At 37.6% G+C, this 51,820-nt stretch overlaps 11 protein-coding genes across 11 annotated transcripts; 6 read left to right on the forward strand and 5 right to left on the reverse strand.

Annotated features, from left to right (window-relative positions):
- Nucleotides 1-3,736: 3,736 nt before the first annotated feature.
- On the reverse strand, nt 3,737-4,272 carry LOC121601175 (histone H2A). Its single transcript, XM_041929973.1, has one exon. It carries the CDS (start codon nt 4,248-4,250, stop codon nt 3,876-3,878), a length of 375 nt encoding a protein of 124 aa, XP_041785907.1. The 5' UTR covers nt 4,251-4,272; the 3' UTR covers nt 3,737-3,875.
- A 3,862-nt stretch (nt 4,273-8,134) lies between these two features.
- On the reverse strand, nt 8,135-9,553 carry LOC121601171. The gene has a single exon (XM_041929969.1). It carries the CDS (start codon nt 9,551-9,553, stop codon nt 8,135-8,137), a length of 1,419 nt encoding a protein of 472 aa, XP_041785903.1.
- A 711-nt stretch (nt 9,554-10,264) lies between these two features.
- Nucleotides 10,265-10,766, forward strand: LOC121601146 (histone H2B). The gene has a single exon (XM_041929941.1). The coding sequence runs from the start codon at nt 10,317-10,319 to the stop codon at nt 10,689-10,691; it is 375 nt and encodes a 124-aa protein (XP_041785875.1). The 5' UTR covers nt 10,265-10,316; the 3' UTR covers nt 10,692-10,766.
- A 1,342-nt stretch (nt 10,767-12,108) lies between these two features.
- Nucleotides 12,109-12,526, forward strand: LOC121601149 (histone H4). Its single transcript, XM_041929945.1, has one exon. The coding sequence runs from the start codon at nt 12,149-12,151 to the stop codon at nt 12,458-12,460; it is 312 nt and encodes a 103-aa protein (XP_041785879.1). The 5' UTR covers nt 12,109-12,148; the 3' UTR covers nt 12,461-12,526.
- A 4,090-nt stretch (nt 12,527-16,616) lies between these two features.
- On the reverse strand, nt 16,617-17,057 carry LOC121601145 (histone H2A). Its single transcript, XM_041929940.1, has one exon. It carries the CDS (start codon nt 17,005-17,007, stop codon nt 16,633-16,635), a length of 375 nt encoding a protein of 124 aa, XP_041785874.1. The 5' UTR covers nt 17,008-17,057; the 3' UTR covers nt 16,617-16,632.
- A 5,928-nt stretch (nt 17,058-22,985) lies between these two features.
- Nucleotides 22,986-23,488, forward strand: LOC121601147 (histone H2B-like). Its single transcript, XM_041929942.1, has one exon. The coding sequence runs from the start codon at nt 23,039-23,041 to the stop codon at nt 23,411-23,413; it is 375 nt and encodes a 124-aa protein (XP_041785876.1). The 5' UTR covers nt 22,986-23,038; the 3' UTR covers nt 23,414-23,488.
- Nucleotides 23,489-24,788: 1,300 nt separating this feature from the next.
- On the forward strand, nt 24,789-25,209 carry LOC121601148 (histone H4). The gene has a single exon (XM_041929943.1). The coding sequence runs from the start codon at nt 24,871-24,873 to the stop codon at nt 25,180-25,182; it is 312 nt and encodes a 103-aa protein (XP_041785877.1). The 5' UTR covers nt 24,789-24,870; the 3' UTR covers nt 25,183-25,209.
- A 3,766-nt stretch (nt 25,210-28,975) lies between these two features.
- On the reverse strand, nt 28,976-29,578 carry LOC121601157 (histone H2A). The gene has a single exon (XM_041929952.1). It carries the CDS (start codon nt 29,489-29,491, stop codon nt 29,117-29,119), a length of 375 nt encoding a protein of 124 aa, XP_041785886.1. The 5' UTR covers nt 29,492-29,578; the 3' UTR covers nt 28,976-29,116.
- Nucleotides 29,579-29,683: 105 nt separating this feature from the next.
- LOC121601155 (histone H2B) lies at nt 29,684-30,417 on the forward strand. The gene has a single exon (XM_041929951.1). It carries the CDS (start codon nt 29,774-29,776, stop codon nt 30,146-30,148), a length of 375 nt encoding a protein of 124 aa, XP_041785885.1. The 5' UTR covers nt 29,684-29,773; the 3' UTR covers nt 30,149-30,417.
- A 521-nt stretch (nt 30,418-30,938) lies between these two features.
- On the reverse strand, nt 30,939-31,480 carry LOC121601152 (histone H3). The gene has a single exon (XM_041929948.1). The coding sequence runs from the start codon at nt 31,427-31,429 to the stop codon at nt 31,019-31,021; it is 411 nt and encodes a 136-aa protein (XP_041785882.1). The 5' UTR covers nt 31,430-31,480; the 3' UTR covers nt 30,939-31,018.
- A 174-nt stretch (nt 31,481-31,654) lies between these two features.
- On the forward strand, nt 31,655-32,062 carry LOC121601158 (histone H4). The gene has a single exon (XM_041929953.1). It carries the CDS (start codon nt 31,685-31,687, stop codon nt 31,994-31,996), a length of 312 nt encoding a protein of 103 aa, XP_041785887.1. The 5' UTR covers nt 31,655-31,684; the 3' UTR covers nt 31,997-32,062.
- The last annotated feature ends 19,758 nt before the right edge of the window (nt 32,063-51,820 follow it).

Raw genomic sequence — 51,820 nt, forward strand, 5'->3', positions numbered from 1 at the left:
CTGAACGGAAGATCGTACACCGGTAATGTTGAAATCAGTCAAGCATTTGCTGATTACTTTTCATCAACATACGTGAGTAACTCGCCACCAGTCACTAATGCTGTTACGTCCAACCATATACCTGATGCTGCCGACATTCCTCTTCCTGTTCTGTCTGAAGCTGACATTGCCTCGGCTATCAACGAGTTGAAGCTTTCATACGCTACTGGGCCTGACGCTATACCCAGTGCTATTTTCAAACGCTGCAGAGATGCTTTAACTCCTGTCTTGACCACATTGTTCAACAAGTCTTTGCAGCAGAAACGCTTCCCTCAAGCTTGGAAATCTTCATTCATGTTCCCGGTTTACAAAAATGGAAATAGAAATGATATATGTAATTACCGTGGTATTTATATGTTATGTGCAGTCAGCAAAATTTTTGAGATCACCATTTCGAAACACCTATCAAGTGGTTTTAAAAATATAATCTCCAATGATCAGCACGGCTTTCTACCCAACCGCTCAATTGAAACAAACCTTCTCTCTTTATTGAGCACCTGCTATCCTGCAATGGACAATGGTAAACAGGTAGACGTAATCTACACCGACTTCAGTGCTGCCTTTGACTCCGTAAATCACTCAATGCTAATTTCAAAACTATCAAGCTACGGAGTAAATGGGGCGTTAGTCCATTGGCTCTCCTGTTATTTAAGTGATAGGCATATAACAGTGAATATTTCCTCCTCTATATCTGCACCATTCACCAACACGTCCGGGGTTCCACAAGGCAGTATTCTCGGACCTATTCTTTTTAACATTTTCATAAACGATGTTATTTATGTTATACCAGATTGCGAAAAATTGTTTTATGCAGATGATTTGAAAATGTTTCTACCGATATCAGATCAAACCGATTGTTTTACTCTTCAAAACTGCTTAACTCGATTTAACTCATGGTGTAATTCAAATTGTATGCGTCTCAACATATCTAAATGCTCTGTTATATCCTATACTAGAAAAAGAACCCCAATTGTTTACGATTATAAAATTGATGATAGATCAGTGCCGCGTAAAAATGTGATTCGCGATTTAGGCGTTCATTTAGATAGCAGACTAACGTTACAGAACCACTATGAAGCAATACTTTCAAAAGCCTTCCGTTTGTTAGGATTCATTTTGCGTGTTGAGAAAGACTTCAAAGATCCATTCAGTAAAAAAGCTGTGTATTGTGCAATTGTCCGTCCTACCTTAGCATTTTCCAGTATTATTTGGACACCGACACAGCTACATTTTAAATATAGGCTAGAATCGGTTCAACGCAAGCTTACTCGTTCATTGTTTTATCGTCTCCCGACGTCTCGTAATTCTGTTTGTCCCTCTTACCGTACAAGGTGCCTGTTATTTGGAATAGAGCCTCTGCAACGTAGAAGAAAAAAGTGCTTATTTATGTACAAACTTGTTAGCGGATCTTTCGAAGGCCCGTTATTTTTAATAAATAGAACTTTCAGGCCCCAATAAGAATGTTAAGAACCAGGACCAAATTCAATATAGAATTAAGATCCACTAATGTTGGATGTAACTATCTTTTATAAAAATTAACGGACTTTTTTACATAGCTTAGTGAGATGCATCCACAGTTTATGTTATGTTGTTTATTTATTTGGTTAATTGACAGTTAAACTAATTATAACTTTCGATGCGTTTTTGTTGGCACTGTTCTATAGCATTAATTAAAGAAACGAGAATGTTATGCAAGCTTATGTTAGCTTGAAATCTTTCGGAATAGATAAAAATAATTAAAACAAAAAGCTTCTTTCCAACAAATTTGTTTTTTCGTTTCTATATATTCTATTTCTTTTGATCTTTTCTGATGATTTCTTTTGAATTAAAATTGTATATGTAAAACAAGATTCATTGCCGAAAATGACTAAAGTGGCTGCAATTTAACGCAATTGTGGTGTGAAGTTTATAAATGTAAATAAAAAATCTAAATTATATTTTAGTTTACAGTTTAGTTTACGAAGCATTATGCAGGATTGCGCCCTAGAAAAGATAAATCTCACCACTTGAGTTTTCTATAAGAGCAAAAATTTGCAAATTTTCCATATTCTCCAGAGAGCGTTAACAAGTGTCAAGCAAGAGCTTCCCGCCAAATACTTTATGCAAGATTTGCTAGCAGGTTGATATGAAGATGTAAAATTAAAATGAACTCAACCTCCAAAATCTAGGATGTTAACTGAATGCCATATATTTTCTTGGGATCATTTGCGATACTGGCTAAGCGATGCTCCGCGAGCGATATTTCCGTTTTAATTATAACAATTGGTGATTGTTCTCCAGCTTTCGTTATCATACAAATGTTTCCCAGTTATTATCCAGGACAAACACCCTGCGATCTCATGAACATCCGCCCTCTACGTTACGCTAGCGTTACACGTAACGCCTGTTTAGCGCAAACCCAAGCAGCATTTTTTTAACGCCTGGTTTTACCATCGGGGATAAGCAAACTGATAGATTATTAATCATGTCTTAATATTGATTATTTGTATGCAATAATGAGAAAAGACCTATTTTGAACAAATATAAAAAGATTTTTTAAAGATATGACTCATTGATAATTTATGATAATGAAAAGTTATAACACTATTATTATCTTTATATTTTTTGCATCAATGCGAGTTAAAACAACTTCAAGAAATATTTTTATAACAATCAATAAACTAAGAAATGTTATCACAAAAAACTAATTTTTTATTTGCCAATCTTTTGGTAAAACTAGAATTTTGAAAATTATGAAAGGATCTATTAAACTCGATAAGCGCCATTTCAAAAGAGCCCTCGCATCCAAAGCAACCATCATTCAAAATCGCCATTAACGTTATCTTAATAGGCTTTAAATTTATTTCTTATATTGAATTTCTTTGGATATACTTGAAATAATTTATATTTTTTGCTTTGGCAACGTAACTCGAATTAAAAGCTTTAAAGGTTTTAAGACCTTTAAACTGTAAGACTTTTTTGCTTAAATTATAGTGCATTAATGAAAAACCTGATCTTTTTTAACTTGTAATTAAATAATTTAATCTCACTGATATCGATTTATCCTCAAACAAATAATTTATACTTTCATCGAAATGTAAAATATTTTAAAATTTATAAGGTGTACACTGGCCGGTCGCCAAGCTGACACAACCTCTATTAAATGATGCTTGGGAATTTTGAAAGGCAAGTAACGCTTCTCCTTTGTAAAGTAAAGGGCTGAAACTTACTTTTTACATATTTATATTTATATATTTATGTGGTTATTTAAATGAAGGGTAAAGGGAAACATTATTGAGGATGTTTATCTATATGAATGTTCCTAATCTTTGGTCCAACTTTTTTAAAGCCATTTCCAACGTTTCCCGATATATTGAAAGCCAAACTGTTCTGAGAACCTAGCCTTACCTGAACACACAACATTTTTCGACAACCAACACTTTTAACATTTTCCCGTAGTTAACGATAAATCAGGTAAACGTGTCCTTTAGCGTTTCCAGAAAAAAAGGTCAACACACAGGTATCACTGCTTGCATTTGTTATGGTAAAACCAACCCTCTTGACAAAGCTACCTGGAAAATGTAACACATCGCTTCTGATATGCTGCATTTTGTAGAAATCGAAGTGAGGGGTAACAGAATTGAAAACAGTTAATGATACTTTATGTGCCAAAGGAAGGCACATTTTTTCATTTACATTTTTTACACACTTTCAAGCACAGTTCTATATTAGATAATGTTCTTACTTCTGGTTGTCCCATATCAGCATAAATCGAATAAAATGTCTTTGGCAAAGTTATTTGTCGCCCTGAAAAGGACGGTTTTGGGTTTGAGATGAAGGAGGCTTTGTCACACAGTTTAAGCCTTCTTTTCGGTCTTCTTGGGCAGCAGCACGGCCTGAATGTTGGGCAGCACACCACCCTGAGCGATGGTTACTCCGGACAGCAGCTTGTTCAACTCCTCGTCGTTGCGGATGGCCAGCTGCAGATGACGCGGGATGATGCGCGTCTTCTTGTTGTCACGGGCAGCGTTTCCGGCCAACTCAAGCACTTCAGCGGCCAAGTACTCCATGACGGCTGCCAGATACACGGGCGCTCCGGCACCGACGCGCTCGGCATAGTTACCCTTGCGCAGGAGACGATGAATACGGCCAACGGGGAACTGAAGACCGGCACGGTTGGAGCGGGACTTTGCCTTTCCCTTTACCTTTCCTCCCTTTCCACGGCCAGACATGGTTCGATTTTATTGGGGAACGTTTGTAAGGGATCACGAACAACACGATGTTCTCTTTGAGAAGGGTCTTTTTATAATGTTGTTGTTGTTGTTAGTATGGTTTAGAGAGGCTTTGGCTCCTGCGGAGTTCTTTCGCCTCTTTGTGGGGAAAAGTTAGACTATTAGATTGTTATAGTTGATGGAATAAATGTGATAGTTTTAGAAATTTTAGTAGATTTTCTTGTTTCTGAGGGTGAAGTGAAAGTATTGAGTCTATGTTGGAGTCAAGATGGCAAGTCTTACGAAGTTGTGTGTATCCGTGGCATTCTGTTAAGAGGTGGAATATTGTTATAGTGGTCCCGCAGAATTGGCAGAGAGGAGGACTGGATCGTTCGATGAGATGGCTGTGGGTCAGTCTAGTGTGGCCTATTCTTAATCGAGTAAGGATCTTTTGGTCTCGATGTTTTATTACTGATGGCCATGGTGTAGTTGTTGATTTCACTAGGCGAAGGAAGTTGTTCTTGGTTTTAAACCATTCCTTTTCCCACGCCTCTCTTATTTTTCCATTTATATAGATAATTGCGTCTCTTTTAGGCAGCGAGGTGTTGTAGGTTGATGTTTTTCTTCGGCCTTTGTTGGCGAGGCGGTCAGCGATCTCGTTGCCTTTGATACCAGCGTGACCAGGTATCCAACAGATGGTGAGTTGTTGATCCTGGTTTATGTGTGGGCTAGTGACCTGGTAGAGCTTTTGGATGTTTGGGTCCTTACATGTTCCATGCTCTAGTGCCGAGAGGACACTTGCGCTGTCGGTAAAGATGACGTTTTCCAGGTCAGAGCGCAGAGTATCTTCAACTGCCTGGATTATTGCCAACGTTTCTGCCGTAAAGATGGAAGTGTGATCCGGCAGTTTGGACGCTACTTTATCAATGGGTGAGTAAATCCCGAATCCTGCTGCTGCTCCATCGACGGATCCATCGGTGTAAATGTGGTTGTGCTTCATGTATTTGTTGTTTGTGTGTTCTATGAAATGTTTTTGTGCTATTGTACTATTGCAACCTGCTTTAAGGATGTTTTTAAAATGCCAGTCTATGTTAGGGGGTTCATGGTACCACGGCCTAGTGCCAAGATGTAACAGTGTTGTGATATCCGGGATATTGCAGTTTGTTATAGCGAAAAGTTTGGAGTTGGCTCTATTGAGGAATGATGGTGCTTGGATATTCTTTTCTTTAAATTCTTGTTGCTGTTGCGGCTAATTTAGTTGTTATTATATGGCTAAGTGGAAGAAGTCCGCTCTCACTTAGCATAGAGACGATGGGGCTGGTTCGGAAGGCGCCTATGGCATATCGTAGAACGGCATGGTAGATGGGGCTTATTGCTTTTTCAAACTGTTCCTTTTTAATCGATACTATTTCTATACCGTACAGTAGTTTTGGAAGCAACCAGTGATTAATAATGAAGATAAGTGTATCTTTTGAAGCTTTGTGGGTTCCTGTGCTGAGCATTTGGAAAAGGTTGATTTTCTTGGTAGCTGTAGTTTTTAGCTGTTTAATGTGGGCTTGGAATGTGAGTTTTTGGTCTATTGTGATCCCGAGTATCTTTACTTTTTTGCAGTCTGGAATTTGTCTTTGATTAAGGCAAAGCGGTAAGGTTGGATGTGGTTTGTTGCAGATGTGTATTATATTGCTTTTTTCAGCAGCGATGTCATAACCAATACGTTTTGACCATTCCCATAAGATGTGCAGTCCCTGTTGCAGATTGTATCGCGCAACTCCATTATCTGCATTGCTCGAGATCAGAACGATATCATCAGCGTAAACCAATGGAGTGGTGGATGGTGGTAGTGAGTGGAGAAGACTTTCGATGCTGATCAGAAATAATGTTGGAGAAAGGATGGCTCCCTGAGGAACTCCGTTTTCGAGCGTTTTAGTGCTAGATTTGTTCGTTCCAATCAGAACCTCGAAGGTACGGTCTGAGAGGAAATCATCGAGGAATGTGATCATGTTACCTCCGAAATTCCATCTGGCTAGCTGGCGCATGATTGCGTATTTCCATGTCCGATCGAAAGCTTTAGCCAAGTCGATGATAGCACAGTCGGCATGATGTTTATCGGATTTTACTTTGGCCAGTAGTTCTTCGAGTTGCACAAAGTAAGTTTCCGTGCCTAATCCGCATCTAAACGCATGTTGACTTATGCTGAGGAGTTTCCTGCCTTCCAGTTCTTGGGTAAGACGTCGGTTTACCATTCTTTCCAACACTTTTCCGATGCAGTTTAGTAAACTTATTGGTCGGTAGCTATTTGGGCTGTGTTTTGATTTGTCGGGCTTTAATATGGGAATTGTTAAACTTTTCTTCCAGTGAGGAGGAATTTTGCCACTCTGCCAGATGAAGTTGTATAGCTTTAAGAGTAGGTATTTTCCTTCAGAAGGAAGGTTTTTTAGCAGTGGATAGCCAATGTCGTCTGGTCCGGCTGAGTTGCCTTTGCACTTTGCAAGAGCACAATTCAGTTCGGCTATGGAAAAGGATCTGTTGTAATGAATGTTGGGTCTGCTATTGAAATTTAGTGGGATGGACTCGGTTGTTGCTTTGATAGTCTTAAATTCTGGGGAATAACTATTTGTGGCGGATATGGTGGCAAAATGAGTGGCAAGTACCTCTGGTGTTGACTCAACTGGGACTATTGTGTCATCATCGGTTTTGATGATGATATGAGCGATGTCTTGCTTGCGTTCTGTAAGGCATTTTACATTTCTCCACATGTCTTTTCCAGACATTTCGGGACTTATGCTTTCTTTGAATCTATTCCATGATTCTTGTTTTGCCTTTTTGATTTCCTCTCTTGCAATGCGATGGGCAATTTGAAATTCCTCGGAGAGGGTAGGGATATGGGTGTGGTCTTGGTTTTTCTTGGCATTCTGCAGTTTTCGGAGCGCTTTACGTCTCTTTTTTATGGCTTTAGCGACAGTGTCGTTCCACCAGTGAACACTTCGCTTGCCAGGTTTGCCCTTTGATTTTGGTATTGATTTCGCTGCTGCATCGTTTATGATTTTAATGATGTTTCCTTCTGAGGGCTGGGGGTCTGAATGTAGGTGTATCAGTACATTAATTTGGTATGATGTCCAATCGGCATTTTCATATTTCCATTTTGGTCGTTGTTTGTTTTCCGGAAGCGATGGTTTACTTTTCACGATGATCGGATAGTGATCACTGCCATGTGTGTCCGCCAATACGTATAGTTTAAGTTCGTTAAGAAGGGAGAAGGATGAGATGACATAGTCAAGGAAGGATTCTGTACCTGATGAGATACATAGTCGGGTTGGGTTAGGGTTAGAAATGAAAGAGAGATTATGGTTAGTAAAAATGTTATTGAGTCTATTGAATTTTCTGTTAGTTTTAGAGATTCTAAGGTTTTTATCTTCTGCATTAAGATCTCCTGCTATTAGCAAGGGATGGGAAAAAGGTTAAGAAAAGAGTTAAGTTCGGATTGGTTGAAGGTAGCTCTAGGGGGCATGTAGAGTGAGACAATGGTCATGTCTATGGGAGACTTTATGTTGACTGCTGTTGCGGAAAGATTGGTGTTAGTTTTTATTAATTTGAAGGGAATAGATTTATGTACACCTATTGCAACACTGTGATGTGGGTTAGTTGGAGAAAGCTTGTAGGACCAATTGTAGTGGTTAAGTGGAGAATGGTTGGTATTAGGCGGATCGCGAACTTCTTGAAGTGTTATGACGGCAGGTTTGTATTCGTTTATTAGTAGTTGAAGTTCGTAGAGGTTAGTGTTCATTCCTCTTATGTTCCAGTTTAGTAGGAATGGTTTGTTTGTGTCATTAGTATTATTGGTTGAGGAGAGCATTATTATGGTTTAGGTCAGTAAACAATTGGGGTAAGAGGAAAGGAGAATAAATTCAGTGGCGATGTTTTTTCTTCGATGGTTTGGCAGTTGGTGATCGTTGTTCCGAGGGAAGAGTGGGAGAAGCGATGGGCGAGATGACTGCGATTTCGTTGGATGCCATGTTTTTCACTGCATTTCTTAATTCTTCTTCTTCTGATGAAACGTTTTCCAGGTTGTGGTTTCGTTTGCGGGATTGTGCTGAAATGATGGATGCGGCCGAATTTTCTGATTCTGTGTCGGATGTAGACATCGTTTCCTGGTCATTCGTTTCGTTGTCGGTTTCGGGGTTATCCGTTGCTTCAATATTGTTGTTGCTGTTGCAGACATTGTTGGATTGGGTCTTGCTTTGATTTTCTTCGATTTGTGTTGTGGCTTCGTTAGTTGTGTTATTCTTATTATTCTGTAAATTTACATTTGGTTCTTTCAGTTTCTTCAGAAGAGCTTCGATGAGCTTGCTCTGGGTATCCATTTTTTTCATCTGTTCTAGGATCGTTTTCTTCAGTTCGTTCTGTTCTTCTTCGAGCCGCTTGATTTTGATGTCTTTTTCATCCACCGTTGTAGTTTGTTGCGCAAATGTGATTCGCTGCTGTACAGCACTTGTTTGCTGATGTTGTTGGAGTGCCATTTGCCGAGCTTCCTTGTAGGTGCAGTTGTGGTCGACTTTTATTTTTATGACTTGTTCTTCAAATTGGAACGCAGGGCATTCGCGAGAGAACGCGCTGTGTTCGCCTTTGCAGTTCACGCAAGCGGGATGGGTCGAACATTCTCCGTGTGCTGCGGTTCCGCAGTTTCCACAGACCTGTCCCTTTGAGCAGCGTACTTTTGTGTGCCCAAAGCTGGCGCATTTGTAGCACAGCATTGGTTTTGGGTAGTATGGTTTCGTTCGCACCTGCAACAGCCCTACGCGAAGGGATTCCGGTATTTTTCCAGCTTCCACGCGTATCAGGAAAGAGTTCGTTGGTTGTATTTCGTCATTCACCTTTCGGGTGAATCGTCGGACTTGCTTGACGTTTTGACTTTCCATGTTCAGCAGAATTTCTTCGTCCTTCAGTCCTTTCAGCTCCGGGGCGAATATTACGCACTGGACTGTGTTCAACGTAGCGTGAGGGGTGATGGATACTTTCGTACCGTCGATGAGTTGCGTGATGCTTTGCATTTTTGTGTACTGCGCAAGGTTTCGGGTTTTGATGAGATATTTCTGCCCAAATTCCATCGAGTGGCTGCTTTCGGTAAGCTCTCCAACCACGTTGGTAATGCTCTTTGAAATGATCCATGGGTTTTGCGGGAGCTTAAAGCCTTTCAACGGCTCGAGAACGAGGAACTTCATGTCCCCAAACTCGTTATTACGGTCCATCCATGGTGGTAATGATCGAGCTCTCTGGGGAGGCTCGGGCGGAAGTGCATCCCGTACAGGATGCGAGGGTCCCGGCATTTTGCCGGGTTGGTTAGTATTATTTAGTTCAATGCAATGTATATAATGTATATGAGGTATATATATAAAAAAAAGATAAAGTTAAAAAGTGTTCCTGAAAAGCGAAAGTTCAATTAAATTTAAGACTAATATTTACAATTTCGGAATAATAAAAACAATAAAATTTTAATGCAAGACAAGTAAGATAATTTCACTCGTTACTCTCCCGAGTAGCGGGGTAAAATGGCACGAAAACACCGGCTTCACTGCTTACGCAGCGAACGACGTTCTTGGCGCCAAAGCGCTGTGCTTGTCGCACGTACCAAACTGTGTCGTGTGTGCGTGTGTATGTGTCACTCTCACTGAACAAATATCAACGCGCGCAGCTGGCACTGTGGTTTTTTCTCTCCCGAGATCACACACAAAAAGTAACGGTATTTTCACTTCTTGCCAACGTTCTCTCCCGAGACCGTTGGCGTAGACGCTGGAGTTGAACAAAACCACGTCCGTCCGGGTTAACCGCTCGCACAAGAATGACGTCTTTTTATAATGTTCTTTTTGAGAAGGGTCTTTTTACAATGGAGCAATTTTGAGCTGACCGATGCTGATATAGCAGCTTATTCGAGCTGCGCGATACTTGTTTGGAATTTTTCGAGCTGCACGAAACGTATCCTCTCTCACGGCCCGTTATAAGCGATTGGAGAGCTTGGAATTTTTCTAGAACGCAATCACCCGTTGAATCGAACACATCGTGTCCCAGTGTTGAGTGAATTTTTCCGTCGAAATGGCACCAAAAACCAGTGGAAAAGCTGCGAAGAAGTCTGGCAAAGCCCAGAAAAATATTTCTAAGTCCGACAAGAAAAAGAAGCGCAAGACCCGCAAGGAAAGCTACGCTATTTACATCTACAAAGTGTTGAAGCAAGTCCACCCGGATACTGGCATCTCTTCGAAGGCCATGAGCATCATGAACAGTTTCGTCAACGATATCTTCGAACGCATTGCTGCTGAGGCGTCCCGTTTGGCGCACTACAACAAGCGTTCGACGATCACGTCCCGTGAAATCCAAACCGCTGTTCGTCTGCTGCTGCCTGGTGAGCTTGCCAAGCACGCCGTCTCCGAAGGAACGAAGGCTGTCACAAAGTACACCAGCTCGAAGTAAGCCACTGAAATGATTGGCTTCTTTTCATGAACGTCTCTTTAATCGGTCCTTTTCAGGACCACAAACCGCATTCAAACAAAGAATTATCATTCATTTCATCCGCAATGGTTGGAAGCGTTTTCCGAAGTGGAATTGTAAATGGAGTTTCGTGTATCATGAATTATGAATAGAAGTCGTTTCGCTCGTGGTATGAGAATCATTTTTTTAATTTAAATTTTCCTCGCGCGTACGAGGATAATTTATCGACAAAGCAACCACTTGCAGCTTATCTGTCGTGAGTTAAATATTGTTATATATTAGTTCGATTTTAATGTTGCTTTATAAGTATTGAAGGATCGTTTTTGTACGCGTTTTCATTTTCGTGCCTATGAGTCACAGTTAAGCTGGTTGTGTCGAACATTTGTTGTAAAATATAATGTCATACTATTCGTTCGTGGTTTGTTGTAAGCTGCGATGCTGGTAATATACTCATAGGTAATATTAGTTGTAATATAGTATTGGTTAACATAATCAAAGCTTTACATGCTTTGAATACAGCAAAACTTTGTCAAGAAAAAGTTAAACTACCTCCCATAACAATGATTGTTTGAAACGAATATTCCCCCTTTTCATCATTATCTCGTTATTACTAAACGACATACGTGTTAGCTTGCCTTCACATGTACCATTTCATAATAGCAATCGAAAGAAAATTCTTGATATGTTCAACAGTATTGGTGGTCCTGAAAAGGACCGTTTTGAGAAGGAAATGCCCCGTTTAGACAGGGTCCGCTTCCGGATGCATGGACGATTTAGGCACGCTCTCCGCGGATGCGACGGGCCAGCTGGATGTCCTTGGGCATGATGGTGACGCGCTTGGCGTGGATGGCGCACAGATTCGTGTCTTCGAACAGACCAACCAGGTACGCCTCGCTGGCTTCCTGCAGCGCCATCACGGCTGAGCTCTGGAAGCGGAGATCAGTCTTGAAGTCCTGGGCGATTTCACGCACCAAGCGCTGGAAGGGCAGCTTGCGGATGAGCAGCTCGGTCGACTTCTGGTAGCGACGGATTTCTCGGAGGGCCACCGTTCCCGGACGGTAACGATGCGGCTTCTTCACTCCTCCGGTAGCCGGGGCACTTTTACGAGCAGCCTTGGTGGCCAGCTGCTTGCGAGGAGCCTTACCTCCAGTCGATTTACGAGCGGTTTGCTTGGTACGAGCCATTTCACTTCGGGAGCGTAGGTTTCGTTGAGCACTGAGCGAACGTGTTCTTTTGACAAAAGTTGAACGTTGAATGATGAAACTGCTCGAACAACAGCTCTATTTATGCGCTTGTCAACCCTTATTTTCTCTCATCTTAAGAGCAAGAGGGAATGCGTGAATGAAAAAGTATAAATAGGGACGTTGAGCTCGAAAACGCTCATTCGTGATCGTCAATTTAAAGTGTGAACATCGTGAACGTACCATCCTGTGCTCATCATGACTGGAAGAGGAAAGGGAGGAAAAGGTCTGGGTAAAGGAGGAGCCAAGCGTCACCGAAAAGTGCTGCGAGATAACATCCAGGGCATTACCAAGCCCGCCATCCGCCGTTTGGCTCGGCGTGGAGGAGTGAAACGTATCTCCGGCCTCATCTACGAGGAAACCCGTGGCGTGCTGAAAGTGTTTCTGGAGAATGTGATCCGTGATGCGGTCACTTACACTGAACACGCCAAGCGCAAGACCGTCACCGCTATGGATGTGGTGTATGCTCTGAAGCGTCAGGGCCGTACTCTGTACGGTTTTGGAGGTTAAATTCAACGTGCTCTAACAAACCTCCAAATGGAGTCTCAAATCAAACGGTCCTTTTCAGGACCACAATACATTACTCAAGAGCTGTGTCTTTCGCAACATGCGACAATTCTTATTTAAGGGAAAAGAGCTATGATGGTTTCGAATGGCGTGCGTATAACATATTACTCGCATAACAAGCACACACACTGCTGTATATGCAGTGCATTTATATGAAATTGCGTTTTGTAATTGTGCTTTTTAAACCTATACGTATGCGTTTGAATCGTACATAAAAGCGACGATTGAAGCGTTTGTTAAAAGAAATAATTTTTTTTATTTATTTAAAGATTGATAAATTTTATATTTTCTAATAAAAATATTTTCTTTTTCAGGGTAAAACTCTCATCCTCTTGAAGCAATAATCGCCGCGTGGAACATACCGTTTTTTTGCATCAGCTCAAATTTGACTTACACATGCGCATCGTTCATTGATACTTGGGATAACTCATCAAAAGAAGAAAAACGGGTGAAAAAAACAACACTGTTCACATGAGGTTTGTGAATTTATTATACAGCAACAGCTAACAGCGTCAATGCTGCCTTTGAATCCGTAAATCACTCAATGCTAATTTCAAAACTATCAAGCTACGGAGTTAATAGCGCGCTCGTTCACTTGCTCTCGTATTATTTAAGTGATAAGCATATTACAGTGAATATTTCCTCCTCTCTATCTGCAGCATTCACCAACCCGGCTGGGATTCCACAATGCAGCATTTTCGGCCCTTTCTTTTTAAAATTTTCATAAATAATGTTATTCTTGGCCGGTCTCATGGTACAGTCGTCAACTCGTACGACTTAACAACATGCCCGCCATGGGTTCAAGCCCCAAATAGACCGTGCCGCCATACGTAGGACTGACTATCCTGCTATGGGGGGAAATCAATAAGTCACTGAAAGCCAACCCCACAAGTGTGTTGGCAGGCCTTGACCGGCATCGGTTGTTGAGCCAAAGAAGAAGAAGAAGAATGTTATTCACGTTATGCCGGATTGCGAAAAATTGTTTTATGCAGGTGATATGAAAATTTTCCTACCGGTATCAGATCAAACCAATTCTTTAACTCTTCAAATCTGTTTAATTCGATTTAACGCGTTGTGTAATTCCAATTGTATGCGTCTCAACGTATCAAAATGTTCTGTTACATCTTACACTAGGAAAAGATTTCCCATTATTTGCGAATATAAAATTGATGATAGATCAAAGCCGCGTAAAAATGTGATTCAGAACCACTATAAAGCAATACTTTCAAAAGCTTTCCGTTTGTTAGGATTCATTTTGCGTGTTAAGAAAGACTTCAAAGATCCATTCAGTAAAAAAGCTGTGTATTGTGCAATTGTCCGTCCTACTCTAGAATTTGCTAGTATTATTTGGACACCGACACAGCTACATTTAAAATATAGGCTAGAATCGGTTCAACGCAAGCTTACTCGTTCATTGTTTTATCGTCTCCCGACGTCTCGTAATTCTGTTTGTCCCTCTTACCGTACAAGGTGCCTGTTATTTGGAATGGAACCTCTGCAACATAGAAGAAAGAAGTGCTTATTTATGTACAAACTTGTTAGCGGATCTTTCGAAGGCCCGTCATTTTTAATAAATAGAACTTTCAGGCCCCAATAAGAATGTTAAGAACCAGGACCAAATTCAATATATAATTAAGATCGACTAATGTTGGATATAACGATCTTTTATAAAAATTAACTGACTTTTTTACATAGCTAAGTGAGACGCATCCACAGTTTATGATATGTTGTTTATTAATGTTGTTAATTGACAGTCAAACTTATTATGCCTTTCAATGCGTTTTTGTTACCACTGTTCTATTGCATTAATTATAGAAACGAGAATGTTATTCATGCTGATGTGAGCTTGAAAACTTTCGGAATAGATAAAAACAATAATAACAAAAAGCTTCTTTTCAACAAATTCGTGCTTTCGTTTCTATATATTCTATTTCTTTTCTTTATTTTTGATCACAATCACACCGTTTCCGCACACACACAAAACATTGCCTCAACTCAAAACCTTAAAACAGTTTCCATAATCAGACTTTGAAAACACTTAAAATATGTATTGTGTGTTAATTTGAAGATTTTTGAATTGAAATTGCATAAGTAAAACAATATTCATTGCCGAAAATGCCTAAAGTGGCTGCAATTTAACGCAATTGTGGTGTGAAGTTTATAAATGTAAATAAAAAATCTAAATTATATTTTAGTTTACAGTTTAGTTTACGAAGCATTATGCAGGATTGCGCCCTAGAAAAGATAAATCTCACCACTTGAGTTTTCTATAAGAGCAAAAATTTGCAAATTTTCCATATTCTCCAGAGAGCGTTAACAAGTGTCAAGCAAGAGCTACCCGCCAAATACTTTATGCAAGATTTGCTAGCAGGATGGTATAAAGATGTAGAAATTAACGCAACCTCCAACATCTAGGATGTTAGCTGAATTCCATATATTTTCTTGGGATACTGACTTCATTTTTTTTAATAACGTAGCGATGCTCCGCGAGCGATGTTTCCGTTTTAATTTTTACAATTGGTGATTGTTCCCCAGCTTTCGTCATCATACAAATGTTTCCCAGTTATTATCCAGGACAAACACCCTGGGATATCATGAACACCCGCCCTCTACGTTACGCAAGCGTTACACGTAACGCCTGTTTAGCGCAAACCCAAGCAGCATTTTTTAACGCGTGGTTTTACCATCGGGGATAAGCAAATTGATAGATTATTAATCATGTCTTAATATTGATTATTTGTATGCAATAATGAGAAACGACCAATTTTGAACAAAAATAAAAAGCTTTTTTAAAGATATGAATCATTTATTACTGATGATTATGAAAAGTTGTAACACTATTATTATTTTAATATTTTTTGCATCAATGCGAGTTATAACAACTTCAAGAAAAACTTATATAACAATCAATAAACTCTAAGTTATGTTAAGTTATGTTAAGTTAAGTTATATGTTATCACAAAAAACTCATTTTTTATTTGCCAATCTTTTGGTAAAACTAGGAATTTGAAAATTATGAAAGGAGTTTTTAAACTCGATAAGCGCCATTTCAAAAGAGCCCTCGCATCCAAAGCAACCATCATTCAAAATCGCCATTAACGTTATCTTAATAGGCTTTAAATTTATTTCTTATATTGAATTTCTTTGGATATACTTGAAATAATTTATATTTTTTGCTTTGGCAACGTAACTCGAATTAAAAGCTTTGAAGGTTTTAAGACCTTTAAACTGCAAGACTTTTTTGCTTAAATTCTAGTGCATTAACGAAAAACCTCATCTTTTTTAACTTGTAATTTAATAATTTAATCTCACTGGTATCGATTTATCCTCAAACAAATAATTTATGTTTTCATCGAAATGTAAAAGATTTTAAAATTTATAAGGTGTACACTGGCCGGTCGCCAAGCTGACACAACCTCTATTAAATGATGCTTGGGAATTTTGAAAGGCAAGTAACGCTTCTCCTTTGTAAAGTAAAGGGCTGAAACTTACTTTTTACATATTTATATTTATATATTTATGTGGTTATTTAAATGAAGGGTGAAGGGAAACATTATTGAGGATGTTTATCTATATGAATGTTCCTAATCTTTGGTCCAACTTTTTTAAAGCCATTTCCAACGTTTCCCAATAAATTTGCCAAGTCAAACTTTTGTGAGAACCTAGCCTTACCTGAACACACAACATTTTTCGACAACCAACACTTTTAACATTTTCCCGTAGTTAACGATAAATCAGGTAAACGTGTCCTTTAGCGTTTCCAGAAAAAAGGACACAGGTATCACTGCTTGCATTTGCTATTGTAAAACCAACCCTCTTGACAAAGCTACCTGGAAAATTTAACAAATCGCTTCTGATATGCTGCATTTTGTAGAAATCGAAGTGAGGGGTAACAGAATTGAAAACAGTAAATGATACTTTATGTGCCAAAGGAAGGCACATTTTTTCATTTACATTTTGTACACTCTTTCAAGCACCGTTCTGTATTAGATAATGTTCTTACTTCTGGTTGTCCCATATCAGCATAAATCGAATAAAATGTCTTTGGCAAAGTTATTTGTCGCCCTGAAAAGGACGGTTTTGGGTTTGAGATGAAGGAGGCTTTGTCACACAGTTTAAGCCTTCTTTTCGGTCTTCTTGGGCAGCAGCACGGCCTGAATGTTGGGCAGCACACCACCCTGAGCGATGGTTACTCCGGACAGCAGCTTGTTCAACTCCTCGTCGTTGCGGATGGCCAGCTGCAGATGACGCGGGATGATGCGCGTCTTCTTGTTGTCACGGGCAGCGTTTCCGGCCAACTCAAGCACTTCAGCGGCCAAGTATTCCATGACGGCTGCCAGATACACAGGTGCTCCGGCACCGACGCGCTCGGCATAGTTACCCTTGCGCAGGAGACGATGAATACGGCCAACGGGGAACTGAAGACCGGCACGGTTGGAGCGGGACTTTGCCTTTCCCTTTACCTTTCCTCCCTTTCCACGGCCAGACATGGTTAGATTTTATTGGGGAACGTTTGTAACGGATCACGAGCAACACGATGTTCTCTTTGAGAATGTTGTTGTTGTTAGTATGGTTTAGAGAGGCTTTGGCTCCTGCGGAGTTCTTTCGCCTCTTTGTGGGGAAAAGTTAGACTATTAGATTGTTATAGTTGATGGAATAAATGTGATAGTTTTAGAAATTTTAGCAGATTTTCTTGTTTCTGAGGGTGAAGTGAAAGTATTGAGTCTATGTTGGAGTCAAGATGGCAAGTCTTACGAAGTTGTGCGTATCCGTGGCATTCTGTTAAGAGGTGGAATATTGTTATAGTGGTCCCGCAGAATTGGCAGAGAGGAGGACTGGATCGTTCGATGAGATGGCTGTGGGTCAGTCTAGTGTGGCCTATTCTTAATCGAGTAAGGATCTTTTGGTCTCGATGTTTTATTACTGATGGCCATGGTGTAGTTGTTGATTTCACTAGCCGAAGGAAGTTGTTCTTGGTTTTAAACCATTCCTTTTCCCACGCCTCTCTTATTTTTCCATTTATATAGATAATTGCGTCTCTTTTAGGCAGCGAGGTGTTGTAGGTTGATGTTTTTCTTCGGCCTTTGTTGGCGAGGCGGTCGGCGATCTCGTTGCCTTTGATACCAGCGTGACCAGGTATCCAACAGATGGTGAGTTGTTGATCCTGGTTTATGTGTGGGCTAGTGGCCTGGTAGAGCTTTTGGATGTTTGGGTCCTTACATGTTCCATGCTCTAGTGCCGAGAGGACACTTGCGCTGTCGGTAAAGATGACGTTTTCCAGGTCAGAGCGCAGAGTATCTTCAACTGCCTGGATTATTGCCAACGTTTCTGCCGTAAAGATGGAAGTGTGATCCGGCAGTTTGGACGCTACTTTATCAATGGGTGAGTAAATCCCGAATCCTGCTGCTGCTCCATCGACGGATCCATCGGTATAAATGTGGTTGTGCTTCATGTATTTGTTGTTTGTGTGTTCTATGAAATGTTTTTGTGCTATTGTACTATTGCAACCTGCTTTAAGGATGTTTTTAAAATGCCAGTCTATGTTAGGGGGTTCATGGTACCACGGCCTAGTGCCAAGATGTAACAGTGTTGTGATATCCGGGATATTGCAGTTTGTTATAGCGAAAAGTTTGGAGTTGGCTCTATTGAGGAATGATGGTGCTTGGATATTCTTTTCTTTAATTCTTGTTGCTGTTGCGGCTAATTTAGTTGTTATTATATGGCTAAGTGGAAGAAGTCCGCTCTCACTTAGCATAGAGACGATGGGGCTGGTTCGGAAGGCGCCTATGGCATATCGTAGAACGGAATGGTAGATGGGGCTTATTGCTTTTTCAAACTGTTCCTTTTTAATCGATACTATTTCTATACCGTACAGTAGTTTTGGAAGCAACCAGTGATTAATAATGAAGATAAGTGTATCTTTTGAAGCTTTGTGGGTTCCTGTGCTGAGCATTTGGAAAAGGTTGATTTTCTTGGTAGCTGTAGTTTTTAGCTGTTTAATGTGGGCTTGGAATGTGAGTTTTTGGTCTATTGTGATCCCGAGTATCTTTACTTTTTTGCAGTCTGGAATTTGTCTTTGATTAAGGCAAAGCGGTACGGTTGGATGTGGTTTGTTGCAGATGTGCATTATATTGCTTTTTTCAGCAGCGATGTCATAACCAATACGTTTTGACCATTCCCATAAGATGTGCAGTCCCTGTTGCAGATTGTATCGCGCAACTCCATTATCTGCATTGCTCGAGATCAGAACGATATCATCAGCGTAAACCAATGGAGTGATGGATGGTGGTAGTGAGCGGAGAAGACTTTCGATGCTGATCAGAAATAATGTTGGAGAAAGGATGGCTCCCTGAGGAACTCCGTTTTCAAGCGTTTTAGTGCTAGATTTGTTCGTTCCAATCAGAACCTCGAAGGTACGGTCTGAGAGGAAATCATCGAGGAATGTGATCATGTTACCTCCGAAATTCCATCTGGCTAGCTGGCGCATGATTGCGTATTTCCATGTCCGATCGAAAGCTTTAGCCAAGTCGATGATAGCACAGTCGGCATGATGTTTATCGGATTTTACTTTGGCCAGTAGTTCTTCGAGTTGCACAAAGTAAGTGTCCGTGCCTAATCCGCATCTAAACGCATGTTGACTTATGCTGAGGAGTTTCCTGCCTTCCAGTTCTTGGGTAAGACGTCGGTTTACCATTCTTTCCAACACTTTTCCGATGCAGTTTAGTAAACTTATTGGTCGGTAGCTATTTGGGCTGTGTTTTGATTTGTCGGGCTTTAATATGGGAATTGTTAAACTTTTCTTCCAGTGAGGAGGAATTTTGCCACTCTGCCAGATGAAGTTGTATAGCTTTAAGAGTAGGTATTTTCCTTCAGAAGGAAGGTTTTTTAGCAGTGGATAGCCAATGTCGTCTGGTCCGGCTGAGTTGCCTTTGCACTTTGCAAGAGCACAATTCAGTTCGGCTATGGAAAAGGATCTGTTGTAATGAATGTTGGGTCTGCTATTGAAATTTAGTGGGATGGACTCGGTTGTTGCTTTGATAGTCTTAAATTCTGGGGAATAACTATTTGTGGCGGATATGGTGGCAAAATGAGTGGCAAGTACCTCTGGTGTTGACTCAACTGGGACTATTGTGTCGTCATCGGTTTTGATGATGATATGAGCGATGTCTTGCTTGCGTTCTGTAAGGCATTTTACATTTCTCCACATGTCTTTTCCAGACATTTCGGGACTTATGCTATCTTTGAATCTATTCCATGATTCTTGTTTTGCCTTTTTGATTTCCTCTCTTGCAATGCGATGGGCAATTTGAAATTCCTCGGAGAGGGTAGGGATATGGGTGTGGTCTTGGTTTTTCTTGGCATTCTGCAGTTTTCGGAGCGCTTTACGTCTCTTTTTTATGGCTTTAGCGACAGTGTCGTTCCACCAGTGAACACTTCGCTTGCCAGGTTTGCCCTTTGATTTTGGTATTGATTTCGCTGCTGCATCGTTTATGATTTTAATGATGTTTCCTTCTGTGGGCTGGGGGTCTGAATGTAGGTGTATCAGTACATTAATTTGGTATGATGTCCAATCGGCATTTTCATATTTCCATTTTGGTCGTTGTTTGTTTTCCGGAAGCGATGGTTTACTTTTCACGATGATCGGATAGTGATCACTGCCATGTGTGTCCGCCAATACGTATAGTTTAAGTTCGTTAAGAAGGGAGAAGGATGAGATGACATAGTCAAGGAAGGATTCTGTACCTGATGAGATACATAGTCGGGTTGGGTTAGGGTTAGAAATGAAAGAGAGATTATGGTTAGTAAAAATGTTATTGAGTCTATTGAATTTTCTGTTAGTTTTAGAGATTCTAAGGTTTTTATCTTCTGCATTAAGATCTCCTGCTATTAGCAAGGGATGGGAAAAAAGGTTAAGAAAAGAGTTAAGTTCGGATTGGTTGAAGGTAGCTCTAGGTGGCATGTAGAGTGAGACAATGGTCATGTCTATGGGAGACTTTATGTTGACTGCTATTGCGGAAAGATTGGTGTTAGTTTTTATTAATTTGAAGGGAATAGATTTATGTACACCTATTGCAACACTGTGATGTGGGTTAGTTGGAGAAAGCTTGTAGGACCAATTGTAGTGGTTAAGTGGAGAATGGTTGGTATTAGGCGGATCGCGAACTTCTTGAAGTGTTATGACGGCAGGTTTGTATTCGTTTATTAGTAGTTGAAGTTCGTAGAGGTTAGTGTTCATTCCTCTTATGTTCCAGTTTAGTAGGAATGGTTTGTTTGTGTCATTAGTATTATTGGTTGAGGAGAGCATTATTATGGTTTAGGTCAGTAAACAATTAGGGTAAGAGGAAAGGAGAATAAATTCAGTGGCGATGTTTTTTCTTCGATGGTTTGGCAGTTGGTGATCGTTGTTCCGAGGGAAGAGTGGGAGAAGCGATGGGCGAGATGACTGCGATTTCGTTGGATGCCATGTTTTTCACTGCATTTCTTAATTCTTCTTCTTCTGATGAAACGTTTTCCAGGTTGTGGTTTCGTTTGCGGGATTGTGCTGAAATGATGGATGCGGCCGAATTTTCTGATTCTGTGTCGGATGTAGACATCGTTTCCTGGTCATTCGTTTCGTTGTCGGTTTCGGGGTTATCCGTTGCTTCAATATTGTTGTTGCTGTTGCAGACATTGTTGGATTGGGTCTTGCTTTGATTTTCTTCGATTTGTGTTGTGGCTTCGTTAGTTGTGTTATTCTTATTATTCTGTAAATTTACATTTGGTTCTTTCAGTTTCTTCAGAAGAGCTTCGATGAGCTTGCTCTGGGTATCCATTTTTTTCATCTGTTCTAGGATCGTTTTCTTCAGTTCGTTCTGTTCTTCTTCGAGCCGCTTGATTTTGATGTCTTTTTCATCCACCGTTGTAGTTTGTTGCGCAAATGTGATTCGCTGCTGTACAGCACTTGTTTGCTGATGTTGTTGGAGTGCCATTTGCCGAGCTTCCTTGTAGGTGCAGTTGTGGTCGACTTTTATTTTTATGACTTGTTCTTCAAATTGGAACGCAGGGCATTCGCGAGAGAACGCGCTGTGTTCGCCTTTGCAGTTCACGCAAGCGGGATGGGTCGAACATTCTCCGTGTGCTGCGGTTCCGCAGTTTCCACAGACCTGTCCCTTTGAGCAGCGTACTTTTGTGTGCCCAAAGCTGGCGCATTTGTAGCACAGCATTGGTTTTGGGTAGTATGGTTTCGTTCGCACCTGCAACAGCCCTACGCGAAGGGATTCCGGTATTTTTCCAGCTTCCACGCGTATCAGGAAAGAGTTCGTTGGTTGTATTTCGTCATTCACCTTTCGGGTGAATCGTCGGACTTGCTTGACGTTTTGACTTTCCATGTTCAGCAGAATTTCTTCGTCCTTCAGTCCTTTCAGCTCCGGGGCGAATATTACGCACTGGACTGTGTTCAACGTAGCGTGAGGGGTGATGGATACTTTCGTACCGTCGATGAGTTGCGTGATGCTTTGCATTTTTGTGTACTGCGCAAGGTTTCGGGTTTTGATGAGATATTTCTGCCCAAATTCCATCGAGTGGCTGCTTTCGGTAAGCTCTCCAACCACGTTGGTAATGCTCTTTGAAATGATCCATGGGTTTTGCGGGAGCTTAAAGCCTTTCAACGGCTCGAGAACGAGGAACTTCATGTCCCCAAACTCGTTATTACGGTCCATCCATGGTGGTAATGATCGAGCTCTCTGGGGAGGCTCGGGCGGAAGTGCATCCCGTACAGGATGCGAGGGTCCCGGCATTTTGCCGGGTTGGTTAGTATTATTTAGTTCAATGCAATGTATATAATGTATATGAGGTATATATATAAAAAAAATTAAGTAAAAAAGTGTTCCTGAAAAGCGAAAGTTCAATTAAATTTAAGACTAATATTTACAATTTCGGAATAATAAAAACAATAGAATTTTAATGCAAGACAAATAAGATAATTTCACTCGTTACTCTCCCGAGTAGCGGGGTAAAATGGCACGAAAACACCGGCTTCACTGCTTACGCAGCGAACGACGTTCTTGGCGCCAAAGCGCTGTGCTTGTCGCACGTTCCAAACTGTGTCGTGTGTGCGTGTGTATGTGTCACTCTCACTGAACAAATATCAACGCGCGCAGCTGGCACTGTGGTTTTTTCTCTCCCGAGATCACACACAAAAAGTAACGGTATTTTCACTTCTTGCCAACGTTCTCTCCCGAGACCGTTGGCGTAGACACTGGAGTTGAACAAAAACACGTCCGTCCGGGTTAACCGCTCGCACAAGAATGTTCTCTTTGAGAAGGGTCTTTTTACAATGGAGCAATTTTGAGCTGACCGATGCTTATATAGCAGCTTATTCGAGCTGCGCGATACTTGTTTGGAATTTTTCGAGCTGCACGAAACGTATCCTCTCTCACGGCCCGTTATAAGCGATTGGAGAGCTTGGAATTTTTCTAGAACGCAATCACCCGTTGAATCGAACACATCGTGTCCCAGTGTTGAGTGAATTTTTCCGTCGAAATGGCACCAAAAACCAGTGGAAAAGCTGCGAAGAAGTCTGGCAAAGCCCAGAAAAATATTTCCAAGTCCGACAAGAAAAAGAAGCGCAAGATCCGCAAGGAAAGCTACGCTATTTACATCTACAAAGTGTTGAAGCAAGTCCACCCGGATACTGGCATCTCTTCGAAGGCCATGAGCATCATGAACAGTTTCGTCAACGATATCTTCGAACGCATTGCTGCTGAGGCGTCCCGTTTGGCGCACTACAACAAGCGTTCGACGATCACGTCCCGTGAAATCCAAACCGCTGTTCGTCTGCTGCTGCCTGGTGAGCTTGCCAAGCACGCCGTCTCCGAAGGAACGAAGGCTGTCACAAAGTACACCAGCTCGAAGTAAGCCACTGAAATGATTGGCTTCTTTTCATGAACGTCTCTTTAATCGGTCCTTTTCAGGACCACAAACCGCATTCAAACAAAGAATTATCATTCATTTCATCCGCAATGGTTGGAAGCGTTTTCCGAAGTGGAATTGTAAATGGAGTTTCGTGTATCATGAATTATGAATAGAAGTCGTTTCGCTCGTGGTATGAGAATCATTTTTTTAATTTAAATTTTCCTCGCGCGTACGAGGATAATTTATCGACAAAGCAACCAATTGCAGCTTATGTGTCGTGAGTTAAACATTGTTATATATTTGTTCGATTTTAATGTTGCTTTATAAGTATTGAAGGATCGTTTTGGTACGGGTTTTCATTTTCGTGCCTATGAGTCACAGTTAAGCTGGTTGTGTCGAACATTTGTTGTAAAATATAAAGCCATACTATTCGTTCGTGGTTTGTTGTAAGCTGCGATGCTGGTAATATACTCATAGGTAATATTAGTTGTAATAAAGTATTGGTTAACATAATCAAAGCTTTACATGCTTTGAATACAACAAAACTTTGTCAAGAAAAAGTTAAACTACCTCCCATAACGATGATTGTTTGAAACGAATATTCCCCCTTTTCATCACTATCTCGTTATTACTAAACGACATACGTGTTAGCTTGCCTTCACATGTACCATTTCATAATAGCAATCGAAAGAAAATTCTTGATATGTTCAACAGTATTGGTGGTCCTGAAAAGGACCGTTTTGAGAAGGAAATGCCCCGTTTAGACAGGGACCGCTTCCGGATGCATGGACGATTTAGGCACGCTCTCCGCGGATGCGACGGGCCAGCTGGATGTCCTTGGGCATGATGGTGACGCGCTTGGCGTGGATGGCGCACAGATTCGTGTCTTCGAACAGACCAACCAGGTACGCCTCGCTGGCTTCCTGCAGCGCCATCACGGCTGAGCTCTGGAAGCGGAGATCGGTCTTGAAGTCCTGGGCGATCTCACGCACCAAGCGCTGGAAGGGCAGCTTGCGGATGAGCAGCTCGGTCGACTTCTGGTAGCGACGGATTTCTCGGAGGGCCACCGTTCCCGGACGGTAACGATGCGGCTTCTTCACTCCTCCGGTGGCCGGGGCACTTTTACGAGCAGCCTTGGTGGCCAGCTGCTTGCGAGGAGCCTTACCTCCAGTCGATTTACGAGCGGTTTGCTTGGTACGAGCCATTTTACTTCGGGAGCGTAGGTTTCGTTGAGCACTGAGCGAACGTGTTGTTTTGAGAAAAGTTGAACGTTAAATGTTTAAACTGATCGAACAACAGCTCTATTTATGCGCTTGTCAACCCTCATTTTCTCTCATCTTAAGAGCAAGAGGGAATGTGTGGATGAAAAAGTATAAATAGGGACGTTGAGCTCGAAAACGCTCATTCGTGATCGTCAATTTAAAGTGTGAACATCGTGAACGTACAATCCTGTGCTCATCATGACTGGAAGAGGAAAGGGAGGAAAAGGTCTGGGTAAAGGAGGAGCCAAGCGTCACCGAAAAGTGCTGCGAGATAACATCCAGGGCATTACCAAGCCCGCCATCCGCCGTTTGGCTCGGCGTGGAGGAGTGAAACGTATCTCCGGCCTCATCTACGAGGAAACCCGTGGCGTGCTGAAAGTGTTTCTGGAGAATGTGATCCGTGATGCGGTCACTTACACTGAACACGCCAAGCGCAAGACCGTCACTGCTATGGATGTAGTGTATGCTCTGAAGCGTCAGGGCCGTACTCTGTACGGTTTTGGAGGTTAAATTCAACGTGCTCTAACAAACCTCCAAATGGAGTCTAAAATCAAACGGTCCTTTTCAGGACCACAATACATTACTCAAGAGCTGTGTCTTTCGCAACATGCGACAATTCTTATTTGAGAAAAAAAATTCTATGATATATTACTCGCATAACAAGCACTCACACTGCTGTATATGCAGTGCATTTACATGAGATGGCGTTTTGTAAATGTGCTTTTTTAACTTATACGTATGTGTTTGAATCGTACATAAAAGCGACGATTGAAGCGTTTGTTAAAAGAAATAATTTTTTTTATTTATTTATATAGTGATTAATTTTATATTTTCTAATAAAAATATTTTCTTTTTCAGGGCAAAACTATCATCCTCTTGAAGCAATAATCGCCGCGTGGAACATACCGTTTTTTTGCATCAGCTCAAATTTGACTTACACATGCGCATCGTTCATTGATACTTGGGATAACTCATCAAAAGAAGAAAAACGGGTGAAAAAAACAACACTGTTCACATGAGGTTTGTGAATTTATTATACAGCAACAGCTAACAGCGTCAATGCTGCCTTTGAATCCGTAAATCACTCAATGCTAATTTCAAAACTATCAAGCTACGGAGTTAATAGCGCGCTCGTTCACTTGCTCTCGTATTATTTAAGTGATAAGCATATATCTGTGATTATTTCCTCCTCTTTATCTGCACCATTCACCAACCCGTCTGGGGTTCCACAATACAGCATTCTCGGCCCTTTTCTTTTTAACATTATCATAAATGATGTTATTCACGTTATGCCGGATTGCGAAAAATTTTTTTATGCAGGTGATATGAAAATGTTCCTACCGGTATCAGATCAAACCAATTCTTTAATTCTTCAAATCTGTTTAACTCGATTTAACGCGTTGTGTAATTCCAATTGTATGCGTCTCAACGTATCAAAATGTTCTGTTACATCTTACACTAGGAAAAGATTTCCCATTATTTGCGAATATAAAATTGATGATAGATCAAAGCCGCGTAAAAATGTGATTCAGAACCACTATAAAGCAATACTTTCAAAAGCTTTCCGTTTGTTAGGATTCATTTTGCGTGTTAAGAAAGACTTCAAAGATCCATTCAGTAAAAAAGCTGTGTATTGTGCAATTGTCCGTCCTACTCTAGAATTTGCTAGTATTATTTGGACACCGACACAGCTACATTTAAAATATAGGCTAGAATCGGTTCAACGCAAGCTTACTCGTTCATTGTTTTATCGTCTCCCGACGTCTCGTAATTCTGTTTGTCCCTCTTACCGTACAAGGTGCCTGTTATTTGGAATGGAACCTCTGCAACATAGAAGAAAGAAGTGCTTATTTATGTACAAACTTGTTAGCGGATCTTTCGAAGGCCCGTCATTTTTAATAAATAGAACTTTCAGGCCCCAATAAGAATGTTAAGAACCAGGACCAAATTCAATATATAATTAAGATCGACTAATGTGGGAAATAACGATCTTTTATAACAATTAACGGTCTTTTTTACATAGCTAAGTGAGATGCATCCACAGTTTATGTTATGTTGTTTATTTATTTGGTTAATTGACAGTTAAACTAATTATGCCTTTCGATGCGTTTTTGTTAGCACTGTTCTATCGCATTAATTATAGAAACGAGAATGTTATTCATGCTGATGTGAGCTTGAAAACTTTCGGAATAGATAAAAATAATAATACCAAAAAGCTTGTTTTCAACACATAAGGTTTTTTCTTTTCTTCACATTCTATTTCTTTTCTTTATTTTTGATCACAATAACACCGTTTCCATGCACACACAAAACATTGCCTCAACTCAAAACCTTAAAACAGTTTCCATCATCAGACTTTGAAAACATTTAAAATATGTATTGTGTGTTAATTTGAAGATTTTTGAATTGAAATTGCATAAGTAAAACAATATTCATTGCCGAAAATGCCTAAAGTGGCTGCAATTTAACGCAATTGTGGTGTGAAGTTTATAAATGTAAATAAAAAATCTAAATTATATTTTAGTTTACAGTTTAGTTTACGAAGCATTATGCAGGATTGCGCCCTAGAAAAGATAAATCTCACCACTTGAGTTTTCTATAAGAGCAAAAATTTGCAAATTTTCCATATTCTCCAGAGAGCGTTAACAAGTGTCAAGCAAGAGCTACCCGCCAAATACTTTATGCAAGATTTGCTAGCAGGATGGTATAAAGATGTAGAAATTAACTCAACCTCCAACTTCTAGGATGTTAGCTGAATTCCTTATATTTTCTTGGGATACTGACTTCATTTTTTATAATAACGTAGCGATGCTCCGCGAGCGATGTTTCCGTTTCAATTTTTACAATTGGTGATTGTTCCCCAGCTTTCGTTATCATACAAATGTTTCCCAGTTATTATCCAGGACAAACACCCTGGGATATCATGAACACCCGCCCTCTACGTTACGCAAGCGTTACACGTAACGCCTGTTTAGCGCAAACCCAAGCAGCATTTTTTAACGCGTGGTTTTACCATCGGGGATAAGCAAATTGATAGATTATTAATCATGTCTTAATATTGATTATTTGTATGCAATAATGAGAAACGACCAATTTTGAACAAAAATAAAAAGCTTTTTTAAAGATATGAATCATTTATTACTGATGATTATGAAAAGTTGTAACATTTTTATTGTTTTAATATTTTTTGCATCAATGCGAGTTATAACAACTTCAAGAAAAACTTATATAACAATCAATAAACTCTAAGTTATGTTAAGTTATGTTAAGTTAAGTTATATGTTATCACAAAAAACTCATTTTTTATTTGCCAATCTTTTGGTTAAACTAGGAATTTGAAAATTATGGAAGGATTTTTTAAACTCGATAAGCGCCATTTCAAAAGAGCCCTCGCATCCAAAGCAACCATCATTCAAAATCGCCATTAACGTTATCTTAATAGGCTTTAAATTTATTTCTTATATTGAATTTCTTTGGATATACTTGAAATAATTTATATTTTTTGCTTTGGCAACGTAACTCGAATTAAAAGCTTTGAAGGTTTTAAGACCTTTAAACTGCAAGACTTTTTTGCTTAAATTCTAGTGCATTAACGAAAAACCTCATCTTTTTTAACTTGTAATTTAATAATTTAATCTCACTGGTATCGATTTATCCTCAAACAAATAATTTATGTTTTCATCGAAATGTAAAAGATTTTAAAATTTATAAGGTGTACACTGGCCGGTCGCCAAGCTGACACAACCTCTATTAAATGATGCTTGGGAATTTTGAAAGGCAAGTAACGCTTCTCCTTTGTAAAGTAAAGGGCTGAAACTTACTTTTTACATATTTATATTTATATATTTATGTGGTTATTTAAATGAAGGGTGAAGGGAAACATTATTGAGGATGTTTATCTATATGAATGTTCCTAATCTTTGGTCCAACTTTTTTAAAGCCATTTCCAACGTTTCCCAATAAATTTGCCAAGTCAAACTTTTGTGAGAACCTAGCCTTACCTGAACACACAACATTTTTCGACAACCAACACTTTTAACATTTTCCCGTAGTTAACGATAAATCAGGTAAACGTGTCCTTTAGCGTTTCCAGAAAAAAGGACACAGGTATCACTGCTTGCATTTGTAATTGTAAAACCAACCCTCTTGACAAAGCTACCTGGAAAATTTAACACATCGCTTCTGATATGCTGCATTTTGTAGAAATCGAAGTGAGGGGTAACAGAATTGAAAACAGTAAATGATACTTTATGTGCCAAAGGAAGGCACATTATTTCATTTACATTTTGTGCACTCTTTCAAGCACCGTTCTATATTAGATAATGTTCTTACTTCTGGTTGTCCCATATCAGCATAAATCGAATAAAATGTCTTTGGCAAAGTTATTTGTCGCCCTGAAAAGGACGGTTTTGGGTTTGAGATGAAGGAGGCTTTGTTACACAGTTTAAGCCTTCTTTTCGGTCTTCTTGGGCAGCAGCACGGCCTGAATGTTGGGCAGCACACCACCCTGAGCGATGGTTACTCCGGAAAGCAGCTTGTTCAACTCCTCGTCGTTGCGGATGGCCAGCTGCAGATGACGCGGGATGATGCGCGTCTTCTTGTTGTCACGGGCAGCGTTTCCGGCCAACTCAAGCACTTCAGCGGCCAAGTACTCCATGACGGCTGCCAGATACACGGGCGCTCCGGCACCGACGCGCTCGGCATAGTTACCCTTGCGCAGGAGACGATGAATACGGCCAACGGGGAACTGAAGACCGGCACGGTTGGAGCGGGACTTTGCCTTTCCCTTTACCTTTCCTCCCTTTCCACGGCCAGACATGGTTAGATTTGATTGGGGAACGTTTGTAAGGGATCACGAACAACACGATGTTCTCTTTGAGAAGGGTCTTTTTATAATGGAGCAATTTTGACTCGACCGATGCTTATATAGCAGCTTATTCGAGCTGCGCGATACTCGTTTGGAATTTTTCGAGCTGCACGATACGTATCCTCTCTCACGGCCCGTTATAAGCGATCGGAGAGCTTGGAATTTGTCTAGAACGCAATCACCCGTTGAATCGAACACATCGTGTCCCAGTGTTGAGTGAATTTTTCCGTCGAAATGGCACCCAAAACCAGTGGAAAAGCTGCGAAGAAGTCTGGCAAAGCCCAGAAAAATATTTCCAAGTCCGACAAGAAAAAGAAGCGCAAGACCCGCAAGGAAAGCTACGCTATTTACATCTACAAAGTGTTGAAGCAAGTCCACCCGGATACTGGCATCTCTTCGAAGGCCATGAGCATCATGAACAGTTTCGTCAACGATATCTTCGAACGCATTGCTGCTGAGGCGTCCCGCTTGGCGCACTACAACAAACGTTCGACGATCACGTCCCGCGAAATCCAAACCGCTGTTCGTCTGCTGCTGCCTGGTGAGCTTGCCAAGCACGCCGTCTCCGAAGGAACGAAGGCTGTCACAAAGTACACCAGCTCGAAGTAAGCCACTGAAATGATTGGCTTCTTTTCATGAACATCTCTCAAATCGGTCCTTTTCAGGACCACAAACCGCATTCAAACAAAGAATTATCCTTCGTTTCATCTGCACCAGCGAATTAGCGCTGTAATTTCAGGGTGTCCGTCTTCGTCAACGTTATTGTTCAGTTTGTTGCGTTTGCCTGTAATAAATTTTGTTTGCGAACTATGTCTTCCACATCATTGGAAACAATGATGCTGTGATTGACTTTAAAGTTCTGCGTTGTTCATTGTAAATATTAATGTTAAATAGAACCTTAGCACGTTTACAAAAAACATCAAAAAAAAGTCCGCACTGGTTGGAAGCGTTTTGCGAGGTGAAATTGTACATGGAGTTTCGTGTATCATGAATTATGAATAGAAGTCGTTTCGCTCGTGGTATGAGAATCATTTTTTTAATTTAAATTTTTCTCGCGCATACGAGGATAATTTATCGACAAAGCAACCAATTGCAGCTTATGTGTCGTGAGTTAAATGTTGAAATAGATTTGTTCGATTTTAATGTTGAATATAGTCATAGGTAATATAAGTGGTAATATAATATTGGTTAATATTGTCAAAATCCTTAGCTGCCTTATTAAAAGCGAAACTTTGTCAAGAAAAAGTTAAACTACCTCCCATAACGATGGTTGTTTGACACGAATATTCCACCTTATCATCATTATCTCGTAAAAACAAAACGACATACGTGTTAGCTTGCCTTCACATGTACCATTTCATAATAGCAATCGAAAGATAATTCTTGATATGTTCAACAGTATTGGTGGTCCTGAAAAGGACCGTTTTGAGAAGGAAATGCCCCGTTTGGACAGGGACCGCTTCCGGATGCATGGACGATTTAGGCACGCTCTCCGCGGATGCGACGGGCCAGCTGGATGTCCTTGGGCATGATGGTGACGCGCTTGGCGTGGATGGCGCACAGATTCGTGTCTTCGAACAAACCAACCAGGTACGCCTCGCTGGCTTCCTGCAGCGCCATCACGGCTGAGCTCTGGAAGCGGAGATCCGTCTTGAAGTCCTGGGCGATCTCACGCACCAAGCGCTGGAAGGGCAGCTTGCGGATGAGCAGCTCGGTCGACTTCTGGTAGCGACGGATTTCTCGGAGGGCCACCGTTCCCGGACGGTAACGATGCGGCTTCTTCACTCCTCCGGTGGCTGGGGCACTTTTACGAGCAGCCTTGGTGGCCAGCTGCTTGCGAGGAGCCTTACCTCCAGTCGATTTACGAGCGGTTTGCTTGGTACGAGCCATTTCACTTCAGGACCGTAGGTTTCGTTGAGCACTGAGCGATCGTGTTCTTTTGAGAAAAGTTGAACGTTGAATGATGAAACTGCTCCAACAACAGCTCTATTTATGCGCTTGTCAACCCTCATTTTCTCTCATCTTAAGAGCAAGAGGGAATGCGTGAATGAAAAAGTATAAATAGGGACGTTGAGCTCGAAAACGCTCATTCGTGATCGTCAATTTACAGTGTGAACATCGTGAACGTACCATCCTGTGCTCATCATGACTGGAAGAGGAAAGGGAGGAAAAGGTCTGGGTAAAGGAGGAGCCAAGCGTCACCGAAAAGTGCTGCGAGATAACATCCAGGGCATTACCAAGCCCGCCATCCGCCGTTTGGCTCGGCGCGGAGGAGTGAAACGTATCTCCGGCCTCATCTACGAGGAAACCCGTGGCGTCCTGAAAGTGTTTCTGGAGAATGTGATCCGTGATGCGGTCACTTACACTGAACACGCCAAGCGCAAGACCGTCACCGCTATGGATGTGGTGTATGCTCTGAAGCGTCAGGGCCGTACTCTGTACGGTTTCGGAGGTTAAATTCAACGTGCTCTAACAAACCTCCAAATGGAGTCTCAAATCAAACGGTCCTTTTCAGGACCACAATACATTACTCAAGAGCTGTGTCTTTCGCAACATGCGACAATTCTTATTTAAGGGAAAAGAGCTTTGATGGTTTCGAATGGCGTGCGTATAACATATTACTCGCATAACAAGCACACACACTGCTGTATATGCAGTGCATTTATATGAAATTGCGTTTTGTAATTGTGCTTTTTTAACTTATACGTATGCGTTTGAAGCGTACATAAAAGCGACGATTGAAGCGTTACTCAAAAGAAATAATTTTTATTTATTTATTTAAAGATTGATAAATTTTATATTTTCTAATAAAAATATTTTCTTTTTCAGGGCAAAACTATCATCCTCTTGAAGCAATAATCGCCGCGTGGAACATACCGTTTTTTTTGCATCAGCTCAAATTTGACTTACACATGCGCATCGTTCATTGATACTTGGGATAACTCATCAAAAGAAGAAAAACGGGTGAAAAAAACAACACTGTTCACATGAGGTTTGTGAATTTATTATACAGCAACAGCTAACAGCGTCAATGCTGCCTTTGAATCCGTAAATCACTCAATGCTAATTTCAAAACTATCAAGCTACGGAGTTAATAGCGCGCTCGTTCACTTGCTCTCGTATTATTTAAGTGATAAGCATATATCTGTGATTATTTCCTCCTCTTTATCTGCACCATTCACCAACCCGTCTGGGGTTCCACAATGCAGCATTTTCGGCCCTTTTCTTTTTAAAATTTTCATAAATAATGTTATTCACATTATGCCGGATTGCGAACAATTGTTTTATGCAGGTGATATGAAAATGTTCCTACCGGTATCAGATCAAACCAATTCTTGAACTCTTCAAATCTGTTTAATTCGATTTAACGCGTTGTGTAATTCCAATTGTATGCGTCTCATCATATCAATATGTTCTGTTACATCCTACACTAGGAAAAGATTTCCCATTATTTGCGAATATAAAATTGATGATAGATCAAAGCCGCGTAAAAATGTGATTCATGATTTAGGCGCTCATGTAGATAGCAGACTAACGTTATAGAACCACTATGAAGCAATACTTTAAAATGCTTTCCGTTTGTTAGGATTCATTTTGCGTGTTAAGAAAGACTTCAAAGATCCATTCAGTAAAAAAGCTGTGTATTGTGCAATTGTCCGTCCTACTTTAGAATTTGCTAGTATTATTTGGACACCGACACAGCTACATTTAAAAGATAGGCTAGAATCGGTTCAACGCAAGCTTACTCGTTCATTGTTTTATCGTCTCCCAACGTCTCGTAATTCTGTTGGTCCCTCTTACCGTACAAGTTGCCTGTTATTTGGAATGGAACCTCTGCAACATAGAAGAAAGAAGTGCTTATTTATATACAAACTTGTTAGCGGATCTTTCGAAGGCCCGTCATTTTTAATAAATAGAACTTTCAGGCCCCAATAAGAATGTTAATCACCAGGACCAAATTCAATATAGAATTAAGATCGACTTATGTTGGATATAACGATCTTTTATAAAAATTAACTGACTTTTTTACATAGCTAAGTGAGACGCATCCACAGTTTATGTTATGTTGTTTATTTATTTGGTTAATTGACAGTTTAACTAATCATGCCTTTCGATGCGTTTTTGTTAGCACTGTTCTATAGCATTCATTATTGAAACGAGAATGTTATGCATGCTTATGTTAGCTTGAAAACTTTCGGAATAGATAAAAATAATTATAACAAAAAGCTTCTTTCCAACAAATTCGTTTTTTCGTTTCTAAATATTCTATTTCTTTTCTTTATTTTTGATCACAATAACACCATTTCCGCGCACACACACAAAACAATGCTTCAACTCAAAACCTTAAAACAGTTTCCATCACCAGACCAAGAAAAAACTTAAAATATGTATTGTGTGTTAATTTGAAGATTTTTGAAGGAATCTTAAGCCTGTTCGGAATATGTATCAAATCGTTTGCAATTTGAAAAATGAGCTCGAAACTGTCCAGGAAACGAATCAAAATTTCCATGCAGATTAATGATATTTAATAATGCTTCGAGTAAAATAATGAGAATCTTGATTTTTTGCAAATGTACAAGGTTTGCGATTGGTTTGTGATTAATACAATAGTTTTGCCAATGAAAATTGCATAAGTAAAACAAAATTTATTTGCCGAAAATGCCTAAAGTGGCTGCAATTCAACGCAATTATGGTGTGAAGTTTATGAATGTAAATAAAAATTCTAAATTATATGTTAGTTTACGAAGCATTATGCAGGATTGCGCCCTAGAAAAGATAAATCTCACCACTTGAGTTTTCTATAAGAGCAAAAATTTGCAAATTTTCCATATTCTCCAGAGAGTGTCAACAAGTGTCAAGCAAGAGCTTCCCGCCAAATACTTTATGCAAGATTTGCTAGCAGGTTGATATGAAGATGTAAAATTAAAATGAACTCAACCTCCAAAATCTAGGATGTTAACTGAATGCCATATATTTTCTTGGGATCATTTGCGATACTGGCTAAGCGATGCTCCGCGAGCGATATTTCCGTTTTAATTTTAACAATTGGTGATTGTTCTCCAGCTTTCGTTATCATACAAATGTTTCCCAGTTATTATCCAGGACAAACACCCTGCGATCTCATGAACATCCGCCCTCTACGTTACGCTAGCGTTACACGTAACGCCTGTTTAGCGCAAACCCAAGCAGCATTTTTTTAACGCCTGGTTTTACCATCGGGGATAAGCAAACTGATAGATTATTAATCATGTCTTAATATTGATTATTTGTATGCAATAATGAGAAAAGACCTATTTTGAACAAATATAAAAAGATTTTTTAAAGATATGACTCATTGATAATTTATGATAATGAAAAGTTATAACACTATTATTATCTTAATATTTTTTGCATCAATGCGAGTTATAACAACTTCAAGAAATACTTTTATAAAAATCAATAAATTTACATATGTCATCACAAAAAACTCATTTTTTATTTGCCAATCTTTTGGTAAAACTAGAATTTTGAAAATTATGAAAGGATCTATTAAACTCGATAAGCGCCATTTCAAAAGAGCCCTCGCATCCAAAGCAACCATCATTCAAAATCGCCATTAACGTTATCTTAATAGGCTTTAAATTTATTTCTTATATTGAATTTCTTTGGATATACTTGAAATAATTTATATTTTTTGCTTTGGCAACGTAACTCGAATTAAAAGCTTAGAGGGTTTTAAGACCTTTAAACTGTAAGACTTTTTTGCTTAAATTATAGTGCATTAATGAAAAACCTGATCTTTTTTAACTTGTAATTAAATAATTTAATCTCACTGATATCGATCTATCCCAAAGCAAATTATTGTTATTTTATTCGAAATGTAAAATATTTCTTATTTAACTTATGCACAGCGATCGGTCGCGTGGATGACCTACCCTCTATGAAATGCAGCTTGGGAATTTTAAAAGACAAGTAACGTTTCTCCTTTGTAACGTCAAGGGCTGAGCCTTACTTTTACCAATTATTAAGATGGCGTTACGACTGGTTGTAGGGATTTTGATCCCCACTAGATGGCGTTATTGAATGTGGAGTTGCACATGCGTTAGGGACATTTCAATTTATTGTATTTTATTGGCATTCCTACATTGCAAATGAAAATATTGTTTAAAAATATACTATAAATTCCAGAAATATTCACATGGTTATTTAAATGAAGGGTGAAGGGAAACATTATTGAGGATGTTTATCTATATGAATGTTCCTAATCTTTGGTCCAACTTTTTTAAAGCCATTTCCAACGTTTCCCAATAAATTTGCCAAGTCAAACTTTTGAGAGAACTTTGTCTTACCTGAACACACAACATTTTTCGACCAACACTTTTAAATTTTCCCGTGGTTAACGATAAATCAGGTATAAGTGTCCTTTAGCGTTTCCAGAAAAAAGGTCAACACACAGGTATCACTCATTGTTTCATTGTTTTATCGTCTCCCAACGTCTCGTAATTCTGTTGGTCCCTCTTACCGTACAAGTTGCCTGTTATTTGGAATAGAACCTCTGCAACATAGAAGCAAGAAGTGCTTGTTTACATACAAACTTGTTAGCGGATCTTTCGAAGGCCCGTATTTTTGATAAATAGAACTTTCAGGCCCCAATAAGAATGTTAAGAACCAGGACCAAATTCAATATAGAATTAAGATCGACTTATGTTGGATATAACGATCTTTTATAAAAATTAACTGACTTTTTTACATAGCTAAGTGAGACGCATCCACAGTTTATGTTATGTTGTTTATTTATTTGGTTAATTGACAGTTTAACTAATCATGCCTTTCGATGCGTTTTTGTTAGCACTGTTCTATAGCATTCATTATTGAAACGAGAATGTTATGCATGCTTATGTTAGCTTGAAAACTTTCGGAATAGATAAAAATAATTATAACAAAAAGCTTCTTTCCAACAAATTCGATTTTTCGTTTCTAAATATTCTATTTCTTTTCTTTATTTTTGATCACAATAACACCATTTCCGCGCACACACAAAACATTGCCTCAACTCAAAACCTTAAAACAGTTTCCATCATCAGACTTTGAAAAACTTAAAATATGTATTGTGTGTTAATTTGAAGATTTTTGAAGGAATCTTAAGCCTGTTCGGAATATGTATCAAATCGTTTGCAATTTGAAAAATGAGCTCGAAACTGTCCAGGAAACGAATCAAAATTTCCATGCAGATTAATGATATTTAATAATGCTTCGAGTAAAATAATGAGAATCTTGATTTTTTTCGCAAATGTACAAGGTTTGCGATTGGTTTGTGATTAAAACAATAGTTTTGCCAATTGAAATTTCATAAGTAAAACAATATGCATTGCCGAAAATGCCTACAGTGGCTGCTATTCAACGCAATTATGGTGTGAAGTTTATGAATGTTAAAAAAATTTTTTGAATTATATTTTAGTTTACGAAGCATTATGAAGGATTGCGCCCTAGAAAAGATAAATCTCGCCACTCGAGTATTCTATAAGAGCAAAAATTTGCAAATTTTCCATATTCTCCAGAGAGCGTTAACAAGTGTCAAGCAAGAGCTTCCCGCCAAATACTTTATGCAAGATTTGCTAGCAGGTTGATATGAAGATGTAAAATTAAAATGAACTCAACCTCCAAAATCTAGGATGTTAACTGAATGCCATATATTTTCTTGGGATCATTTGCGATACTGGCTAAGCGATGCTCCGCGAGCGATATTTCCGTTTTAATTATAACAATTGGTGATTGTTCTCCAGCTTTCGTTATCATACAAATGTTTCCCAGTTATTATCCAGGACAAACACCCTGCGATCTCATGAACATCCGCCCTCTACGTTACGCTAGCGTTACACGTAACGCCTGTTTAGCGCAAACCCAAGCAGCATTTTTTTAACGCCTGGTTTTACCATCGGGGATAAGCAAACTGATAGATTATTAATCATGTCTTAATATTGATTATTTGTATGCAATAATGAGAAAAGACCTATTTTGAACAAATATAAAAAGATTTTTTAAAGATATGACTCATTGATAATTTATGATAATGAAAAGTTATAACACTATTATTATCTTAATATTTTTTGCATCAATGCGAGTTATAACAACTTCAAGAAATACTTTTATAACAATCAATAAACTTCGAAATGTTATTACAAAAAACTAATTTTTTATTTGCAAATCTTTTGGTAAAACTAGAATATTGAAAATTATGAACGGATTTTTTAAGCTCGATAAGCGCCATTTCAAAAGAGCCCTCGCATCCAAAGCAACCATCATTCAAAATCGCCATAAACGTTCTTAATAGGCTTTAAATTAATTGCATATATTTAATTTCTTTGGATATACTTAAAATAAATTATATTTTTTACTTTGGCAACGTTACTCCAATTATAAGCTTAGAGGGTTTTAAGACCTTTAAACTGTAAGACTTTTTTGCTTGAATTATAGTGCATGAATGAAAACACTTATATTTTTTTAACTTGTAATTAAACTATTTAATCTCACTGATATCGATCTATCCCAAAGCAAATTATTGTTATTTTATTCGAAATGTAAAATATTTCTTATTTAACTTATGCACAGCGATCGGTCGCGTGGATGACCAACCCTCTATGAAATGCAGCTTGGGAATTTTAAAAGGCAAGTAATGTTTCTCCTTTGTAAGGTAAAGGGCTGAGCCTTACTTTTACCAATTATTAAGATGGCGTTACGACTGGTTGCAGGGACTTTGATCACAACTAGATGGCGTTATTGAATGTGGAGTTTCATATGCGTTAGGGGCATGTCATTACATTGTATTTTATTGGCATTCCTACATTGCAAATGAAAATATTGTTTAAAAAATATTATAAAATGCTACATATATTTATATGCTTATTTAAATGAAGGGTGAAGGGAAACATTATTGAGGATGTTTATTTATATGAATGTTCCTAATCTTTGGTACAACTTTTTTAAAGCCATTTCCAACGTTTCCCAATAAATTTGCCAAGTCAAACTTTTGAGAGAACCTTGCCTTACCTGAACACACAACATTTTTCGACCAACACTTTTAAATTTTCCCGTGGTTAACGATAAATCAGGTATAAGTGTCCTTTAGCGTTTCCAGAAAAAAGGTCAACACACAGGTATCACTCATTGTTTCATTGTTTTATCGTCTCCCAACGTCTCGTAATTCTGTTGGTCCCTCTTACCGTACAAGTTGCCTGTTATTTGGAATAGAACCTCTGCAACATAGAAGCAAGAAGTGCTTGTTTACATACAAACTTGTTAGCGGATCTTTCGAAGGCCCGTATTTTTGATAAATAGAACTTTCAGGCCCCAATAAGAATGTTAAGAACCAGGACCAAATTCAATATAGAATTAAGATCGACTTATGTTGGATATAACGATCTTTTAAAAAAATTTACTGACTTTTTTACATAGCTAAGTGAGACGCATCCACAGTTTATGTTATGTTGTTTATTTATTTGGTTAATTGACAGTTTAACTAATCATGCCTTTCGATGCGTTTTTGTTAGCACTGTTCTATAGCATTCATTATTGAGACGAGAATGTTATGCATGCTTATGTTAGCTTGAAAACTTTCGGAATAGATAAAAATAATTATAACAAAAAGCTTCTTTCCAACAAATTCGTTTTTTCGTTTCTAAATATTCTATTTCTTTTCTTTATTTTTGATCACAATAACACCATTTCCGCGCACACACAAAACATTGCCTCAACTCAAAACCTTAAAACAGTTTCCATCATCAGACTTTGAAAAACTTAAAATATGTATTGTGTGTTAATTTGAAGATTTTTGAAGGAATCTTAAGCCTGTTCGGAATATGTATCAAATCGTTTGCAATTTGAAAAATGAGCTCGAAACTGTCCAGGAAACGAATCAAAATTTCCATGCAGATTAATGATATTTAATAATGCTTCGAGTAAAATAATGAGAATCTTGATTTTTTGCAAATGTACAAGGTTTGCGATTGGTTTGTGATTAATACAATAGTTTTGCCAATGGAAATTGCATAAGTAAAACAAAATTTATTTGCCGAAAATGCCTAAAGTGGCTGCAATTCAACGCAATTATGGTGTGAAGTTTATGAATGTATAAAAAAAAATTAATTATATTTTAGTTTACGAAGCATTATGAAGGATTGCGCCCTAGAAAAGATAAATCTCGCCACTCGAGTTTTCTATAAGAGCAAAAATTTGCAAATTTTCCATATTCTCCAGAGAGCGTTAACAAGTGTCAAGCAAGAGCTTCCCGCCAAATACTTTATGCAAGATTTGCTAGCAGGTTGATATGAAGATGTAAAATTAAAATGAACTCAACCTTTAAAATCTAGGATGTTAACTGAATGCCATATATTTTCTTGGGATACTGACTTCATTTTTTATAATCACGTAGCGATGCTCCGCGAGCGATATTTCCGTTTTAATTTTAACAATTGGTGATTGTTCTCCAGCTTTCGTTATCATACAAATGTTTCCCAGTTATTATCCAGGACAAACACCCTGCGATCTCATGAACATCCGCCCTCTACGTTACGCTAGCGTTACACGTAACGCCTGTTTAGCGCAAACCCAAGCAGCATTTTTTTAACGCCTGGTTTTACCATCGGGGATAAGCAAACTGATAGATTATTAATCATGTCTTAATATTGATTATTTGTATGCAATAATGAGAAAAGACCTATTTTGAACAAATATAAAAAGATTTTTTAAAGATATGACTCATTGATAATTTATGATAATGAAAAGTTATAACACTATTATTATCTTAATATTTTTTGCATCAATGCGAGTTATAACAACTTCAAGAAATACTTTTATAACAATCAATAAACTTCGAAATGTTATTACAAAAAACTAATTTTTATTTGCAAATCTTTTGGTAAAACTAGAATATTGAAAATTATGAACGGATTTTTTAAGCTCGATAAGCGCCATTTCAAAAGAGCCCTCGCATCCAAAGCAACCATCATTCAAAATCGCCATAAACGTTCTTAATAGGCTTTAAATTAATTGCATATATTTAATTTCTTTGGATATACTTTAAATAATTTACATTTTTTACTTTGGCAACGTTACTCCAATTATAAGCTTAGAGGGTTTTAAGACCTTTAAACTGTAAGACTTTATTGCTTGAATTGTAGTTCATGAATGAAAACACTTATATTTTTTTAACTTGTAATTAAACTATTTAATCTCACTGATATCGATCTATCCCAAAGCAAATTATTGTTATTTTATTCGAAATGTAAAATATTTCTTATTTAACTTATGCACAGCGATCGGTCGCGTGGATGACCAACCCTCTATGAAATGCAGCTTGGGAATTTTAAAAGGCAAGTAACGTTTCTCCTTTGTAACGTAAAGGGCTGAGCCTTACTTTTACCAATTATTAAGATGGCGTTACGACTGGTTGTAGGGATTTTGATCCCCACTAGATGGCGTTATTGAATGTGGAGTTGCACATGCGTTAGGGACATTTCAATTTATTGTATTTTATTGGCATTCCTACATTGCAAATGAAAATATTGTTTAAAAATATACTATAAATTCCAGAAATATTCACATGGTTATTTAAATGAAGGGTGAAGGGAAACATTATTGAGGATGTTTATCTATATGAATGTTCCTAATCTTTGGTCCAACTTTTTAAAGCCATTTCCAACGTTTCCCAATAAATTTGCCAAGTCAAACTTTTGAGAGAACTTTGCCTTACCTGAACACACAACATTTTTCGACCAACACTTTTAAATTTTCCCGTGGTTAACGATAAATCAGGTATAAGTGTCCTTTAGCGTTTCCAGAAAAAAGGTCAACACACAGGTATCACTCATTGTTTCATTGTTTTATCGTCTCCCAACGTCTCGTAATTCTGTTGGTCCCTCTTACCGTACAAGTTGCCTGTTATTTGGAATAGAACCTCTGCAACATAGAAGCAAGAAGTGCTTGTTTACATACAAACTTGTTAGCGGATCTTTCGAAGGCCCGTATTTTTGATAAATAGAACTTTCAGGCCCCAATAAGAATGTTAAGAACCAGGACCAAATTCAATATAGAATGAAGATCGACTTATGTTGGATATAACGATCTTTTAAAAAAATTTACTGACTTTTTTACATAGCTAAGTGAGACGCATCCACAGTTTATGTTATGTTGTTTATTTATTTGGTTAATTGACAGTTTAACTAATCATGCCTTTCGATGCGTTTTTGTTAGCACTGTTCTATAGCATTCATTATTGAAACGAGAATGTTATGCATGCTTATGTTAGCTTGAAAACTTTCGGAATAGATAAAAATAATTATAACAAAAAGCTTCTTTCCAACAAATTCGATTTTTCGTTTCTAAATATTCTATTTCTTTTCTTTATTTTTGATCACAATAACACCATTTCCGCGCACACACAAAACATTGCCTCAACTCAAAACCTTAAAACAGTTTCCATCATCAGACTTTGAAAAACTTAAAATATGTATTGTGTGTTAATTTGAAGATTTTTGAAGGAATCTTAAGCCTGTTCGGAATATGTATCAAATCGTTTGCAATTTGAAAAATGAGCTCGAAACTGTCCAGGAAACGAATCAAAATTTCCATGCAGATTAATGATATTTAATAATGCTTCGAGTAAAATAATGAGAATCTTGATTTTTTGCAAATGTACAAGGTTTGCGATTGGTTTGTGATTAATACAATAGTTTTGCCAATGGAAATTGCATAAGTAAAACAAAATTTATTTGCCGAAAATGCCTAAAGTGGCTGCAATTCAACGCAATTATGGTGTGAAGTTTATGAATGTATAAAAAAAAATTAATTATATTTTAGTTTACGAAGCATTATGAAGGATTGCGCCCTAGAAAAGATAAATCTCGCCACTCGAGTTTTCTATAAGAGCAAAAATTTGCAAATTTTCCATATTCTCCAGAGAGCGTTAACAAGTGTCAAGCAAGAGCTTCCCGCCAAATACTTTATGCAAGATTTGCTAGCAGGTTGATATGAAGATGTAAAATTAAAATGAACTCAACCTTTAAAATCTAGGATGTTAACTGAATGCCATATATTTCTTGGGATACTGACTTCATTTTTTATAATCACGTAGCGATGCTCCGCGAGCGATATTTCCGTTTTAATTTTAACAATTGGTGATTGTTCTCCAGCTTTCGTTATCATACAAATGTTTCCCAGTTATTATCCAGGACAAACACCCTGCGATCTCATGAACATCCGCCCTCTACGTTACGCTAGCGTTACACGTAACGCCTGTTTAGCGCAAACCCAAGCAGCATTTTTTTAACGCCTGGTTTTACCATCGGGGATAAGCAAACTGATAGATTATTAATCATGTCTTAATATTGATTATTTGTATGCAATAATGAGAAAAGACCTATTTTGAACAAATATAAAAAGATTTTTTAAAGATATGACTCATTGATAATTTATGATAATGAAAAGTTATAACACTATTATTATCTTAATATTTTTTGCATCAATGCGAGTTATAACAGTTAAGAACACATGCGTTGGAATTGTAATAAAAAATAATTTTATTTATCCAATTTGTCGCGCACATATTCTGAGCTCAAGATGTTGATTAGAACTGCCTAAACTTTCCTGATTTCATGTTATATATGTTCGGTTCCCTACTTTTCATTGTTTATGCTATGGTTATTATGTTTATGCTACGGTTATTTATTAGATATTTGATTTGGCCAGATGTTGATACGATGTTGGTGCTGGTTCTGGTTCCGATGATTACTTTGTTGTTCATAGCATATTTCGCTATGAATGGTGTTGCATTGTTTCGGTGCTGGTGTTTTGCTTTCGGTGCTGTGATGTCGTGTTAACTCCTCTCCTCTTAAATGACTTTGTCCTCGAAGTTTCTAGATGCTCTCGTTTACTTTATGTTGTTTCCCTTGATGCAGATGGTAATATGAACCTCAGGCTTTGATATCTGTAAATATTTATCAATACGGCTATTACGATAAACACAATGAATACAATTGAACCACTTATTGATCCAAACAAATTAACTTTCCATGACAAAGATTTGTTCTCTAGTTTGATTTTTTTCAATATTTCTCTATGCTCAATAGTTAGATTGTTTAGATATTTTGATGGTGGTATGTCGATGACGTCGGTTTCGGTTGCTATTAACCCCAGTGTTGGTTGAAATGCTTTGTTTGGTATTGTTATTTCCAGGTTTGGAAATTCTTCTCCGTTGATGTAGATGTTGCATTTTTCAAAATGTATTATATATGAGCCTGTGAGAAATTGTGTGTCATTGTTGCAACTCGATGAAATTCTGACTGTGGCATTGTTAATGAGTATAACGGCATCATGAATACGTTTAATTATTCCATCGGAATATACTTTTTCATAAGTACAATCGGAATGATGTCCATGTACTAGTTTTTGAATACACTTACTTGATGGTTCTAGGTGTATGCTGTCACAAAGATAATTACCATTATCTATTTGTTCGCAGGGCTGTGACGATTCAAATACATGAGTGTTGTTCTTCAGTATATAGTTGTGATGCAAGAGAATTCTTTTGTCAGTTTTTATAATTGAATCAATATAATTGTATTCAAAAGTATGTTTGGATTCAAATGGGTATTTCAACATATATATGATATGTGTTTTGTTCATTGTTACCTGAGCTGTGGATCTTATCAACATTTCTTCGGTTGATGATACATGTATGTTGTGCTCAGCTAAAAACTTAACCATTTGGTTCAGGTCGTCAAGAGATAATAGTTTGCTGCTGGGTATTCCATGTTTTGCTAGTAAAATAGCATCTTCCAGTGTTTCTAAATAGTTTTGCAGAGTATCGAGATTTGAGATGATAATTAGTTGGATAATTTCATTCGATCTTTGATGAAATCTTTCTTCTTCCAGTTGGAGTACGCTGTTTGCAATTCTGGTTATATCATACAAGCGTTTATCAATTTCGTCGTTAATCAGTACTTGTTGATTATTTTGTTCAATCAAGGAGTTAATAGTGGAGTTTATAACACGTAAATCTTCAGCATCAGGTGTTCCTGCGATCCACTTCCATATGGTGCCAATAGTATCCCATCGTCGTTCTCTGTTCGTATGTGGCCTAATCTTGTTAAATGTTTCATGCAATTTATTAACCTTTAATTTTATAATATTGTAAAGAGGATTATCGTTCACATGGTATTTTAATTCTGCCTCATTGTTAATGAGAACTTGTTCTAAAAGATCTATCTTGATTGGGTGTATGATTCTTATGTTTCCTGTCTTGACTCGTGCTTGACCTAATGGAATTACTGCTAAGGGGTTGTTAGTTATATCATGTATTCCTATGTTAGCATAAACAATTGTAAATGACACGCAAATGGCGAGTCTGAAAAGAGAAAAAAAATGTTAAAATTTTTTGTTAGTTGGTTTTCCTAAGGTTAACTTTGTGTACCTTTCTGTTATTAGAACCGATTATATAAGTTGAATGATTTTCTTTAATTTTTATGGGATAGTATCTACTCTCTCTTTTGTTATTCGTTTTATTTTTTTCATATGCAATGCTTCCTGGTTCATAAATCTGATATTCCTGATCGACTATTTTCTCTTCTTTTTCTTTGAAAAGTTGAGCGATTTTCCTATCTTTTTCTTCACGTATTTTTGATCTTTCTGCAAATGAATGGTCATTTGAAAATTCTCCAATATAAATGTTTCTCGGTGTATCTTTAATGAAACTATGTATAGAGTTGTTGTATTTGTAAGTGGCTTGTTGTACAAGGCAAGTGATACTCATATCTGGATTAAGAGATTTAATGCATCTGGCTATTTCTCGTATAGTTGAATGACATCTTTCTACTTGACCATTTGTTTCTGACCTATTAACCGGAGTTTTAAATATTTTCACGCCTAAATTCAATATTGATTGTTCTACAACATTTGATACAAAAGAAGACTCATTATCAATTACTATTTCTGCTGGAAGATTCCAGTCATATAAAGCTGTAACAAGACATCTTTAATATCGGCTATTGATTTTGATTTTATAGGTCTGATTTTTAAATATTTAGAAAATTTGTCCAAGGATGTAATAAAAAGATTATTTGCATTATAGGCAAAAATATCTATGTGAACTATTTCTCCTGGGTAGGTAGGTATTGGGTTTTAATTGGAATGAACTTCTGTGGTTTTCTATCATATTTTTCTAGTTTGCAAATTTCACAATTTTGAATGAAGTTTTGAATGGATTTACGCATTCTAGGGAAATAATATTTCTTTATGAATTGTATAGAATTTTCTTTAACATTTCTATGTGCAAAGTTATGTATTTCTTTAATTTTTTCTAATTGTTGTTCCTCTGTTTGCAAATCTTCTACTATCAATTGAGAATAACGAATTTTTATTACTTTGAATTATACATTGATTTGAAAATTTCTTGAATATTTCCCATTACGGATTGATCGCAATATATACCATTACGTACTTTAGGATTGAGGAATTTTTTAAAAGTTTGTTTAATGAAGTCACTTGAAAATTCAGATTCACAGAAGGTGTGTCTTTTATACCCTTGAAATGGTATTGTTAGTTCATAGGAGGAATTAGGGGTTAATCGGAATATAAGTTGATTTCGGAAAACATTAATGGGTGCCTCTGTTGAAAGAATATAATCATTATCATCATCTTCTGCTGAGTGTTGAGTGGGTGTTAACGAGTTAATTTGAACACGTGATAAAGCATCTGCAACAATGTTTGCTTTGCCTGGTTTATAACATAATTCATAATCATGTTCTTCTAAAAATGATTTCCATCTTTTAAGTTTTGCATTATTATTTTTTGGGGAAGTGTAAATGTTAGTGGGAGGTGATCGGTAAAAATTTTAAGTTTTGCTCCGTAGATAAATTTCTTAGAGTTTGTAATGCCCATACTACTGCTAGCATTTCTTTTTCGTTAGTCGCGTAATTTTCTTCCGTTCTGGAAAGAGTTCTGGAAATAAATTTAATTGGTCTCTCTCCATCCGAGGTTTGTTGCGAAAGTACTGCTCCCAATGCTATATTTGATGCATCTGTAGTAAGAATGAAGGGTTTTTCAAAATCCGGAAAAGCTAAAACATCATTTGAACATAGCACTTCTTTAAGGTATTGGAATGATTTTTTTGCTGATTCATCAAAAGTTATGGTGAAATTTTTTGACTGGTTTTTGGGAATTTTCCGATGGCCATCCTCTCCTCTTAAAAGTTTCGTAAGTGGTTTCGCAAGTTCTGCGTAATTCTTTACGAAACGTCTATAATATCCGGAGAGTCCTAGAAATGCTCTTAAATCTTTTAAATGTCTTCGGTTCGGGATATTTTCTGATGCATTCTACTTTTTTAAGCTTGATAAGACCATTTGCAAAATAATGAAGCCAAAGCAACCAACTTCTGATTCGAGAAACGATTTAATAGGTTTAAATTAAAATTAGCATATATTTAAGTGTTTCTAACACAGTTTTTTTAATTTTTTAAATTTCTTCAACGTTACTCCAATTATAAGCTTAGAGGGTTTTAAGACCTTTAAACTGTAAGACTTTATTGCTTGAATTATATTCATGAATGAAACACTTATATTTTTTAACTTGTAATTAAACTATTTAATCTCACTGATATCGATCTATCCCAAAGCAAATTATTGTTATTTATTCGAAATGTAAAATATTTCTTATTTAACTTATGCACAGCGATCGGTCGCGTGGATGACCAACCCTCTATGAAATGCAGCTTGGAATTTTAAAAGGCAAGTAACGTTTCTCCTTTGTAACGTAAAGGGCTGAGCCTTACTTTTACCAATTATTAAGATGGCGTTACGACTGGTTGTAGGGATTTTGATCCCCACTAGATGGCGTTATTGAATGTGGAGTTGCACATGCGTTAGGGACATTTCATTTATTGTATTTTATTGGCATTCCTACATTGCAAATGAAAATATTGTTTAAAAATATACTAAAATTCCAGAAATATTCACATGGTTATTTAAATGAAGGGTGAAGGGAAACATTATTGAGGATGTTTATCTATATGAATGTTCCTAATCTTTGGTCCAACTTTTTTAAAGCCATTTCCAACGTTTCCCAATAAATTTGCCAAGTCAAACTTTTGAGAGAACCTTCCCTTACCTGAACACACAACATTTTTCGACCAACACTTTTAAATTTTCCCGTGGTTAACGATAAATCAGGTATAAGTGTCCTTTAGCGTTTCCAGAAAAAAGGTCAACACACAGGTATCACTCATTGTTTCATTGTTTTATCGTCTCCCAACGTCTCGTAATTCTGTTGGTCCCTCTTACCGTACAAGTTGCCTGTTATTTGGAATAGAACCTCTGCAACATAGAAGCAAGAAGTGCTTGTTTACATACAAACTTGTTAGCGGATCTTTCGAAGGCCCGTATTTTTGATAAATAGAACTTTCAGGCCCCAATAAGAATGTTAAGAACCAGGACCAAATTCAATATAGAATGAAGATCGACTTATGTTGGATATAACGATCTTTTAAAAAAATTTACTGACTTTTTTACATAGCTAAGTGAGACGCATCCACAGTTTATGTTATGTTGTTTATTTATTTGGTTAATTGACAGTTTAACTAATCATGCCTTTCGATGCGTTTTTGTTAGCACTGTTCTATAGCATTCATTATTGAGACGAGAATGTTATGCATGCTTATGTTAGCTTGAAAACTTTCGGAATAGATAAAAATAATTATAACAAAAAGCTTCTTTCCAACAAATTCGTTTTTTCGTTTCTAAATATTCTATTTCTTTTCTTTATTTTTGATCACAATAACACCATTTCCGCGCACACACAAAACATTGCCTCAACTCAAAACCTTAAAACAGTTTCCATCATCAGACTTTGAAAAACTTAAAATATGTATTGTGTGTTAATTTGAAGATTTTTGAAGGAATCTTAAGCCTGTTCGGAATATGTATCAAATCGTTTGCAATTTGAAAAATGAGCTCGAAACTGTCCAGGAAACGAATCAAAATTTCCATGCAGATTAATGATATTTAATAATGCTTCGAGTAAAATAATGAGAATCTTGATTTTTTGCAAATGTACAAGGTTTGCGATTGGTTTGTGATTAATACAATAGTTTTGCCAATGGAAATTGCATAAGTAAAACAAAATTTATTTGCCGAAAATGCCTAAAGTGGCTGCAATTCAACGCAATTATGGTGTGAAGTTTATGAATGTATAAAAAAAAATTAATTATATTTTAGTTTACGAAGCATTATGAAGGATTGCGCCCTAGAAAAGATAAATCTCGCCACTCGAGTTTTCTATAAGAGCAAAAATTGCAAATTTTCCATATTCTCCAGAGAGCGTTAACAAGTGTCAAGCAAGAGCTTCCCGCCAAATACTTTATGCAAGATTTGCTAGCAGGTTGATATGAAGATGTAAAATTAAAATGAACTCAACCTTTAAAATCTAGGATGTTAACTGAATGCCATATATTTTCTTGGGATACTGACTTCATTTTTTATAATCACGTAGCGATGCTCCGCGAGCGATATTTCCGTTTTAATTTTAACAATTGGTGATTGTTCTCCAGCTTTCGTTATCATACAAATGTTTCCCAGTTATTATCCAGGACAAACACCCTGCGATCTCATGAACATCCGCCCTCTACGTTACGCTAGCGTTACACGTAACGCCTGTTTAGCGCAAACCCAAGCAGCATTTTTTTAACGCCTGGTTTTACCATCGGGGATAAGCAAACTGATAGATTATTAATCATGTCTTAATATTGATTATTTGTATGCAATAATGAGAAAAGACCTATTTTGAACAAATATAAAAAGATTTTTTAAAGATATGACTCATTGATAATTTATGATAATGAAAAGTTATAACACTATTATTATCTTAATATTTTTTGCATCAATGCGAGTTATAACAACTTCAAGAAATACTTTTATAACAATCAATAAACTTCGAAATGTTATTACAAAAAACTAATTTTTTATTTGCAAATCTTTTGGTAAAACTAGAATATTGAAAATTATGAACGGATTTTTTAAGCTCGATAAGCGCCATTTCAAAAGAGCCCTCGCATCCAAAGCAACCATCATTCAAAATCGCCATAAACGTTCTTAATAGGCTTTAAATTAATTGCATATATTTAATTTCTTTGGATATACTTAAAATAAATTATATTTTTTACTTTGGCAACGTTACTCCAATTATAAGCTTAGAGGGTTTTAAGACCTTTAAACTGTAAGACTTTTTTGCTTGAATTATAGTGCATGAATGAAAACACTTATATTTTTTTAACTTGTAATTAAACTATTTAATCTCACTGATATCGATCTATCCCAAAGCAAATTATTGTTATTTTATTCGAAATGTAAAATATTTCTTATTTAACTTATGCACAGCGATCGGTCGCGTGGATGACCAACCCTCTATGAAATGCAGCTTGGGAATTTTAAAAGGCAAGTAATGTTTCTCCTTTGTAAGGTAAAGGGCTGAGCCTTACTTTTACCAATTATTAAGATGGCGTTACGACTGGTTGCAGGGACTTTGATCACAACTAGATGGCGTTATTGAATGTGGAGTTTCATATGCGTTAGGGGCATGTCATTACATTGTATTTTATTGGCATTCCTACATTGCAAATGAAAATATTGTTTAAAAATATTATAAAATGCTACATATATTTATATGCTTATTTAAATGAAGGGTGAAGGGAAACATTATTGAGGATGTTTATTTATATGAATGTTCCTAATCTTTGGTACAACTTTTTTAAAGCCATTTCCAACGTTTCCCAATAAATTTGCCAAGTCAAACTTTTGAGAGAACCTTGCCTTACCTGAACACACAACATTTTTCGACCAACACTTTTAAATTTTCCCGTGGTTAACGATAAATCAGGTATAAGTGTCCTTTAGCGTTTCCAGAAAAAAGGTCAACACACAGGTATCACTCATTGTTTCATTGTTTTATCGTCTCCCAACGTCTCGTAATTCTGTTGGTCCCTCTTACCGTACAAGTTGCCTGTTATTTGGAATAGAACCTCTGCAACATAGAAGCAAGAAGTGCTTGTTTACATACAAACTTGTTAGCGGATCTTTCGAAGGCCCGTATTTTTGATAAATAGAACTTTCAGGCCCCAATAAGAATGTTAAGAACCAGGACCAAATTCAATATAGAATTAAGATCGACTTATGTTGGATATAACGATCTTTTAAAAAAATTTACTGACTTTTTTACATAGCTAAGTGAGACGCATCCACAGTTTATGTTATGTTGTTTATTTATTTGGTTAATTGACAGTTTAACTAATCATGCCTTTCGATGCGTTTTTGTTAGCACTGTTCTATAGCATTCATTATTGAGACGAGAATGTTATGCATGCTTATGTTAGCTTGAAAACTTTCGGAATAGATAAAAATAATTATAACAAAAAGCTTCTTTCCAACAAATTCGTTTTTTCGTTTCTAAATATTCTATTTCTTTTCTTTATTTTTGATCACAATAACACCATTTCCGCGCACACACAAAACATTGCCTCAACTCAAAACCTTAAAACAGTTTCCATCATCAGACTTTGAAAAACTTAAAATATGTATTGTGTGTTAATTTGAAGATTTTTGAAGGAATCTTAAGCCTGTTCGGAATATGTATCAAATCGTTTGCAATTTGAAAAATGAGCTCGAAACTGTCCAGGAAACGAATCAAAATTTCCATGCAGATTAATGATATTTAATAATGCTTCGAGTAAAATAATGAGAATCTTGATTTTTTGCAAATGTACAAGGTTTGCGATTGGTTTGTGATTAATACAATAGTTTTGCCAATGGAAATTGCATAAGTAAAACAAAATTTATTTGCCGAAAATGCCTAAAGTGGCTGCAATTCAACGCAATTATGGTGTGAAGTTTATGAATGTATAAAAAAAAATTAATTATATTTTAGTTTACGAAGCATTATGAAGGATTGCGCCCTAGAAAAGATAAATCTCGCCACTCGAGTTTTCTATAAGAGCAAAAATTTGCAAATTTTCCATATTCTCCAGAGAGCGTTAACAAGTGTCAAGCAAGAGCTTCCCGCCAAATACTTTATGCAAGATTTGCTAGCAGGTTGATATGAAGATGTAAAATTAAAATGAACTCAACCTTTAAAATCTAGGATGTTAACTGAATGCCATATATTTTCTTGGGATACTGACTTCATTTTTTATAATCACGTAGCGATGCTCCGCGAGCGATATTTCCGTTTTAATTTTAACAATTGGTGATTGTTCTCCAGCTTTCG

The sequence above is a fragment of the Anopheles merus genome, unplaced genomic scaffold (genome assembly GCF_017562075.2).
Source record: "Anopheles merus strain MAF unplaced genomic scaffold, AmerM5.1 LNR4000034, whole genome shotgun sequence".
In the NCBI taxonomy this organism is placed as follows: Eukaryota; Metazoa; Arthropoda; class Insecta; order Diptera; family Culicidae; genus Anopheles; species Anopheles merus.

Coding starts and splice junctions, on each gene's coding strand:
- LOC121601175 (XM_041929973.1), bottom strand. CDS start 4,250: ATGTCTGGCCGTGGAAAGGGAGGAAAGGTAAAGGGAAAGGCAAAGTCC.
- LOC121601171 (XM_041929969.1), bottom strand. CDS start 9,553: ATGCCGGGACCCTCGCATCCTGTACGGGATGCACTTCCGCCCGAGCCT.
- LOC121601146 (XM_041929941.1), top strand. CDS start 10,317: ATGGCACCAAAAACCAGTGGAAAAGCTGCGAAGAAGTCTGGCAAAGCC.
- LOC121601149 (XM_041929945.1), top strand. CDS start 12,149: ATGACTGGAAGAGGAAAGGGAGGAAAAGGTCTGGGTAAAGGAGGAGCC.
- LOC121601145 (XM_041929940.1), bottom strand. CDS start 17,007: ATGTCTGGCCGTGGAAAGGGAGGAAAGGTAAAGGGAAAGGCAAAGTCC.
- LOC121601147 (XM_041929942.1), top strand. CDS start 23,039: ATGGCACCAAAAACCAGTGGAAAAGCTGCGAAGAAGTCTGGCAAAGCC.
- LOC121601148 (XM_041929943.1), top strand. CDS start 24,871: ATGACTGGAAGAGGAAAGGGAGGAAAAGGTCTGGGTAAAGGAGGAGCC.
- LOC121601157 (XM_041929952.1), bottom strand. CDS start 29,491: ATGTCTGGCCGTGGAAAGGGAGGAAAGGTAAAGGGAAAGGCAAAGTCC.
- LOC121601155 (XM_041929951.1), top strand. CDS start 29,774: ATGGCACCCAAAACCAGTGGAAAAGCTGCGAAGAAGTCTGGCAAAGCC.
- LOC121601152 (XM_041929948.1), bottom strand. CDS start 31,429: ATGGCTCGTACCAAGCAAACCGCTCGTAAATCGACTGGAGGTAAGGCT.
- LOC121601158 (XM_041929953.1), top strand. CDS start 31,685: ATGACTGGAAGAGGAAAGGGAGGAAAAGGTCTGGGTAAAGGAGGAGCC.